We start from the raw sequence: 72,089 nt of genomic DNA, 5'->3' as shown, positions 1-72,089 counted from the left end.
CTGAATGCATCCGATGAAGTGAGCTGTAGCTCACAAAAGCCTATACTCAAATAAATTGGTTAGTCTCTAAGGTGCCACAAGTACTCCTTTTCTTTTTGCGAATACAGACTAACACGGCTGCTACTCTGAAACCTTACATTAGAGAGTAATTTTAAGGGATAAACCCCCCATCCTTCAAGGCATAAGCCAATCTCTAATTGAGGTGTTAACTTCCTCTGTACTCAGTTTATTCCATAGTTCTCTGTTAGGAAGTTTTTTACGCTTCCTCCGAAGCGCCTGGGACTGGCCACTGTCAGTAGTGGACTAGATGGACTACTGTTAATTCCTATGTTCTTTGCAGAGAAGAGTAACATTACACTTAATTTTCTATTTGGCACCAAGCTACCAGATTAACGGTGTATTATAAATACAGTGGAGATAAAGGTAGCTAGGTTGGCAGATAAATAGAATCGTGTTCTGTCACTCAGCATTCTAAATTACTTTTCCATCCCTGTTTTTATTGCTGTCTTCCTCTTATACACATATGTATCTTCATCATCCCGCCAGCTTGGCTGCTTCCACCACTTCTTAGTCATGACTTGCATTACCTCCCTTTTTATTTTTGTTGGCTTGGCACATTACCCTAATGTGCTCTATTTATTCCACCCAGATGGTAATTCTCATTGTGTTTGACTCCATGCAGAAAAGCCTGGCTAGCAGTTTACATTTACTTTCCATATTGCTCCAAGATTTTATGTATAATGTCTGGTATTCCCCACATGGAAAACTCCCTCAGCTTGTCCTTCCAAGTCATGTACATTTTGTTTTGTAGGCTCAGTGGCCTCAACCAGCTAGAGAATATTTTAAAAATGTTAAGTCTAATTCTGATAATAAATACTATTATTTGTATTCAATCATTTATGAAACATCTGTCTCAGCATTTCTGTCAATAATTCACCATAATTACAGTCCTTGGATAATTGTCTCCGTTCTGCTATCTATTTTCTTGCTCCCTGTTTCCTCTGTCAAAAGGGAAACTTCAGTCTTTGTGCAATGTTGCTGCACTTGAGGTTTCACTTTCAAAAACATTTTAAAACATAAAGCTAAGTGAACAGTATAGAGAATCCATATAGTCTAGTGGATAAGACACTGCACAGGGAATGAGAAGATCCAGTTTATTCCTGGCTTTGCCACTGACCTGCTGTGTGACTTTGGGCACATCACTGTTTCCCTCTGTGCTGGTGTTTCCCCTTTGTCTTGTCTATTTAGACTGTAAACTTTTCAGGGCAGGAACCATCTCTTACTATGTGTTTGCTCAGTGTTTAGACCAGTGGAGCCCCTGTCTGAGCTGAGGCCTACGTGTTACTATAATAATAATGCTAAAAGTTTTGCATGTGAAGTACATAAACGAATTTTGGCCATTAAGCAATTGATCCAAGAATTACCTCAGTCACCCAGGGAAGATGAAATTGAATCACAGCAGAGAAAAGCAGGGTCTGGGAAGAGCTGTACATAATTCATAGATAATTCCTTTTGCTACCACAAGTTTTCAGAAGCTGAATTTCATCCCACTGAGTTATAATCAGAGATGGCTTTAGGATTTTGGGGCCTCTTTTGGTAGTTTTTGGCAAGCCCTTTAAACACCTCTACTCCCCACAAATCCCTCTGGTCTCCCTTGCTCTTTTCCTGCCTTATTCTCTTTTATATAACTTTCTCCATGTGTCCTTTCCCATTCCTTTGCCATTACTGGGAGGGAGATAGGATGGTAGATCTTCTTTTCCCCCTTCAATATTACAGAGGGAGCCAGTGGAGTTTCTCTTTCCCAGCTCCCAATATGGTAACTATGAGAACTGGGACAAAGAAGGCATAATTACAGAGCACCAGCCCATCCACTCCATAGCAACAGACACTACAGTCCCAGTGTAAATTTTGGACTATCCTGCAGGATTGGGACTGGGGATATATACACAGTAAGAGAACGTTTTGATTGTATTTTCTGTGTACAGAACCTTTAAACAGAAGGTTTATTGGAGTCAGTAGCAATACTTCCATTTGCTTGAATGGCCTTCACCAAGGAATCTCCCTGCTTGTCTAGTTAAGGGGCAATGCTGTGAGGCAATTCAAGATGGAGGCTCTTATGCAGGGAGAAAATTTCACTGTGCTCTGTCAGAGACATTTGTTCTTTCTTTGTTTGCTGTTGGCTTCAATTTAAAATAAAAATACGCTAGAATGAAAGGACATGAATGAAAGCTCCTCATGTATGGGAAATGTGGCAGGGCCCTTCAACTTGGCTGCATGTTTCACAGGCCCGCAAAGTTGGCTCGATTTTAGTGAGGTTAGGAGGGAGTATTGGTTGCCATCTCAGGTGTAACTCTCAAAGTGCTGTGGAATAAAATATTCTACTTATTTTGGCACCTCTAATTCAGAGACTCATTTTCTTTTCAGTTTGGGGACCTGGAGGAAACTATAAATGAACATTTATTTTCTCTGAGAGATGAGGTGGATGAGATAATATCTTTTATTGAACCAACTAGGTGAGAGAGATGCTTTCTAGACCTGGAGAAGAGCTCTATGTAAGCTTGAAAGCTTGTCTCTCTCACCAACAGAAGTTGGTCCAATAAAAGAAATTACCTCACCCATCTGTGTCTCTAACATCCTGGGATCAACACAGCTATAACAACATTTCCTTTTTCCCTTATCATTCTCAGAAGTTCTTGGACGACAGTGGGGACTTTTTGAACGTAACAATGACTACAGCAACAAAAAACGTAAGGAGGGAAATTTAGACAAAGAGGCAGCCAGGAGGTGAATACACTTGAAATGTAGGCAAGCCCCACCATCAAAATTTAATGTAACTTCCAAGGGACATAGAATGGTATATGCCACAGGGGCTTGTCAGCCAGAGTGAGGTAAGGGCAGAGGCAATAATTCCATCAAATGTAACATTTGGTGGTGTAGTTTCTCTTTCCTCTTTGTACTAACCAGCACCTGGGTAATTAATCCTCAGGGCATTCTGAATCAAACAATTATCATTTCCAGTAATTCACCACAGTCACCTTTCCCCCCTGTTATTCTGCTGGGAATGCAGCTGTGTCTCTTGAGTATTCAAGAGAAATACTCAACTCACCCAATAAAGTCAATGACAATGTTCACTTCTACCTATTTAATGAGAGCATGGATGTGCAACTTGACTGACTCTGTCAGTTTTTCTGAGATTAGAGTAGATGAGTAGAGCTGCAGGACTAGGTGACAAAAAACCCACAGATTCTTACGTGAAGTCTATTTAAAAAAGGATTCATGATAATGGCAAGAATATTGCCCTCGTCAATTGGTTTAGGTATATCTGAGGCGAACTGAGGTTATACTGACTGGAAGGAAGACCTGAGCACCGCTGCAGCATTAGAAAAGATGCTACAGGGAGTATTCCCATGCAAAATTTCACTCACGCAGAAAGAGTAATCTTTTGATGATCAAGTGAATTACTGTCCCTTCCTCTGCCATCGGTGTCCCAATTCTAATACCAGTATCACACCTCTGCTGAACAGTAGCAGATATCAAGACCTTTCAGGTTGGCTTCCCAGTGCAGGAGGTATCAGCAATGAGGAATCTGGGTATATTCTAAGTTTAACTTTTATATTTAAACATATATACCAGTTCTGCAACAGAGCTGGACACAAACATCATACATATAACCCCTTAAGTCAGGAATCTCAGCCTAATACAAGCTCTCTGGGGCAGGGAATGTCCTTTTGTCCTATGTTTGTACCGCACCTAGCGCAATGGGGCCCTGATCCATGACTAGGGTTCCTAGGTGCTATGGTAGTAGAAACAATTAATAAAAATAACACAAATACCTAGTTCCCAGGAAGCAACTCTGCGTCAGAATTTACTCTAATAAAATTCCAAGGCAGAAAGAAAACTCTCCTTGATCACAGCTCCTTCTATCCAGAGTCCTGTATTACAAGAGCACAAGCATTCCTCCCAAAACTAAAAACTTGCTTGCATGCTAAGAACTTGAGAGACTATAAGTAACAGTGCCACCTGGTGACAACTGCCATAACAACATCACTATCATCACGGTAAAGGGCGTGTGAATAGATTTTTATGCCCTGGCTGGTAAATTTAAATGACACTTTTGCATATATACACACATTTATATTTTAAGAGCTCACTATTATTAGTGATATTAGTGGGTATGAAACATAGAGTTGGTATGTAATAATGTTATGAATGCAGAGATATAATAATTTTATGAACACTGTAGATGACCAATGAAGGGAAATTATTGTATATTGGTTTATTAGAATTCCCTGTGTGATTGTATTCATAGAATATCAGGGTTGGAAGGGACCTCAGGAGGTCATCTAGTCCAACCCCCTGCTCAAAGCAGGACCGATCCCCAATTAAATCATCCCAGCCAGGGCTTTGTCAAGCCTGACCTTAAAAACCTCTAGGGAAGGAGATTCCACCACCTCCCTAGGTAACGCATTCCAGTGTTTCACCTATTGATCTAACATATTGGGGATAGTATAATTAGATGCCTATAATGCTCTAATTCAACAGGGTCTATGCATGAAGGCGACACAATGGCTTCCTGGATAAGAAAACCCAAGCACACATTTGAAAGACAATTGACCAAGCTGGTAGCTTCAAGGATACTATCTCTTGTTTCCACCAATTGCAAATCTTGTTTAGCCAAAGCTGGGAGTTACTAGATCAAAAGGCTATAAACATTTAAAAAGTGGCTTGCTTCCTCCAAAGGAAGGTGAGTTGCCAGGAACTTATCCAGAGAGTTGTCAGTGAGCTTTGACAAGCAGACAGCTGACACAGAGAAAGGCTTTGCAGAAGAGTCTATAGGGAGCTAGTCCTATTAGGGTCCCCATGTGGAAGATAGCTAAACACCTGCTACTCTGTTTTATTGTTTCTAAGTTAGTTTTTCTTCTCTGAAATGCTTTTGTTCTAAATAAATACTTTACTTTTAGAAGGCTGTTTTGTCACTGGTTACCACTGTCATTGTCCTGGACAGAATACTACTTCATGATCCGGACATAAGTCAGACCTGCTAAGGTAAATCAAGGTTGAGACACAGGGGACTGCAGACTAGGGACCAAAGAGTTGGAGAATCGTAAGATTCTACCCTGAGAGACAAGTGACAGCTCGAGGCCTGAGACCTAAGTGCGTTGCACTCAGAGAGAACAGGAGAGGTCAGAGGTTCCATGACTGAGCCCGATAATAGTAATAGTGATAATAGTGAGCACTTTCAGAGCAGGTGTGTGTGGCAGGGAGCCTCACCAGCAGCAGTAGCGGGAGGCAGTCTAGCTACAGAAGAAAAAAGCCGGCAGAACTGCTGTCAGAGGTCTGGGAAGAAAGTGCTACACTTTGAAACATGGTCTTGGCCCCACCAGTAATGCTCCCTACCTAGTCTAGCAGCCCTGTGATCCCCACCCTTCATAGTGCTGACTGCACTCCCTTTTGCATGCCTGCCCCAAAGTAGTTTATTTTTTATTTGGACATGCTGTTATCCTTTCCTGAACTCTGCATAATGGCTCACAGTTTCCATAAGTTCATATATATTTATTTTATTTTTGACCATCATATATACAAGAATGATTATGTGCCAGATTCTGTCCCACTCACTCATCCATTGGGAATATTCAAGAAGTGAAGTACTACTCAGTGTGAATAAGGGTGGCAGAATTGGGCCCTAAGTCGGTCAGTGTTTATCTAGTACAAAGACTCAAATATTCTTTTTATAAAACAGCAATTGTACATATTCCCATTTCATCAAAAATGAGTATTAATAAATTGGGAAAGTGATCATATTTCACTTTCCTCCCTTTCATAGGAAGATAGGTTTTCAAGAATACAAAGCTGCGTTTCAGGATTCTGACTTCTGTTCATTCCTCATGAGATAGTTCCCTTTCTCAGAGTGCCCTTGAAAGATACACATGAAAATCATTATGCAAAACTAGTTTCAGTCATTCAAATTTGCAGTCACCCTTGTAGATTAAAGTGAGAACTATAAAAAATAAGTATTCTGGAAACAAAGGAAATCATTGTTTAAAATGGCATAGTTCACAATGGGTGTCATTGACTCTCCAGGGTATTATTATTTTTACACTGTACATAATAATTCTTTAGGTATTGATCTCTGTTAAAAAAACTAATTTTCTTCAACTAGTGGTTTAGCAAGAGATGATTGCTGGTTTTTCTTCTGAAAAAAGCAAATCAAACTTCAAAATAAATACGTGATACGGAAGCAGAGTATTTATTTTGTATATCCGGCTGATAGGTATTTAGGAGTTGAAGCAAAAGACAACACTTGGTTTTGCAAATTTAACAGATGATGCTATATTCCATTGATAAAACACTGGAAATAATGGCAACAGTCATGCTAACCTTCACAGAGGCATGATAATAGTTATCATCTGACCTAATAAGTGGGGCATTTAATTCCTCTGTCTACTCACTCAAAGAAAGGATGGTGATCATAATAAAAATAGGACTGGTCAAAATTTTTCAAATTTTGAAATTAATAAAAAAGCATTGCAGTTCACATTTTCGTGAAAAATAGGAAAAGCTGTTGATGAACTTTTCATCCGGTTCCAATGACTAATAGTAGCTGCATCATAAATATTTAGCACTTAACTTTTCAGCTTCAAAGCACATTACAAAGTCATTAATCCTAACACCATCACCATGAGGTGGGATGTATTAGCCCCATTCTATGCACCTCTTAGTGCCTCAATTTTTCCATGTGTAATATGAGGACAATTCCTTTCCTACTTCTATCCACAAACTCCCTCTTCGTTGTCTGTTTCCATCGCTGCTGCTAATTTTACTATCTTCCCCATCACGCAGGCTTAAATACGAGGCCCCACATTCAACCCCATTTTCTTCTTCTCCCTCCAAATCCACACAATTGTCAAAATTTGCTAGTTCTTTTATAGTATCTCTAAAACCTGTCCTTTCTTCTCTATCCTGAATGGTAAATCCCTGGTCTCTGTCTGCCTTGATTACTATAACCTCCTTCTCCTTTCTGGCCCTCCTGCTGATCTTCTTATTCCATTTCAGTCTATTCAAAATACAGCTGAAAAACTAATCTGTCTCTCCTGTCACTCTGACCATGTGACTCCCCTGTTCACATTTTTTCATGTGTTCTCACTTCCCTTTCACATCATGTTCAAGGTTCTGGTCCTCATCTTCAAGGCTTGGAACAATCCTAATTCTGGCTACATCTCTGTTCTCATTTCTGCCTGCTCCCATTCTTACTCCTATTCCTCCACAGAAACCATCTAACTCACAACTCCATTTGTACCCTTCTTCCACTCTTTGTTTTTTGGTCATCTACCAGGCAGCCCACTATGCTTGAAACAGTCTGCTACGTCACAATCTTTCAAAATGTGTAGAACCTATAGTATCATTTCCCTTTGCATTGTTGGCTGGAGCCCATCTGCTCCACTTCTTTCCCTCCTTCCATACCCTCTGTGGGTTCTGTCCTTTTGTTATGTTTTCTACGTAAGGTAGACAGTTAGCTCCTGGCAACAAATACCTTGGCCTTTTATTTATTTTTAGCATTGCATGCAGGTCTATGGCTCTAGATAAATATTAATACAGGAGCAGCCTTCTGGTGCATTTTAGAACTCAATAAGTGCAGGTGGTAGGGAAAGAAAAAGGAGGAAGGTTATAATATGATCATGCAGTTTAGCTATGTTCCCACCCCTTGGTGATATTCAACCAATTATAGTAATCAGAAGCACAGAGAGCACTATTAAGACTAATAACAAATAACAACAACAATAATTGAATTAAATACAGTATAAATGGTGTATATATTACATCATACACAGTCTTTGTAAGGAATGAGGGAAAATGAAAAGCTAGCTGGGGATAAACTTTGCAGAAATTGCTCTCTTGTCCCTGTGTTGCTCAAAGCATGATTTTCTTGTATGCAAAAAGCATGGTCATTGATAGCCTTATTGACTGCAGGATATGGTGAATGCTTTACTTCTCTCGAAATGAACCTGAAAGCCTTTGCATTTCTAAGCAGAGGATGAGAGAGAAGAGGGGGAATGACATTTAAAAAATTTTTTTAAAAAGCCCAGAGGAAAATCAAGACAAGGGCCATATGCACACTAACATCCACAGTGCTCAGTGTTCCACATAGGTATGCACTGATTTTACTGCAGTATGACACAGTTATTGATATAAAGTACACTTGATGTAATACAATATGTGTATGTTACTAATATCCCCCACCAATATATGTAACATACATACATTGTAAATGTAGTGGTAGTGAAAACGACCAGAGTGACAGACCTGAAGACAAGTCTTCTGGCTACAGAACCAGTAGAGTACAAGTAGTGCTTCCCAAGACCACCGTACCTCCTCAACCCTGATCTGAAAGAGACAGACAAGGTGAGAGAAAAGAGTGAATTGTAGATTCATTCTCACCTAATACTTGGGCTTTCTGCAGATACTTCCAAGATGAATCCCACTCATAGAGCAGTTGTCAAGATGGATTTTGTGCCATTCCACAATGAGCTGATACTTTGTGATACCTTCCCTTAATCCCTTTCCACAAACAGAAAAGAGGTAATTTTATGCATAGGTGGGAGGGAGTTGTGGGAGAAAGCATGGTAGCTTTTATGTGGGTAAAGCATGTTATTTAATTATCTAATGTCATCTATTGGGAGCTTATATCCCGTAATTGCACAGAGAAGGACATGATATAACAGGTCTTTCCCATATCTAACTACAGCAGTTCTTTTGATCGAATTCCATAGAGGCATTTTAAAAGTAAGGGCCTCATGCTCCCTTTGTTTCCATGAGCAGAGAGAAGCCCAAACCTAATGATAAGGCTGCGGAAGGCATGGATATGGGAGAACCAGTCCATGAATAATTCTCCTAATCCCCAACTCAGTAAACAGTCCTCTGTGGGATCTCCACAGAGATCCAGAACTGCATGCCTACAGTGGGGTGCAAAAGACCTGTAGCTCCCTAACTCCTCCAACTTTACGGGGGCAAACAAGACCAAGTTACTGCAGACAGACTCTGCAGACATGGGCAGGATTCCCTTTTATACCAGGGATCCCACAGGTGGGTTCTGAGGCAGATACAGTTGGGACAGGGAGGCCCTACCAGCATGGCACTTGCAGAGTTTGTGTTGTCTAGAGGCTGCTGGGAGTCAGGGAATGCGGCGGGACTGGTAAACTATGCAAAGGCAGGTAGGATCCATGCAGAAGGCTCTTACCCTAGTAGATTTTAGGATACACCCAGGTCTAGGGAGGAAAACCCAGACTTCTTCCATTGGGTGGAAAGGCAAAATATCCCCATCTGCCCGCCCCCTTCTGATGGAAGAATTCCAGACTAATTCTGAGATGAAACTCACTGACGTTTTAACCCTCTGTTCATGAACATATCATGCAGAAAGCATGAAGCCCTAAGAAAACTTCTTCCATTAACTAGTGACATGCTTCATCCAAGGAGCAGCTGGGTGAAGTATATTTATAGTCAATAAGTTAGAAATAAATTAGTTCTGCTAACTGAATTACTCCTTATAAATTAATTACACTCTAGCAAGTCACCAAGAAATCATGTTGCCATGCTCGTCTGGAGCTCATTAGTACTTTGTGATAGGAAGGTTATGGGTCAGATCTGAAACCATATTGGAAATCTAAAGAAAATTAGTTTTAGAATGATAGATTAGCACTATCTTCAACTCTTAATAGTCTAGTAGGTGTTTAAGTTTGATGAGCTGTGCTTGCCTAATTTTCAAATTACATATAGAATACCCTGAACTAGTACAGTAATTATTTGTCTGTTTACTTTCTTTTCAGGAAGCTAACTTTTTATCTTTAGAACTTTATGTTCTATTTTTTTTCCATTAAATTAATTTAACTTCCTTATATTTCTAATGATTGTACCAGTTTCACACACCAAAGCTTTTGCTGAATTTGTTCTCAAAGGCATTTTCTCACTACAAACTGATGAATGCAGGAGTTATTTTGTTCAGATTATTAACAGATGTGTTATGTATCCTGAAAACTGGATTCCAAAATCTCAAGTATTATGAAACATAGAAGGTGTGTCTGCAGCCCCACTTTTGTAAGCCTGCATCCATGAACGAGCAAAACCAAGGACTCATTAATAAAGATTTGTTAACTGAATATAATATACATACGTGTTGTAATTGCTTTTAAAGATGCGTGAAATTAATGCAATGCATTCTAGCAACAAAACATGTATCCCCCACATGGTATACAAAGTAAAAGCAGCCCTAAGTGATATAGAGCAAGCAAACTTGCCCTTTTTATCACCATAGAAAAGTTAAAAATTTGGTACAAGTGGGGTAATAACAGTTGGTGCAGGGTCAGTAAACTAACCAGAGCCAGTACCATGAAGTTTGTGCAGGTGGGGGACAAAAAACCTCTGTCAGAAGATTACCAATGAAAGTAATTGGAAGCACTACAATTTATACAGTGTGAAAGTTAGCTAGTTTTTCCTTCCCAAATACCGTAACAAGACAATACGAGGTCTGGAAAGCCCCAGATTTGTACCGCTGTTTGCACCTGAGGGACACTTACATGTGCAGGAGTAATGTCTAGCAGACAGAGTTGCAGGCATGTGGGTTCACTCTAGGGGAACAGTCTCCAAATTGCACAGTATGGGACAGTAGTAAAACAGAAACTGCCTATACTGGTAATGACAAATATTGTGCAATGGTTGAAGAGGACCACTTCTGGTATGGACCCAGGGAATGTTATTTTAATTTTCCTACATTTTGTTTCACACCTAAATTTCCTGTGGCAATCAATAGAAATATTTTTATATTTTGTAGCAATTTTTATAACATAATTAAAATAAAAGCAAAGTTAAAATTACAAAAGGAAGCTTTAAAGGCAGAGTAAGCTGATAATGTAGAATTGCATCCTAGTGGGCTATACCATAGGGGGGTGAGTTTGCACCCTCAGTTTGTACTCTGAGCCTAATATTGATGGTGTATCAAATAATTACAACTACTGTGGCTTTAAAATGCATTGCTAGGTAGTGAACTTAAAAAGGAAAGCACAGAAAGACAGGAATATAATGCAAATGAAATGAATGCTAATATTAAACAAAAGCAGTGGAACCTAGGCCTGGTTTGACATGAGTAATTAGACATGGGTGAGGCATCATTTCTTGGCAGTCAGGGTTAGGGATGTAAATGGAACAGCAGGTTGGAAACAGAATGTCTGTACTAACTAACATAGGAAAACGGGTCAGTAGGCTAAGAAACAAGGTCTGCTCCACTAGCTAAGATAAGGGGGAACACCCAAGGAACCATTTACAATGGATAAGGTAAGCCTGGAATGTGAGATGTGGTAAATAGTAAGTTTTACATGGACGGTGCATGGACAGATCATGATTCCTACAAAATAACCAGGTCAATCCCAAAACATATGGCAGTGATACTCAGAGCTCAGTGGTTCAGGAACCAAATTAATTATCAAAATTATACAAAAGAGCCACATTATTGTGAATCCACTGTGTATACACACACACACACACACAAAAAAGATGCTTTTACTATGTAATTAACCATTTGTAGAATACTTGGTCAGTCATTTTGCGGTGAGAATATTATATATTAAATATTAATACAATGATCAAGTCACCATAGTTTTGTGGTTTCCCAGATAAAGGAACTTGAGTGACAAGACTAGAGTTGAACTGAGTTCTTTGGGAAGGGTGGGGAAGAGGTCTTCCAGAACCACAACAGCATCAGGTGATTACTTGTTAGTATGATATCTTAAAGGGTTAATTAAGGAATAAAATGGTTAATTTAGTAACATTGTTTAAAGAAATGATACCCCCTTTCATTCTGGCTTATTAATTTAACTTATAATTCAACAAAAATCACCAACATTTTTTTAAGCTTGCTAGGAACCTATTTTTCTTCTCTTTCCATACATATCCTTTTGGATTCCAGATCCAAATAGCTGATTATTTGTTGTGCCTTTTATTACTTGAACTTCACAGTTCCAGTCAATAGAAACTTTGGATAAAGTGCAATCAGCATAGTTAGGGTCTGATCCAAAGTCCACCAAATTTTATAGGGGTTCCTCAGTTTGTCATTTTCTCAGATATTTCTCTAATATTTGACTTGATTTATAGTATGTATTATGTTCATGTTTACTTCTACTGGATTTTAAAATCTTTATTCATGGAAGTTCAGGGTTTGTAAGCATTCATCCTGCGTACAATATTCAGACTTCTCCTAGTAGACAGGTCAAAAAGGTTTACATACTTAACTGAATGTTGTTGTACTGAATGCAGTTGCATTCCAACTACCTGTTTCTGCACCACTTACTCAAGCCAAATCCCCGTTAATATCACAATAAGAAGTGCAGAGTCAGGTTCCAGGAGGCATGCGTTAGGAATAGCAAAAGAAAGAATCCTAGAGTTAGGTGGGGGAAACAGATCCAACAACAGCAAGAACATGCTTTACATCACTCTTCACTTCGAGAGGGATAAGGTACAATGTATAACCTCAACAAGACATGATCTTGGTGATTTATGAATAAAATTAAGTGCTTATTTATATGTTACTATAAGGATAAATAGAAGTAGCTGCATAAGAGGCAATTGGATAAAAAATATATTTAGAATTTGCTGGATAATACAATAAAAGTGAATCTTGTAAAGATCTTGTAGTTTGGGGTCCAAATTGGTTGATTGAAGTGATTGATTGAAGTGGCATAGATTTAAGGCCAGAAGGCACCATTATGATCATATAGTTTGACCTGCTGTATAGCGTAGGCTAAAGAACCTTACCCAATAATTTCTGCATCAAGCCCATAACTTATGTTTGAGCTATAGCATGTCTTTTAGAAAGACATCCATTCTTGATTTAAAGACTTCAAGTGATGGAGAATCCACCACATCTCTAGCTATATGTTTAATTACTCTCACTTTAAAAAATCTGCACTTTATTTCTACTCCAAATTTGTTTAACTTCATCTTTCAGCCATTGGATTATGCCTTTTTCTGCTAGGGTAAAGATCCCTCTTCTATCAGAAATCTTTTCCCTGTGTAGGTACTTGCAGACTGATCAAGTCACTTCTTAACTTTCTCTTGGATAAACTAAATAGATTGGAGCTTTTAAAGTCTCACGCTGCAAGGCATATTTTCCAGATCTCATATATTTCTGCTAGCTGTTTTCTGAACCCCTTCAATTGTTTAATATCTTCTTTGAAATATGGACACAAGAAATGGACAGCGTTCTAGTAATGGTCTCATTTAGGGCTGTCAAACTATTAAATCACGAGATTGAAAAAATAGTTGGGATTAATCACAGTTTTAATTGCACTGTTAAACAATAACAGAATATTTAAAGTGTGTGTGTGTGTGTGTGTGTGTGTGTGTGTGTTGGGGAGCGCTATCTCTTTAAGTAGAGCACTCAGGGGCCCGAATCCTTTTTCGACCACCACCAGCAGCTGCTCTCAGCCGCACTCACTCCTGAGCCAGTAGCAGCAACAGACAGAATCCCCATGTTCCCTGATCCCAGCTCAGCACGACCAGGTGCACAGGCAGGGGGAGGTGGACACCCCAATATGAACCCCAATCCCCTGTTCTGCGCAGCACACAGGAGGCAGGCTCTTGGTCCAGAGCAGCTTGGCCAGAGGCAGGTTGATGGGGTGGAGAGGGGGTAGGAGCAGCAGTGCAGCAGAAGGAGGGGCACCCATGCCCCATAGACATATAGTGGGACCACCCCCCCAGAGCATGGCTCTCTGGGTGGTGGTCCCTTGTGCCCACCCTTAAGGTTGGCCCTGTCCAGCAGGGAGGGTATGGTGCAGGCATCAGGGGGCCAGGCTCCTCTCTGCCCCAGAAGGTGTTGAACCAGCTCTCCCAAACGGCCACAGCCGGTGCCTCCCTCCCCGCCTGGCCACCGCAGAGTCACATCTCCAGAGGTGTGAGATTAACGCTCGTTAAAAAAAACAACATGCTAATTTGTTTTGAATTAATCACATGCATTAACTGGGATTAATTGACAGCCCTAACCTCACTAATGACATATACAGAGATTATATGATCTCACTACTCTTACTTAATATTGCCCATTTTATAACATCCAAGGATCATGGTCACTTTGTTGGCTACACCATCACACTTGGGAGCTAATGTTGCTATTGCACAGAAAGGCATAATAGTTTCAAATGAATGTGTTTATTTATATTTAATGGTATATAGTTTCATTTTTAAAGCTATGCAATATGCCTAGGTAAGAAACATGGCAAGTAGATTTCATATGTCTGATGTAAGCATTTTCAGATACTGTGGGTGGTGCATTTTATGTCTGTTTTCTCATGCCTTTGCTTCCTTAATCATACCTTGTGAAACAACTACAGTGAAAAAGGTTAACAGTGTTAAAATAATTGGGAAGAACACCAGATGTATTCAGCATCTCAGGTGTACGGCCTGGAAAACACTCCATCATATATAGAATCAGGAACTAATCACTCCCATTCCCAGCCCCCACACATTATTAACTTATGTCTATAGCTGGTCCAGCAGACCATCCCTATAGAATACATTCACTGGTTGGTTAATGACAAAGGAAGACAATTTCCACAGGATATGGTTCCCATCATTGTTCTCTGTTGTACCTTAAACATGCAGACTGTATAAACAATACTTTCATTGCACCACCGGTAAACTGTACTTCAGTATCTGCAACTCTTTCACCTCTCTCCTCCAGGTACAGACTCGGGATGGGCGAACTGGTTCTGATAAAATAAGGATCCTCAAAGCTTTGCCCAGAACTGAAATCAAGCTGAACCCAACCTGTTATGGGGTTCATTATAATGTGGATGTCCTTATTTCCCATTTATTCCTTAATTTTTTGCACTTGCTACATTCCCAGGCAGGTACAGGCCAGAAGTGCTGGCATATCAACAAACGAGCATTCTCACATATTGTAGTCTGACCAGAGAAAGGCAATGCTTGAAATTTCATGAGTAAGCCACATCTCCTGGGATTTCCAGACAGTTTTACAGATCTAGGCAGTGTCCAAAATTCTGAGTGCGTGTCTGAACCAGACTCCTTGAGATTCACCAACTATAATTGTGAAGGTTGCTGTGTTAGAACTTTTGTTCCACTTACCTTACTTGTACACGAGATTGATCATTCAGATGTTATTGCCCTGTATGTTCTGACACCTGAAATGGTTACTCACCTCCCTTTCTAGATGAGAAAGAGAAAGTGTATGTTGTGAGAAATACTGTAATGCCCTTGCATGGACCGTAACTTCAGGGAAAAGATGCTTTTGGGTTATAGCGGAAGACTGGGTATCAGGGAAATTGAAATGATCTTCCGAGCTCTGTGATAGACTTCCTGTGTGACCCTGAGTAAGTCATTTAACCTCTGTGTATCCAAGTTTCTTCATTTGTAAAATGGAGATAATAAATCTTTACTTCGCAAGGTTTGTGAAGCTTAATTCAGTCATGTTTACAGAGTGCTTTGAGATTATGCAAGTGTTGTTACTAGTAATAGTACCATTTTTTGTTAAAAGCCCTCAATAAGACAAAATTATTTTAAATAAATCTTTGCTGAGGCACTCTTTGCAATGATGCAAAAAATTCGGAAAGCACTGTAAACAGCTATTTTAATCTGATAATCTGTGGTTTCCTCTGGAATGTTTCTGAAACTCTATATGTTTGGATCTTTCTTTCTTGTTAACTACTGATTTCATTTTAGACAGGAATGGGGAATGTCAAAAAAGCATTTAAATTGGTTTCAACTTCTAAAAATTCTCATTTTTATGGGTGCAATTCTTCTCTGCAGGTAGAAATTTCTTTTTTCCTGCTTGTTATTTAGTAGCACTTTCCAGCTGCTATTCCACACTTTTTTTTTTTCATTTTTATATGCTGAAATAGCAACCTCGGGTTCAGTGAAAGTAAAATTCATGCACGTGTTACAGACAGCAATTTGTCACTTAAAGGATAGAAAATACTCTCAGGAGAAGCAGTGTTGGTTTACCAGGAGAAACAGGTTAATACTTGCATAACTGATTTTAAAAATGGTGCTAACTGGCTCGAGGCTTACGTGAGCAAGCAAAGTCAGACCGCTGGGATATGCTTACAGTCTTACGACTTTGAAATATAATTTGCCTGTATTTAATGGTGATTATTCTCAGAAAATTAGTTGACAATTGAGGAAACTCTCGCTCATCCTAATTTTTTTTTTAAACCCACTTAATTTATCAAAGTTTAACAGAACTTGGGAGGGAAATGGTGATATTTGGTAAGAAATCTATGACAAACATTTTCTCTGTGACTTATGAATCTGAGAATCAAACTAAGTGCTTTAAGAAAGATTAAAAGAAATTGTATTACATCCAAGAGAGATCATTTTAATGCATCAAGGTTCTTTTGAGTTGAATTTGTGTAATGAGTGCACTAGAAATTGAAAGAAGAGATTAAAGTCCTGTTTGTCATGTACAGAGGTTTCAGAAATGCTTATCAGCCCTACACAGCTGAACTCAGCTCAGATTAAAAATGATCTGACAGAAAAGGGACTGACTGCAAAAGTGGGGCTTTACTTCCAAGCTAATTACAAAGTGCATATTAAACAGGAGGCCTATGATGAGAGCAGCTGCAAAGGTCTTTATCTATATTAAGAGACTGTCCACCTACATAATAATTATTAAGAAAGAAATCTTAAAAAGGAAATTACACCTAATAGCACATTATACATTTCACTAATTTTATGGATCTATTTAAGAGCTTGTGATAGGGTAAAACTTTATTTTATTCCTCGAGGTGATGTTGCTAATTTAGGAAAGGGCATGTGGTTTGCTTAGCAAAACCAGTAATTCTATCATTTTTAAATTTATTTAGTGATCATCTGAAGTCCTCTTTTCACCAAAAAAACAGGTATAGAAAAAGTGAAATCTTCCCCAAGCCACCCTGTCAATAAGAGTCAGCCCTATTATGGAGGAACAGACTGTGGCAGTGAGGGAAACTCAATTTCCAGGCACTCTCATTCCTTGGCTAATAAAGAGGGCCATTTGCAGTAGTTTTGTAATGTAGACATTTGTCAACTAAGAACTTGTACTGAGAGACGACTAATGAGTCACTGAAGAGACATCAGATGTGATAATTCTTGAGTCACTGCTAACTTGGCATTATTCAGATCACTGACCTAGAGACTAAAATCTCTAGAATCTATTCTCATATCCTAAACCACCTAGTTCTTACAGTATTGTGCATTATAGTCTTTTAATTTCAATAGACAAAATAAGAATGAACCCAATTTTTGCATCTGGGAAATAGTTATTTAACATACCCATTCCTGCCAGCACCAAAAGCAGAGTAGGGTGTGAAAGGGGAATTAAGAAAATAATTGATCACATTCTCAGAGAGAACTAAGACATCCAGGAAGGAGAAAATGACAAATTAAAGCCCATGTATTTGTTCCTCAGAGCTAGCTTTCCCTTTTTGTTACAGGGCACCTGAGCATAGTGCTCCAGAGGGGATTGTTTTTCTTCCTTTCTCTGACTATTAGGAGCCTCTGTGCAGGAGAAATATATGGGAAGATAACAGAACTGGAAACTTCTAGCTAGAGACAAATTGCAATACTCCTTCCTTGTTAATAGAAGCCTGAGAACCCTATCATAGAAAGGAGTATAAATATAGAGAGAATGAAGTACACTAACAGAATAAGCATTCAATTCCCTGCATGCATGCATGCTTCCCTCCTCCCCCAGCTTCCTTTAAGGGCCAGGAGGCTTGAAACACTTCCTTTTAAAGGCAGCTCTCTGGATCAAGCATGCTCAGTAGTTAACAAGATGGGGAAGGTAAATACTGCCTTAGCAGCGCCATGGAAACAGCTTTTATCCCTCTGTTTTTATTTTTTCTTCTTGCAAATAGCAATTGGGAAGGAAAAGTTAATTAAGGGACAATTTAAAAGGGAAATTAATTTTTAAAGAAGAATTGTATATTTTATTGTGGTTTGCTGGACTGCTCTACAAAGCATTGTGGAAGTAGGAAGATTTTATAAAGCCTGTCAAAACAATAAAAGCCTAGGTGTGGTTGGAAATGGCTGTAGGTCAAAGTTATTCTTCTGTTTGCTTTCTACACATAAAGACTGGAATTTTACCTCAAGCTTACACTTAGCTTTGTACCTGAAAGCCTACAGTCTATCACTATCCCAGGCCAATTATTATACAGCTAGTTCTAGAATAGCTGATGTGTTGTTTTACTGTCTTACTTGATTATTCTTTTTACATTTTGAGCTATTTATTCCAAAAGCTGTTTTGTCTGTTCTTTGTTTTGTCCACAGTTACAGTTCATACTAGGTTATTTTGCCGAAAGACACTCAGACAGGTCCTCAGCTGGTGCAAATTGGTGTAATTCAATTGATTTCAATGGAAATATGCTGAATTGCACCAGTTGTGAATCTGACCTGCTTCCTCACTCCTCCCAACATCATATAAATGTGTTCATGCAGGTAGATAAAAAGAATTTTCTTGGGCCAATAGAGATTTGGTGTCATATTTGAATACACACTACTAGTTTCTACTTGGGTGTGTCAAAATAGTCTATATAGCTTACTGTTGTCTGATGAGAATGAAAATGTTAATTTTCTAATGATATATCTTTAAACTTTTTATGCCCCCAGAAAGTGGTAATGCTGATGAATATACATTAAAAAGCACTCCATTCCATTGATAAGTTTGGGAATTGATTTGCACCATTAAGCTTTTTCTATTTCTCAGAAGAAAGAACCCCTGTGTGCAATTCCATTTGGGAATGGTTTCTGTAGGAAACACTTAATTTCCTTCACCTTATTCCTATTCCTTCATCCCTAATTATTTCTCATCCCCCAAAAGTGTGCTTGGTGCTGTACAGAAGCAACCAAATTCACAGTTCCTGCCCTGCAGATTTTACAATTTTACAATCATAGACCACAATCACGCAAAGACTTACAACTAGTCCAGCTGCTTTATAATGTGTGTGTATGTAAATTTTGCAGGATCAGGGCCTACATTCAAACACATGAGAATAACAAACAAAAGGCAAGGAAGTGAATTGATTGATAGACACACAGATCGAAATAATAGGATTAGGTCAGTGTTTCTCAGCCCGTGGGCCACTTGTGGCCCAATCAACACACAGCTGCGGCCCATGTGACATCCTCAGGGCCATACAGGTAGTATATATATCATGTGAATGTGGCCCACATTATGTGTAGAGAGCTACATATATGTCCACAATGATAAATAGGTTGAGAACCAGTGGATTAGATACTTATTCACTTAAAACATGTCCATGTTTTCTATTTTCTCTAGCTTTGATTACAAACTAAAAATAATTCCTAGAGGCAGTGTGATTAGGGCTGGGAGACTAGATGTTAGGATTCCTGAGATCTGTTCTCAGCTCTGCAACTGAGTAAATATTGGGTAAGTCTTTTAAACTTTCTTTGATTTAGTTTTTCTTATCAGTAAAATAGATATTATTATAATACATATCTTACAGAGATGTAATATGCCTTTGAACTGGAATATTCACTGGGAGCAGTTCAGAGCCCTATTGCTCCAGGGAGAGCCCCAGGTATCTGCTTTATGGAAAGAGGTATCCTCATGAACTCCCTGATGTGTAGGGAGGGTGCCTCTACTGTGCCATCCCTTTGGATGGGTGCTGTATACTCCCTTCTTTACAGCTGGCTATCTGTGCCAGCAGGTATATTGTGGAAGTGGGTCCCAATCCCCCCTCCTCTGTAATCCCTTTGGGGTACTTTGCACTAGGGAAGGAGTAGACCATTACTTTTGGGAAGTGCAAGAAAGGCAATGGTTCTCCATTGCTGAGCAGGGGTGGAAACTAGAGAGACCTTGATGGTCGTTAATGTTTATAAAACCCTTATAAGCCTTGGATGAAGGGTGTTTTATAACTGCACAGCATTATTACTTCCTTGATTTAGCTAACTATGGAGAAAATGTTTCTTGATCTCCAGTTTCCCATACAGTATCATTGTTCATATCTCAGAGATCTATAAAGCAAGGACTCCTCTTTTGCATAACTACTGGATTCCAACATTTCAGAGTAATACATAGATACAACTGTGATTGATAATTGAACATTCTTGTACAATCAGTGGAAAATGAAATCTATTAGGTTTTATCATAGGGGATAACACCAGGATCCTTTCATTCTGTCACTTGTATTTCAGACTCAGATTTTTTTCCCCATAAACATACAAGTGTATAATAACTCTTGAAATACTCATGTTAATCGTAAACTTGTGGCTATTCCTGATGGGCAAATAGAGTATGTAACTATTTGTCATACGACAAAGAAAGGTTCTTTTTAGTTTGTCTTCTCTATTTTGTCCTTTAATTATATTTTGGAAATTTTATGTACATCTCCCACTATTGCTATCATAAGTTTAGCCCCTGAAGCAATAACTATGAAGACAGTCATCAGCTTCTGTTAGCGTTTTAAGTACCACATGAGCTAAGGTCTTCAGAGCAGATCTAATTGACATGGTGCTCGTAACAGCCAGCAACCTGCCTACATGAGAACTCCCAGCATTGTTTCCTCTAGTGGAGCTGAGCTACTGTAGCATAATCGTGGGATTTTCTTGCAAATTTCCTGAGGTTAGGTAGGGCTTCACTTGAAGAGCCTTGTTGGTTTGCTGTCATCTTTAAAGGCTTATTTGGACAGAAGAGCTAATGGTATCACAGAAATGACAAGTTCCAAGGAGGACAAGTCCATCAGGACTGTTTGTCATATCACCAGCAGCTCCAGGGACACATTATGCCAACTCCTTTCTTGTTTCTGACATATCTGCATTTTTTTTATTCTCTCCTCAGAATGATCTGTCATTATAACCAATGCAATTTAAACAACATGGAACTCTCCACTGACTGTCAGGAAATGAGCTCTCAGTCTAGCGTGTTCTACAAAAGTCACTGTAAGTACAAAGAGCAGTTTTACCATGTTATATTTGATAAACACAGATTAATTGGAAAACATTTGTTTGTTCAATTCCTTGAAAATTCAAAGCAGTCAATAAGTGCAAAGAATTGTTATTACTAAATGTTGTTGTAATCTTTCAGAGTATTATATTTATATTCAATGATTACCTAAACCTGTTACATATCTGCAAGGAAAATTGCCTTCTGTTCCTAAAAGACACGCTTTCCTTGCTAGATGGAAGATGTTCACAACTGTATGTGAACAGTCAACGCACTGTAACTGACTTTCCATCGCACTCATGCAGAGCATCACCATGAGTGTTGCGGTACAGAGAAAACTTGGTAGCCTGAGCCATGTACCACAAGTTGAAGTAACATTCTAGGAGTTTTCAGCACTGGACCCTGTAGGCTGTAGCTCTTCATGGGTTCCCATCAAAGATGCACCCCATATAACTCATAATAGAATTTCTTGGAAGATGGGGTTTTCTTCTGTGGAAAATTTGACTTTTTGGTGGAAAAATTAAAACCTCTATGGGAGCTGTAGTTTGTTTTCCTTATGCCCCTATTCTCCTCTATGGGCTGGGCTCCCTGGCTGAATACACATAGTATTTTTTGACTAGCTCTAGGTGTTAGTGACTGGATGCGCCACCCTTTCACTGCTGGAGATAAATTGCACATTGGTTCATCAGGTGGGTTTTTACTTTTGCTCACCATAAAACTGCCATTCCAATGAGCATGTTACATTGAACTGTATATTTTTTCTGAGAGAGTCCAAGGCCCAGAAGAGAAAGATGTTGCAAATAAAAATTCAAGTAGAGCCGTAGAATATTGCAGTTCTTGCCTTTGCTATCTCCGATTCAAGTTAGTGCTATTACTTTTGCATTTTCATGAGCACTAAATTCACGCATAACTTTGTCTTTTTTAAAAAAAACAAAACAGGAGGAATGAGGCTGTTACAAAAATGGATAAGAAAGATCTTGTGGCATAGAAATTATTTTCTGTACTGTAAAATAAAAGCTTTTTTTTATAGTGGTGATACTGTGTTTATGGCTACTGTAGTAAAGGAGTAACAGTTCAAAGTCTGCCTCATAACCACTGCCCAAAGTATTTACACTTCAGTGCCTAAAGTCAGGCAACATTAATCCATATTTAGGCATCTAAATCCAAATGATTTGATTTGCAGAAGTGCTGAGCCATCCTCATTGGCTTAACTCATATATCCCTATTACTGATCCCAATTTCCCAATGAATACACAAGCAAATGACCCACAAATTGTTATGCCAAGTAATGTAGTTACATTTTTGTAATTAACTGGAACTGTGGGCAAATATTAACATACAGCATTTCAAACCATTGTAAATCACTACAGTCCACTCCTACTACACACAGATGGGATTATTGATCTGACAAGTTGACAATCAGTCCCAATGTCTAAAAAGAGAATGCTTTGTGATCACTCTGTATCCAAAGTACTTATTGTAACTTCCACGAACAGTACATTTGTGATGTGTCTTTAATAGTCGATGGGTGAGTTTTTTTCGAAGGTAGAAATGGAAATCCGGTATCTTAGCTGTCTGTTTCTAAGGTCTTGCTGTCTTTGTGTGTGAATATATACATATACATTTGAGTCTTCTCTCACACTGGTGTAGATAAGAAATAACACCATTAAAATTAATGGAGCCATACTGGTGTAGGTGGGAGGAGAATTATGCCAGGCACAGTATTTATCACATAGTTCTGCAATTTGTCAGCTGGCTATCACCTCATATGTGAGGTATGCATATGTATATTAGGGTTGAATGAAAAATGGAAACCTATTAAAATTCAGTTGTCTGTCTTCATGACCTTCTTATATTTGCATTCTAAATATTTGAAAGCTTAAACAAAGTCCTCTCCAAAGAATATTGATGTTCCAGTTGTGTCGCGTTGACTGAACCTCCTGTCCAAGCAACAGTGGAAGGCTGCCATAGCAGACGAGGCAGGGGAGAGCACAAAAAATGAAATCCCTTTTCTGTATCATGCAGATAAAATATTTGGGATGGCCATGGGTGGACCTGGTTCAGTTCATATGGTAAACATATATCAACAAACCCAATACAAATGTGCTAAGGCTGCCAGATTGTTATAGTATTTCTGAGAATATCAGTAAGCTTCTTTCCTTGTCTCATCAGTTACTGTAAAACAGTCTGAATAGCCACAGTATTATAGGTCAACCTGGCTAGAACACCTATAGTTAAAAATTCCATTATACAATCTGATTTTCAGTTACTCATAACTTTGCCCAACTTTAACTGATAGGGGTAAAAGTTCAAGTGACAGAGGTCTGTCTCAAGCTGAATTTTTTGGGAAAGTTTCAGCAAAAATGGTTTGTCCATTTTCTAAAATGAGGTTGGTAGGGAAATATGTTCTTTTCCCCATGACCCAAATTCATATGGGTGATTGAGAAATTCCAGTGCCTCCATGTTTTGGAGCAAAGACTAGACTTTTAGAAGAAGGGTCACCATGGTCATGGGTATGCATTTTGTTATCTCTGTCAAAACCAACCCAAGTTTGGTCAAATTAGAAGACTCTGGAAGTCACTGCACATGCTCAGTAGAGGTTTGTCTCCAACCATTCTGTCTGTAGTGAGCATGTTCTTTTCTCATAGAGCTCATCAAGAATGCTCCAGCTTGGGGCTGAGCAGGACTTATCCTGCAATTGCTTTTCCTAACTCTTCTGTGTTCTCAGTGCTCCCCTTGCTGGTACCCAGGCAGCACAGAGGAGAAAGATGAAGCACCAGACTAGGTTGCCTGAGAGTGAGGATCAGGGTGGGGCACAGACAGGCATGCATGAAGAGAGGAAGGCTGGGGTGGTGGAGGCAGGCCGGGCGAATAGTAGAAGATAGAAGAGGTGCAGGCTGGGGAGGGACAGGAGAAGAAGCAGTTAGAACAGTGGTTCCCAAATGGAGTCTCCACCCCAAATGTGGTTGTACCATCAACAGATGGGGTTGCAGTGATCCCTCATATCATGGATGCTGGAACCAGGAGGGGTCAGGGAGGCGATGGTCCCCACACTTTTAAAAGTAGGAGGGCCATGCCCATCCATTTTTTAACATGGGTGTAGTTTGGGGGGCAAGGGTTGCATTAAACCTCCCCCCCCAACTGCAACCCTCAGGCAGACATGGAGCGGCACTGATGGGCTGCACTTTGCAGTGGAGAAAGTACAGCTCCTGTCACCAACACCAGCCTCTTCCCAGCACGGGGGGCTGAGGTGGGCCTTAGCTTCACCTCGCCACAAGGCCCTTCTCCTTCTTTTCTTCTCCCCTCCTGCCTGAGGGCCCGCCCCTGAGCCAGGCCAGAAGCCAGAGCTGGGCCATGGTAAGAGATTCCCAGGGAGCCCAGGATGCTGTAGGGAGACCCAGACCGTCCATCTGCCCTGGGCAGCATACTCTGGAGGCGGGGGACACAGGTTGAGAGCTGCTCTCTGGAATCCTGGCACCCCACCCAGAGGATGCCATGTGCACAGGACACCATTTTGCTCTGCATTGAGTGACCTCACATGTATAGTGTGTAGAAGGTCACAGTGCATAGAGGATACTATTTAGCTCTTCAAAATGACATCCTCCATGCCGTTTGGGGTCCCAGCAATAATATGGGGTTGAGCAGGCAATACATTTAGAAACTGCTGGGTTAGAAGCAGAGGGACAGAGACAGAAGAAGGGGTTAGTTGCTTGGTAGAAGGATGTAGGCTACAGTAAACAGGGCAGAAGGATCTGAAACCACTGGATCACACTCTCTAAAGCTTCTGCAGAAACTATAGGGGAAGGAGGAAGGCTGTGAAGTGAATGAGGCTGTTGTCTGTTGAAGCCTGATCTTCTGCAATAAATGAGTTGGGAAGTGTGTAGTGAATTAGATAGGGAGTTGTAGGAAAAGACAGCCTGGTCTCATTAATAAGGCAGGTCATTGAAACCAAACTTTCCACAGGTGGTCACTGTGTAATCTTCATTACCTGGGTGTCCAACTAGACACTTTATGAGCTTAACAACTGCAGGAGTTGTGCTTTGAACATGGGTACCAGGAGTGTATGGAATTCCCTTTTCCAGAGAAACCTCCAACTGAGTTTTAGCCCATTTACTTCCCCTTTGTGCTGCTGGAGTTGTACAAACAGCACAAAAGCTAAGGATCTGGCCCATAATCTTGAATGGTAAGATTAGAACACTAGCCAACTGTGCCCTATATCCTACTGCTGTCACTCCCTTAACTGGGCCTTATTGTGCTTCAGCACTGCAAAATATTAAATAGAAGGGTTACTCCAAAGTCTGTGGTTGTGTCTTTTTGTCTAATTCCTAACTGTTAAATAGAAGTTTTCATTACAGGAAACTCTACTTCCAAATACATTTCAAGCTATGGTATTCAGTGTTTTGATTTATGTAACAGAGATGTGAATACAGTGTAATTGCATACTGTTAAATGGGATGTAGGTTTCTCTTCCCCCTCGGTAGGGATGCAACACTTTCCAGGGGACCCCACTGTGTAAAATAGCCTCAGTGGTATTGCACATCTGAAAGTAGTGATGATCACACATTTGTTCTTATCATAATCCCTGAATTATTTAGGCATATCCCCAGCACTTGTTTTCTATCATTTATAAATATGTAATGGCTGAAGTTTCTCAGCGACTCCTAGTAAATGCAATACAAACTGCTGTAGTTTCTTATTAGTTAAAAAGCAATTAGTGCTATTTAATGTGAAATGTTACCCAATGAACACACTGGCAAAATGATTATTTAAGGAAAGAGCTTTCAGAAGAACTGGTGTAATTTTTCACAGTCACAGCCAATTGCAACATTATGCCACTGTGTTGTATATGCCTTTGGCAAGTAGTAAGTTTACTGATTATATACTGTAGCAAATAGTAGCTAGTCAACAGTGATAGTCTATTTGCCTATGCATATTGCTAAAGGATTCACTTTGGTGAATATCAAAACAAGTTTAAAATGGTAAACAGGGAAAATGGAAATGCATACTGTCAAACAAAAAATCATTGGCCTGGTCATTCCTTTCATGAAAGTTAAAGCAAAAGGGAGGAAATTTACCACACCAAACAGCTGTACAGAATTTCTCCACCTCTTTGCCCATTTGACAGAGTAGAGTTCATGACATCTCAGAACTGAAAGAAGGAGGTGCCACACAGGTTAGGAATCTACAGAAAACAAAGTCCCAAACTAGTTGGATCTCCATCCACACTCACTGAGAACTTTGCTGGCACCTGAGTGGGGTTGCTATTAGCTCCCTTGTCACAACTCTGCATCCTGTCCCTCTCCATACAGAGCTACTGCCACGGTGGTAGGTAATGCTGGTCCGAAGAATATTAGTTGAATGAATACTGTGAATATTAGGGTAAACCACATTGCATACAGGCTGAATCTTAAAAGAAAAGTTACTGAGCTGACAATTTATGAAGGATTGTAGTGAATTCTTAATCACTGTCAATTTTTAGGTCAAAATTGGATGTTTTTCTAAAAATGTGCTCTAATTCAAACTGGAATTATTGTAGGGAAGTTATGTGGCCTATGATGTATAGGAGGGCAGACTAGATGTTCACAGTAGCCCCTTCTGGCCTTGGAATCTAGAAATATGCAAGATGCTCTTTCAATGGGTGCTTGCTGCGCTGAAGCATGCCCACAGCATTCTTGCGGAGTCAATTGGGAGCTCATGAAAGGTGCTAGACTTGGTTCCTTAGGGTGTGCCTACACGAGAAGTTCTACAGCAGCACAGCTACAGTGCAGTCACTTACCAGACAGCAATAGAAGGGCTTCTTCCATCACTGTAGCCGCCGCCACTCAGATAGGTGGCTTTGCAAGTCAACATTGACTTAACGCTGCCTACACAGGGGTTTACGCTCCCGAAGCAACATAGCTAGGTCAACCTAAGCTTTAGGTTTAGACAGGGGTGAAAGTAAGTTGAGTGACTTACCAGTACGCTGGGGCCACCTCTGGCCCCTGGAAGGGGTGGGGCCTAGGGAGGAAGGGGCAGGGCTGAGGGGGTCAGAGCCAGCCCCAGCCCACCCTGTAAGGTAAGTCCCCCTTTTTCCCCCACCAGGGTAGCAGCAGCAGCCTGGGGCTCCAGGGGCTATTTAAAGGGCCCAGGGCTCCCTGCTTCTACTGCCCCGGTACTTTAATTAGCTGCCGGAGCCCTGGGAAAGCAGTGGGGCTCCAGTGGCTATTTAAAGGACCAGGGCAGCAGAGGCAGCTGGAGCCCCCGCTATCCCAGGGCTCCCCTGCTTCTACTGCCCCAGCCCTTTAAATAGCCCCCGGAGCCCTGGAGAAGTGGCGGCAGGGCTCCGGCGGCTATTTAAAGGGCCGGGGTGGTAGAAGCAGGGGAGCCCCGGGCCCTTTTAAATAGCCGCTGGAGCCCCGCAGCCACTACCCCAGGGCTCCAGTGGGACTCTGGAGACAATTTAAAGGGCCTGGGGCTCCAGCCACTGCACAGAGGCCCAAAAGAGTCTCAGTTCTCACAGAGTGCAAGGATTGCTTGGAGTCACTGCTGAAAGCATCTCTCTTCTCCACAGGGGTTGGGATGGGAAGTGCATGCTGGACTCAGTGTGAGTCCATGGTGCTCCCCTTGAGGAATTGTGGCTATCTTTAGCCCTGGTCTACACTAGGAGTTGAGGTTGAATTTAGCATCATTAAATCGATTTAACCCTGCCCCCGTCCACACGACGAAGCCCTTTTTTCGACTTAAAGGGCTCTTAAAATCTATTTCCTTACTCCACCCCCAACAAGGGGATTAGCGCTGAAATTGGCCTTGCCAGGTGCACGCAATTAGACGGTATTGGCCTCCGGGAGCTATCCCAGAGTGCTCCATTGTGACCGCTCTGAACAGCACTCTCAACTCAGATGCTCTGGCCAGGTAGACAGGAAAAGGCCCGGAAAATTTTGAATTTCAATTTCCTGTTTGGCCAGCATGGCAAGCTGCAGGTGAGTGCAGAGCTCCTCAGCAGAGGTGACCATGATGGAGTCCCAGAATCGCAAAAGAGCTCCAGCATGGACCGAAAGGGAGGTACAGGATCTGATTGCTGTATGGGGAGAGGAATCCATGCGATCAGAACTCCATTCCAGTTTTCAAAATGCCAAAACATTTGTCAAAATTTCCCAGGGCATGAAGGAGAGAGGCCATAACAGGGACCCAAAGCAGTGCCATGTGAAACTTAAGGAGCTGAGGCAAGCCTACCAAAGAGGCAAACGGCCACTCCAGGTCAGAGCCCTAAACATGCCACTTCTATGATGAGCTGCATGCCATTTTAGGGGGTTCAGTCACCACTACCCCAGCCATGTTGTTTGACTCCTTCAATGGAAATGGAAGCAACACTAAGCAGGTTTTGGGGACGAGGAAGATGATAGCTCACAGCAAGCAAGCGGAGAAACCGGTTTTCCCGACAGCCAGGAACTGTTTCTCACCCTGGACTTGGAGCCACTACCCCCCGAACCCACCCAAGGCTACCTCCCGGACCCACCAGGCAGAGAAGGGACCTCTGGTGAGTGTACCTTTTAAAATAGTATACATAGTTTAAAACCAAGCATGTTTAATGATTAATTTGCCCTGGCATTTGCGGCTCTCCTGGATGTACTCCCAAAGCCTTTGCAAAAGGTTTCTGGGGAGGGCAGCCTTCTTCCGTCCACCACGGTAGGACACTTTACCACTCCAGGCCAATAGCACGTACTCAGGGAATCATTGCAGAACAAACCATTGCCGTGTATGTTTGCTGGCATTCAAACAACATCTGTTCTTTATCTCTCTGTGTTATCCTCAGGAGAGTGAGATATAATTCATGGTCACCTGGTTGAAATAGGGTGCTTTTCTTAAGGGGACATTCAGAGGTGCCCATTCCTGCTGGGCTGTTTGCCTGTGGCTGAACAGAAATGTTCCTCGCTGTTAATCACGGGGTTGGGGGAGACAAAATGCGACCTTGGAACGAAAACACATGTGCTATGTATGTAATGTTAACAGCAAGGCTTACCATGAAAGAGTGTACCCATTGTTCTATAAAATGTATCTCTTTAAATACCACTGTCCCTTTTTTTTTCTCCACCAGCTGCATGTGTTTCAAAGATCACAGGATCTTCTCCTTCGCAGAGGCTAGTGAAGATTAGAAGGCGAAAAAACGCACTCGCAATGAAATGTTCTCTGAGCTCATGCTGTCCTCCCGCACTGACAGAGCACAGATGAATGCATGGAGGCAGACAATGTCAGAGTGCAGGAAAGCACAAAATGACCGGAAGGAGAGGTGGCGGGCTGAAGAGAGGGCTGAAGCTGAAAGGTGGCGGCAGCGTGATGAGAGGAGGCAGGATTCAAGGCTGAGGCTGCTAGAGGATCAAACTAATATGCTCCAGCATATGGTTGAGCTGCAGGAAAGGTAGCTGGAGCACAGACCGCCGCTACAGCCCCTGTGTAACCAACTGCCCTCCTCCCCAAGTTCCATAGCCTCCTCACCCAGACACCCAAGAATGCGGTGGGGGACCTCTGGCCACCCAGCCACTCCATCCCAGAGGATTGCCCAAGCAACAGAAGGCTGGCATTCAATAAGTTTTAAACTTTTAAAGTGCTGCGTGGCCTTGTCCTTCCCTCCTTCACCATGCCTCCTGGGCTACCTTGGCAGTTATCCCCCTATTTCTGTGATGAATTAATAAAGAATGCATGAATGTGAAGCAACAATGACTTTATTGCCTCTGCAAGTGGTGATCGAAGGGAGGAGGGGAGGCTGGTTAGCTTACAGGGAAGTAGAGTGAACCAAGGGGCGGAGGGTTTCATCAAGGAGAAACAAACAGAACTTTCACACTGTAGCCTGGCCAGTCATGAAACTGGTTGTCAAAGCTTCTCTGATGCCCACTGCACCCTCCTGTGCTTTTCTAACCGCCCAGGTGTCTGGCTGCATGTAACCAGCAGCCAGGAGATTTGCCTCAACCTCCCACCCCGCCATAAACATCTCCCCCTTACTCTCACAGATATTGTGGAGCGCACAGCAAGCAGTAGTAACAGTGGGAATATTGGTTTTGCTGAGGTCTAACCAAGTCAGTAAACTGCACCAGCGCACTTTTAAACATCCAAATGCACATTCTACCACCATTCTGCACTTGCTCAGCCTGTAGTTGAACAGCTCCTGACTACTGTCCAGGCTGCCTGTGTATGGCTTCATGAGCCATGGCATTAAGGGGTAGGCTGGGTCCCCTAGGATAACTGTAGGCATTTCAATATTCCCAGACCAGAAAATAACTACTGGGGATGAAGTCCCTTCCTGCAGCTTCTGAAACAGACCAGAGTTCCTGAAGATGCGAGTGTCATGTACCTTTCCCAGCCATCCCACGCTGATGTTGAAGAAACGTCCCTTGTGATCCACCAGTGCTTGCAGCACTATTGAAAAGTACCCCTTTCGGTTTATGTACTCTCCAGCTTGGTGCTCCGGTGCCAAGATAGGGATATGGGTTCTGTCTATGGCCCCACCACAGTTAGGGAATCCCATTGCAGCAAAGCCATCCACTATGACCTGCACATTTCCCAGGGTCATTACCCTTGATATCAGCAGATCTTTGATTGCATTGGCTATTTGCATCACAGCAGTCCCCACAGTAGATTTGCCCACTCCAAATTGATTCCCAACTGACCGGTAGCTGTCTGGCATTGCAAGCTTCCACAGGGCTATTGCCACTTGCTTCTCAACTGTGAGGGCTGCTCTCATCTTGGTATTATTGCGCTTCAGGGCAGGGGAAAGCCAGTCACAAAGTTCCATGAAAGTGCCCTTATGCATGCGAAAGTTTCGAAGCCACTGGGAATCGTCCCAGACCCGCAACACTATGCGGTCCCACCAGTCTGTGCTTGTTTCCTGGGCCCAGAATCGGTGTTCCACCGCATGAACCTGCCCCATTAGCACCATGATTCCTGCATTGCCAGGGCCCATGCTTTGAGAGAAGTCTCTGTCCATGTTCTCATCACTCTCGTCACCGCGCTGATGTCGCCTACTTGCCCAATTTTGCTTTGCCAGGTTCTGGTGCCGCATATACTGCTAGATAATGCGTGTGGTGTTTAATGTGCTCCTAATTGCCAAAGTGATCTGTGCGGGCTCCATGCTTGCCGTGGTATGGAGTCTGCACAGAAGAAAGGCACAGAACGATTGTCTGCCATTGCTCTGATGGAGGGAGAGGCAACTGATGACATGGCTTACACGGTTGGCTTACAGGGAATTAAAATCAACAAAGGGGGTGGCTTTGCATCAAGGAGAAACAAAAACAACTGTCACCCACAATGGCCCCCTTAGGGATTGAACTCAAAATCCTGGGTTTAGCAGGCCAATGCTCAACCCACTAAGCTGTCCCTCCCTCTGGTATTTCAGGCAGGACTGAATCTCCATTTAAGTTTTCAAGGTGCCCCTGACAGACCTCACCAAAGCCTGGGTTTAGCAGGCCAATGCTCAACCCACTAAGCTGTCCCTCTCTCTGGTATTTCAGGCAGGACTGAATCTCCATTTAAGTTTTCAAGGTGCCCCTGACAGACCTCACCAAAACAATTGATTTCATGGAGGGAGGGGGGAGCAAATGAATACAAAACAAATCTGATCTATTTCTTGTTTTGATCCACTCCATCTATCTTTTACATCTTTGGCTGGCAGGATCCTCATCTCCTGCCTGCTCACCATAAGATGGTACAATAGGACTGCCTGCAGGACTAAAGAGAATGACCTGGTCGAGTCACTCCTAATTTAGTCCCTGCGCCCATATCTGCCCAGGCGCTCCTGACCGACCTTACCGAGGTGGCCAGGAGCACCTCGGACACGATGACAATGTTTTTCAGGCCTATTGCACCATCTGCTGCCACAAGGCAATGGGTTGCTGCTGTTGTGTAGCAATGCAGTACCACATCTGCCAGCACCCAGGAGACATACAGTGACAGTGAGCTGAGCGGGCTCCATGCTTGCCGTGGTATGGCGTCTGCACAGGTAACTCAGGAAAAAAGGCACGAAACGATTGTCTGCCGTTGCTTTCACAGAGGGAGGAAGGGCCTGATGACGTTTACCCAGAACCACCCGCGGCAATGTTTTTTGCCCCATCAGGCATTGGGATCTCAACCCAGAATTCCAATGGGCAGCGGAGACTGCGGGAACTGTGGGATAGCTACCCACAGTGCAACACTCCAGAAGTCGACGCTAGCCTGGGTACTGTGGAAGCACTCTGCCGAGTTAATGCACTTAGAGCATTTTGTGTGGGGACATGCACAATCGACCATATTAAAACAATTTCTAAAAGGACTTCTATAAATTCGACCTAATTTCATAGTGTAGACATACCCTGAGTAACAATGTTTTCCACAGCTTAAGCTAAGGCAGAAACCAACCACACATTCCAAACCTAGCACTGTGCCATAAGGACTAGTTATGTACCTCCTACTTATTATCCACCCAGGTGCACTACCCTGGTCTCAGCCCAGTCATTAACTTCTAATGATACCCAAAGAATATAACAAATTGAACCCACCCACCAATCAAACACTTAGATTAACTCAATGCAGACATGATGGAAGTGATTCTGGTGAGCTGAGGAAAATAACCAGAGAAAATGGAAAAGATGATATCTGCTCCCTCATTTTAAGTGACCAGTAAAGGGAAGGCTGAGTTATGTTACAGATAAGTATCTGTATAGGCTCCTATCCTGTTGCTAGGATATTTTTCTTGTTCAACTAGCTATAGAAACTGGGTCTCTAAGGCAATCATCCAGCCTGTTCTTGAGAATGCATGTCTAAATAAAGGTTAGTGAATGGATGCTCTATTTTTCATCAAAGGTTTGCAGAACTGAGAAATAGAATCACGGGCATTTGTCTTCAAGCATTTCTTTGTATATTCAGGGCAGCTTTTCAGTCAAAGTCCAGTGTGTGGTTAATGCTTCTTCTGGGATTCATTTCCATTACCAAGATAAGATTTCATATATATTAAATCCCCAGCATACATGTACAGAGAGCTTTTTAAATAGATAATTCTTCCTGTTTAATAGAGCACAGTGCTGTGCACAATAATTACAACTGAAATGCCCAGAGGTCTGGATTGATGTTCTTTACAAGTCATTCCAAGTCATTTTCTCAGATTTGATTCATCTGAACCACTGCCCTTTACCATCTATTCAAACTGCTATACTTAGTATGCTTTTTAGAGGGTCCAGCTTGCAATCACCATAGCAAAATATGAGAATAGCTGTCTATTTTGGTCACATCTACACTGCAAGCCTTGGAGAGAGGGGATTTAAAAAAAACAAAAAACAAAACAAAAAACCTAGAAAACGTGCTTTGATCTGGATGAAAAATAAGTATTTTTAAACTGACTATATACTGTGTATATGCTTACATATACCTTAGAGCAGTGTGACCGAGTGCTGAGAGCCAGGAGCTGACCCAGTACTCTGATCACTTAAGCCTTAATTAGTTCTACCAGGAAAGGCCTGATGGAGAAGGAAAGGACTTAATTTCCTGAACAGATTGGGGGTTGTTGAGCTACATAGCTAATTATCCTCCCAGCTGGGAAGGCTAGTTAAAATCACAGAAAGGCAGAGCAAAGTGGGGAAGCTTAGCAGAGTCCAGAGGAAGAAGGGTTTTAGGGTGATGAAAGCATGTTTTCTCCCAAGAAAGGGCTGGAGATTAGGAAAAGCTGTCATTAGACTTGCTGCACATGAATATGATGGTAGTTTTGTAAAGCTAATAAAAAAACCTCAGAGGTGATAACCAACCAAAAGGTGTACAAGGCTCTATGTGAGAAATCTTAGGGCAGGAGAGGAGCCAGCCATGTTACAATCAGTGATTGAAATGCATGCATGAAAATACTTAACAAAGATGCTACACTATTTAGACATCAAGGATTGCAGCATCACTATGTCATAAAAGAATAAAATATATCTCGCCCCCCAACCCCAGATTATGGTCTACTCACTATAGTGTGAGTGTGCATGTGTGTTATATGTACATACACAAGCAAAATAGGTCACCAACAATGGTCACCCTTATGTAACTAAATGTTTCCATAGTATTTTCAGATTCACAATATTGCCTATACTAATTATAGGGAATGATGTAAATACCAAAATGGTCAATGTATCTAATTATCAAAGGCAAATCTGGAAAGTTTTCAAACTCTCTCAGGGCAGCCATATGTGTATGTATAAATATATAAAAATACACACACATATATATATATATATATATATATACACACACACACACACAAACACATCCTGTATAAAGTATATACATAAAGTTGCATTAGATAAATGAAAATGTATTTTCGGATGTTCAAATTACCTCATACTTCAGTTACTTAAATCCAAATTTTCAATGGTGGCCTCTAATATTGGGTGCCTCTAATTTTGGGTGACCTCCTTGAAATTGCATGGAGCTGATTTTCAGCAGTACTGGGCACCACAACTTCAGCTGAAGACAATGGGAGCTGTGGATGCTCAAAACCACTCCAAATTAGGCCCCCTTCAGATGTTTCAAGTTGAAATTGCAACAGCACCCAAAATCAGTGACCACTTCTGAAAAGTTTGGCTATAACGCTTCAAAGCAAGCACTCCTATAACCAGAGTGATGACTTCAGCTTGTAGGATTGCACACTATACAATGCATTAAATTCAACTCCAGTTCTGTGACAGACACTGACTGAAGGCCCCTTAGGCAGAAAGTCAACCAGAGACGTGGAGGAAGTTGAGCTGTGACAAGTATCCACCACTTCCCCTACATCAGGGAGTTCATAGAGAAGTAGCATAGGTCAAGTAGTGTGCTAGTTTAGGAATCCCTAGTGAACCTGAAAGCTGCCTTTCTTGGTTTCACTGGAAAATAAATGAATGGGGTAGAATTTGATTATAAAGTTCTAGAATATGAATATGATGGAAATTAATAAAATGCCAATTTCCACACATGGATTTTGTCAGCATAATATAAGAAGCTGCTTTGAGACTCCGTCTGTATAGGTACAATATTTTTCTTAACATTTTTCTTAGAGTTTATTTAAGACTCACACAGGTTCAAATATACAGTACATTAGCCAGCTATTGTTATAAAAGTCATGCCAGGAGGAGAAAGGACTTTAATCCATGTTGACTTATGCAGTCATGCAAGCTTGAAAGTGAAGCTATGTAACACGTATACATTTACAGTCTCTTTAATTTTTAATGTTTCAGTAAAAATAGCCTATCAACCTGATTTGTTTCAAAAGTTTTCAAGATTTTGACTCTCCTTCAAGTGTTGTAGAGTTCCATTATTGCTAAAAAAAATATTGTGGGGATGGGGGATTTCATTTACTTACAAAATTATTCTGTTCTCTATGGCCTTGTTATATTGCTACAATAATATTAGGTCCTCCATTTCATGAGATACATATATGTAAGTAATGAAAGCCACCAACTGAAAGAAATGTAAAATGTACATGAAGTGTCTGACAATGTAAAACTAGGGTCTGATCTTGCAAATAGTTCCAGTGCATAATTCCATTGACATCAATGAGAGACTTTGGGTGTGATCCAGTGCCCACTGACGTGAAAGGAAGGACTCATGTTGTCTTCAGTGGGACTCTATGCACAATAGTTAAACGTACATGGAGGAGTGAATGTTTGCAAAATCAAGTTGACTGATAGTGTAGTGTATATGTATATCAATTGCTTAAGTAACAGTAAGATGAAACATGCACCATATTGTCTAGAACAAACGTTATGCCATTATTGTAAATTTATTATTTTCACTAATAAAATCCGGGATGATCAAGAGTAGGGGATGACAAAACAGTAATAGTAGAATTGTCACACAGAATCCACAAATTCTGTTGGCGGAGAAGGTATTTATAGCTATTTCTATTTGTATTTGTAGAGGCTGGTAGGGGCAGTGTGCTGGGAGAGAAGCTGAGCCCTGATTAGGGGGCGGGGCTTCTCTGACTAGGGGTCCTATAAAGGCAGCCAGCCAGTCAGGCAGCGACAGAGACAGCTGCAGTGCCACAGGAGCCAGCAAACAGAGTTGTAAACAGGGGAGTTTGAGTGGGAGTTCTGTTGGAGTTTGGGGGAAAGAGTAAGATAGGCTATTGAAGAGAGTGTGTGGTGCTCGTTAGGGGGTTGTTTTGCTGTGGGTGGTGGTGGTTTGGTTTGTGTTTTCCGGACTAACAGGACTTAGGTGAGAAGGCGATGACAGATACAGAGGCGGCAGTGGTAGTGACCCAAGCAGTGGAAGACACAATGAAGATGACTGGATGTGGAAGCTGCAACATGGAGGGGTACCAGAAAAGAGTTTCGTCTGCATGAAGTGCTGCCTGATAGAGCTGATGGAAGAAAAGATCTGAGGATTGGAGAACAGGTGGAAACGCTGCTTGAGTTTAGAAGGGGGTTTGAGTGGATGATGGAGCAAAGACATGAGGAGGCTGAAGGGAAAAGCTCAGACTTGCAGATGGAAGCAGGACCAAAGAACTCTGAGGGGAGACTGCTGGGTGAGGAAAGTGGACAGTGGAAGCATGTGACTAAGAGAACCAGGCAGAGGAAAAGACGGGCTAGTGAAGGAGAAATAGCGCTCAGGAACAGGTTTGCGGAGTTGGAAAATGAAGGGGCACAGCAGGTGGTCACTGAAGGTGAGAGGGCAAGGAAGAAGAGAAGGGCAGCTAGCCCTGTAGGAAGAGGGGGAAGAGTCAATGGAGATAACGACACCAAATATGAGCCCCAGGAGGATACAGGATGGGTTGCAGAGGATTGCAAAGGACAATAGGAATTGAGAGGACTTGCAGCCAGCGGGAACAGGGGATAGACCGGAGACACTCACCATCACCAGGAAAAAGTAGGTCTACGTGATTGGGGACTCCTTACTGAGAAGAATAGACAGGCCTGTAACCAGAGCTGATCCAGAGAACAGAAGGGTGTGCTGTCTGCCAGGTGCTAAGATACGGGATGTGGACCTGAGGCTGAAGAGGATCCTAACGGGAGTGGGAAAGAATCCACTGATTTTTCTTCACGTGGGAACAAATGTTACGGCTAGATTCTCACTGGAACGTATCAAGGGAGACTATGCCAGGCTGGGGAAGACGCTTAAGGAAATTGAGGCTCAGGTGATCTTCAGTGGGATTCTGCCTGTTCCTAGAGAATGGCAACAAAGATGTGACAAGATTATGATGATTAACAGATGGCTCAGGCAGTGGTGCTATAAGGAGGGCTTTGGGATATATGGCCATTGGGAAGCATTCATGGACAAAGGACTGTTCTCTCAGGATGGACTTCACTTGAGTAGGGAGGGAAATAGACTTCTAGGATGGAGGCTGGCACAACTGATTAAGAGAGCTTTGAACTAGGAATCTGGGGGAGATGGTTGGGGGATGTCCAGGTAATCTCCATGCTGGATTTTAACATTGAGAGGGAAGAAAATGAAGTAAGAGAGGATACAGCCGTGGGTAGGAGAATGGACATAAGGAGGATGAGTAGATATCCGTCTAATAGGTGATACTGGCAGTAGAATGTCTCTTTACCCTATTAGTCACAATGTATGCGAAGCCAAACAGCAAAAATTAAGATGTTTGTACACTAATGCGAGGAGCCTAGGTAACAAAATGGAGGAGCTAGAGCTACTGGTGCAGGAAGTGAAACCAGATATTATAGGGATAACAGAAACATGGTGGAATAGTCGTCATGACTACATGAGTACAGGTATTGAAGGGTATGTGCTGTTTAGGAAAGACAGAAATAAAGGCAAAGGTGGTGGAGTAGCATTGTATATCGATGAGGTAGACTGTAAAGAAATAAGAAGCGATGGATGGATAAGACAGAGTCTGTCTGGGCAAAAATCACATTGGGGAAGAAAGCTACTAGAGCCTCCCCTGGGACAGTGCTTAGGGTGTGCTAAGGACCCAATTTGGATATGGATAGAGACATCTTTAATGTTTTTAATAAATTAAATACTAACGGGAATTGTGTGATCATGGGAGACTTTAACTTCCCAGATATAGACTGGAGGACGACTGCTAGTCATAATAATAGGGCTCAGATTTTCCTGGATGCAATAGCTGATAGATTCCTTCAGCAAGTAGTTGCTGAACCAACAAGAGGGGATGCCATTTTAGATTTGGTTTTGGTGAGTATTGAGGACCTCATAGAAAAAATAGTTGTAGGGGACAACCTTGGTTTGAGCGATCATGAGCTAGAATTTTTAATTAATCTGTAAACTTAGGGGTTCCTATTTTTAAGAAAGGGAAAAAAAGTGATCCGGGTAACTACAGGCCTGTTAGTTTGACATCTGTAGTATGCAAGGTCTTGGAAAAATTTTTGAAGGAGAAAGTAGTTAAGGACATTGAGGTCAATGGTAATTGGGATGAAATACAGCATGGTTTTACAAAAGGAAGATCATGCCAAACCAACCTGATCTCCTTCTTAAAGAACGTAACAGATTTTTTTAGACAAAGGAAATGAAGTGGATCTAATTTACCTTGATTTCAGTAAGGTATTTGATACGGTTTCACATGGGAAATTATTAGCTAAATTGGAAAAGATGGAGATCAATATGAAAATTGAAAGGCGGATAAGGAACTGGTTAAAGGGGAGACTACAACGGGTCACACTGAAAGGTGAACTGTCAGGCTGGAAGGAGGTTACTTGTGGAGTTGCTCAGGGATCGGTTTGGGACCAATCCTATTTAATCTTTTTATTACTAACGTTGGCACAAAAAGTGGGAATGTGCTAATAAAGTTTGCAGATGACACAAAGCTGGAAGGTATTGCCAATACAGAGAGGGACTGGGATATGATACAGGAAGATCTGGATGACCTTGTAAACTGGAGTAATAGTAATAGGATGAAATTTAATAGTGAAAAGTGCAAGGTCATGCATTTAGGGATTAATAACAAGAATTTTTGTTATAAACTGGGAACGCATCACTAGGACATAACAAAGGAGGAGAAGGACCTCTGAGTATTGGTTGATCACAGGATGACTGAGCCGCCAATGTGATATGGCTGTGAAAAAAGCTAATGCCGTCTTGGGATTCATCAGGAGAGGTTTCAGAGTAACAGCTGTGTTAGTCTGGATTCGCAAAAAGAAAAGGAGTACTTGTGGCACCTTAGAGACTAACCAATTTATTTGAGCATAAGCTTTCGTGAGCTACAGCTCACTTCATCGGATGCATACTGTGGAAAGTGTAGAAGATATTTTTATAGACACAAAGCATGAAAAAATACCTCCACCCACTCCACTCTCCTGCTGGTAATAGCTTATCTAAAGTGATCACTCTCCTTACAATGCGTATGATAATCAAGTTGGGCCATTTCCAGCACAAATCCAGGTTTTCTCACCCTCACTTTTTTCTACGTAAAAGAATAAATGGACACGAATCAGATGTCAAGAATTATAATATTCATAAACCAGTCGGAGAACACTTCAATCTCTCTGGTCACGCAATTACAGACAGGAAGGTCGCTATCTTACAACAAAAAAACTTCAAATCCAGACTCCAGCGAGAAACTGCTGAATTGGAATTCATTTGCAAATTGGATACTATTAATTTAGGCTTAAATAGAGTCTGGGAGTGGCTAAGTCATTTTGCAAGGTAGCCTATTTCCCCTTGTTTTTTCCTCCCCCCTCAGACGTTCTCGTTAAACTTGGATTTATGCTGGAAATGGCCCACCTTGATTATCATACACATTGTAAGGAGAGTGGTCAGTTTGGATGAGCTATTACGAGCAGGAGAGTGAGTTTGTGGGGGGGGGGGTGAGAAGACCTGGATTTGTGCTAGAAATGGCCCACCTTGATTATCATGCACATTGTAGGGAGAGTGGTCACTTTGGATAAGCTATTACCTGCAGGAGAGTGAGTTTGTGTGTGTGGTTTTTGGAAAGGGGGTGTGTAAGAAAACCTGGATTTGTGCTGGAAATGGCCCACCTTGATTATCATACACATTGTAAGGAGAGTGATAAGCTATTACCAGCAGGAGAGTGGGGTGGGAGGAGGTATTGTTTCATGGTCTCTGTGTATATAATGTCTTCTGCAGTTTCCACAGTATGCATCCGAAGAAGTGAGCTGTAGCTCACGAAAGCTTATGCTCAAATAAATTGGTTAGTCTCTAAAGTGCCACAAGTACTCCTTTTCTTTTTATCAGGAGAGGTATTTCCAGTTGAGATAAGGAGGTGTTAGTACCATTATACAAGGCACTGGTGAGACCTCATCTGGAATATTGTGTGCAGTTCTGGTCTCCCATGTTTAAGAAGGATGAATTCAACCTGGAACAGGTACAGAGAAGGGCTACTAGGATGATCCGAGGAATGGAAAACCTGTCTTATGAAAGGAGACTCAAAGAGCTTGGCTTGTTTAGCCTAACCAAAAGAAGGCTGAGGGGAGATATGATTGCTCTCTATAAATATATCAGAGGAATAAATACCAGGGAGGGAGAGGAATTATTTAAGCCCAGTACCAATGTGGACACAAGAACAAATGGATATAAACTGGCCATCAGGATGTTTATACTTGAAATTAGACGAAGGTTTCTAACCATCAGAGGAGTGAAATTCTGGAATAGCCTTCCAAGGGGAGCAGTGGAGGCAAAAGATATATCTGGCTTCAAGACTAAACCTGATAAGTTTATGAAGGGGTGGTATGATAGCCTAATTTTGGCAATTAATTGATCTTCAACTGTTAACGGTAAATATGCCCAATGGCCTGCGATGGGATGCTAGATAGGGTGGGATCTGAGTTACTATAGAGAACTCTTTCCTGGGTGTCTGGCTGGTGAGTCTTGCCCACATGCTCAGGGTTTAGCTGATCACCATATTTGGGGTCGGGAAGGAGTTTTCCTCCAGGGCAGATTGGAAGAGGCCCTGGGGGGTTTTCGCTTTCCTCTGCAGCGTGGGGCATGGGTCACTTGCTGAAGGATTCACTGCAACTTGAAGTCTTTAAACCACGATTTGTGGACTTCAATAGCTCAGATATAGGTCAGGGGTTTGTTACAGGAGTGGATGGGTGAGATTCTGTGACCTACGTTGTGCAGGAGGTCAGACTAGACAATCATAATGGTCCCTTCTGACCATAAAGTCTATGATTCTATGAAATTGTACACAAATTGTAAAAGGAAGGATTATTCACCCCAAAGTTCTTACCAAAAGTGTATTTATTTGTTATGCATGCGTCGTCATTCTGATATTTAAAATGTTTCAGATAGCTCATCAGGGAGCAGAAAAAATGTCAATTGACACAGGAGATCAGAGACACAACCCAAAGGCTCAATTTTAGCGTTACCAGAAGCCTGAAAAAAGGGTTGAACTGTGTCAGGAGCAGACCAGAGACAGATTTGTGACTCAGCAAATCACTATTTGGACCTTGGTTCCCACTTTCCTCCACAGAGGAGATAATGTGTCAGCACTTCTTTGGCATAGACCAGCGGTTCTCAAACTGTGGGTTGGGACCCCAAAGTGGGTCATGTCCCTGTCTCCAGGGCTGGCTCAGATTTGCTGGGGTCCAGGGCTGAAGCCCTCAAGCTTCAGCTTCAACCTTGGGTGACGGGGCTCAGGTTACAGGCCCCCTGCCTGGGGCTGAAGCCCTTGGGCTTCGGCTTTGCTGACCCCTCCCACCCAGGGCGGCAGGGCTTGGGCAGGCTCAAGCTTCGGTGCCCCCTCCTGAGGTCATGTAGTAATTTTTGTTGTCAGAAGGGGGTCGCAGTCCGATGATGTTTGAGAACCCCTGGTATAGACTAATTCTTCCTTTGTGCTGGCTTAACTCAGCTGATCAGCCTGTTGAACATGGAGGTGGGACAGAGTCCAGCTAACTACCTCTGTAGGAGAAGAATAACTGTCACATGAGAACTGCTCTTCCTGCTTTCCTTTAACCCATAATGTTGGTAGCCCATGTAGGCACCTAATGTAGTCTTATTTTCCTGTACAGACACCTAGTGGGAGTCATGATCTTACCGCAAATACTGAAAAGCAAATAACCAAAGTGAACCATTCAAAAACAGGGCAGATTGTTTGCAAATCAATCCTGATTTTCTTCATGTCATAATTTGGATTAATAATTTTCATAATCTGGCAAATGGGCAAGGAGGTCTAATCATAAGGTACATTAGTCATAAAAATAGAGGTCAACCAGTTCTACTCCCATGCATGTCTTCTGCTAACTTCTCTATTTATTTCCATTACTACAGACACAACTACGAGTAAGAACAAATCTACTGTAATTGACTGGAAATTGTTTCCTTGTTACTTCACACAGTTATTGCAAAAATGTCTCCGCGTATAAGTTTAGTAGTAGCCTTTAAGGTCTGTTTTTGTTATTGTTTTTTGTTTTTTTTACAAATAATATTAGTTGTGATTGGCCATGCCTCACATTAGACTTTATGATCATGCTTTGCTCCTGCTTGTAAGATGTTTAAGTTTCATGGCATTGCAATACAAACTGTGAAATAAATCTTAAACAGTAAATAAAATCTGTTGAAGTTTCAGCCAGAGCCAAAGTTTTCAGACCAACATGGTAGGACATAACTTTTGAAGTTCACCATACCAGTGTGTCTTTGCATGTGCTTTGGAAACCAATTTAGCTGGTATTACAAATATCTATTTGTGCTGAAATTTTCACAGCTGACTAAAATCTTAGCACACAACTCCCATTAGTTTAAATGGGAGTTTGTGTAGCTAAATCCCCTGTTTGGCTTTGAACTGACCGTGTTTTTAGAGTTTGTCAAAGGTGAGCAGAGCACTGAGTGAGTGATTTTTATTTGTGTATTTGAACCAAAATAAATAAAATAAACCTTCCCTTTATATCATTTAGACATGAATGTCCAAATTCAAAACAGGTGAGAGCTGGTGCAACTCTGTTGACTTCAGTGGAGTTCCATTGAGTTTAATGTACTCACACCTACTTAGGCTTATATCTGGATTCATTTAGGTCTGAATAGAGCTCATAATCTCTGCTGGTTTCTGCACCCGTAATAATGCTAATATGCCAACAATTTATTAACTTAATCTATGTGTTTTGTCCAATTGTCATAGCTGAATGAGAAATGAAGAGCTTGTGAATTTAGAGGAATTTGTTCGTCTCACCAGTGGTGCAACCTTTAGTGAAGAGCTTGTTGTACCATCCTTTTAACTTATTTTTCTGTTATGTAAGAAAAAATTGATTAAAAATAGGAAAGTGTCACATATACATCTGAAATTCTGAAGGCATTGTTACTCTAACAGTCATTAGTATTTGATGTAAATATCGTGAAAAGAAAATTTGCTTTAGTTTGAAAAGATTTGAGAAAAGTAACTAAGATAAAACTGCAATATTTGTACAGTCTTTTTCATATATCCTCTGTTGAAACCAAACCAAGCCTCAGGGGATTTTTTTGGCAGACGCTACATTGCAAATGGCAGATTTATTGGCATTGAGTGAAGCAATCTAAAACTATCAGTGCCTGCACAATATCTCCAGCATGAACTGAAAACAAAGATTTGATTGTGTCTGTTTATCTGAGAAGATTTATAGAACAGTCCTTTGCTTAGAAAAACATTTGTGTTCTTTATCGGAAATCGTGTCTTTTTTTTTTAAGGAACAGAAAAGTTGCAGAGGCTAATCAAATATCAAAGACAACATTCACTTTCATTTCCCATTCCTGTACCATAGGTATAATCACAGAGAGACAACGTAGTTGAACAGACGGCACATTAGGTCTGAGAGACAGGAACCTCCTGAGTTCAAATCTGGCTTTGATAATGGCAAGTGTAAACTTGAGAAAGACAATTATTATTTGTATTGTAATAGCAACACCAGGACCCAAACAAAACCAGCACCCCATTTATCTAGGCATTATAAAAGCACATAGGGCCTGATCCAGAATCTACTGAAGACAATCAGAGTCTTTCCATTGACTTAATAGACTTTGGATCAGATCATTCATAAGAGAGAGTCCCTGTCCCAATGAATTTGCAATCTAAATAGACAAGAGACAGAAAAATAGTCATTTGTAGTGAGTCTAGGGTAGGTTTTGTGTGTGTGTTTTGTTTGTTTTTCCCACTGTAGTTTCAAGCATGAACAGATAATATATAAAAAGAAGAGGAGGACTTGTGGCACCTGAGACACTAACAAATTTATTAGAGCATAAGCTTTCGTGAGCTACAGCTCACTTCATTGGATGCATTCAGTGGAAAATACAGTGGGGAGATTTATATACATAGAGAACATGAAACAATGTGTATTACCATACAGACTGTAACAAGAGTGATCAGGAAAGGTGAGCTATTACCAGCAGGAGAGCGGGGAGGGGGCCAGGGGGAGCCTTTTGTAGTGATAATCAAGGTGGCCCATTTCCAGCAGTCTACAAGGACAGTAGGAGGGGAAATAAACAAGGGGAAATAGTTTTACTTTGTGTAATGACACATCCACTCCCAGTCTTTATTCAAGCCTCACGTCATTACACAAAGTAAAACTATTTTCCCTTGTTTATTTCCCCTCCTACTGTCCTTGTAGACTGCTGGAAATGGGCCACCTTGATTATCAATACAAAAGGCTCCCCCTGCCCCCCTCCCCGCTCTCCTGTTGGTAATAGCTCACCTTTCCTGATCACTCTTGTTACAGTCTGTATATACAACCGCTTTGCTCAGGTGTAAATGGCCACGCTAGCCACAATGCAGGGCAGGAGTCAGGCTCATTATCTCATCAATTCCTCTTAACTGGTCATTTTTTCACCCCAGGAAAAGTTTTGGCTTAGGCTGATATTGCAAGTTGGGGGGGGAAGTCTGGGTGGATTTATTTATGCATTGTCCACTTTGAAGAAGTCATATGAGGGACATATCTAGAGAATTAGAGCTAGATTTTTAAAGGTATTTAGGCACCTAAAATGCAGATAGGTACCTCGTAGGATTTTCAAAGGCACTTAGGCACTGTCTTCATAGATTCATAGATATTTAGGTCAGAAGGGACCATTATGATCATCTAGTCTGACCTCCTGCACAACACAGGCCACAGAATTTCACCCACCACTCCTGCAAAAAACCCCACACCTATATCTGTGCTACTGAAGTCCTTAAATCGTAGTTTAAAGACTTCAAGGAGCAGAGAATCCTCCAGCAAGTGACACGTGCCCCATGCTACAGAGGAAGGTGAAAAACCTCCAGGGCCTCTTCCAATCTGCCCTGGAGGAAAATTCCTTCCCGACCCCAAATATGGTGATCAGCTAAACCCTGAGTATATGGGCAAGACTCATCAGCCAGATACTACAGAAAATTCTTTCCTGGGTAACTCGGATCCCACCGCATCTAATATCCCATTACAGGCCATTGGGCCTATTTACCATGAATATTTAATTACCAAAACCATATTATCCCATCATACCATCTCCTCCATAAACTTATCGAGTTTAATCTTAAAGCCAGATAGATCTTTTGCCCCCACTGCTTCCCTTGGAAGGCTATTCCAAAACTTCACTCCTCTGATGGTTAGAAACCTTCGTCTAATTACTAGTCTAAATTTCCTGGTGGCCAGTTTATATCCATTTGTTCTTGTGTCCACATTGGTACTGAGCTTAAATAATTCCTCTCCCTCTCTGGTATTTATCCCTCTGATATATTTATAGAGAGCAATCATATCTCCCCTCATCCTTCTTTTAGTTAGGCTAAACAAGCCAAGCTCCTTGAGTCTCCTTTCATAAAACAAGTATTCCATTCCTCGGATCATCCTAGTAGCCCTTCTCTGTACCTGTTCCAGGTTGAATTCATCCTTCTTAAACATGGGAGACCAGAACTGCACACAGTATTCCAGGTGAGGTCTCACCAGTGATTTGTATAACGGTACTAAAACCTCCTTATCCCTACTGGAAATACCTCTCCAGATGCATCCCAAGACCGCATTAGCTTTTTTCACAGCCATATCACATTGGCAGCTCATAGTCATCTATGATCAACCAATACTCCAAGGTCCTTTTCCTCCTCCGTTACTTCTAATTGATGCGTCCCTAGCTTATAACTAAAATTCTTGTTATTAATCCCTAAATGCATAACCTTACACTTCTCACTATTAAATTTCATCCTATTACTATTACTCCAGTTTACAAGGTCATCCAGATTCTCCTGTAGGATATCCCTGTCCTTCTCTAAATTGGCAATACCTCCCAGCTCTGTATCATCCGCAAACTTTATTAGCACACTCCCACTTTTTGTGCCAAGGTCAGTAATAAAAAGATTAAATAAGATTGGTTCCAAAACCGATCCTTGAGGAACTCCACTGGTAACCTCCCTCCAGCCTGACAGTTCACCTTTCAGTAGAACCTGTTGTAGTCTCCCCCTTAACCAATTCCTTATCCACCTTTCAATTTTCCTATTGATCCCCATCTTATCCAATTTAACTAATAATTCCCCATGTGGCACGGTATCAAATGCCTTACTAAAATCTAGGTTTCCTTTGTCTAAAAAATCTGTTACTTTCTCAAAGAAGGAGATCAGGTTGGTTTGGCACGATCTACCTTTTGTAAAACCATGTTGTATTTTATCCCATTTACCATTGACTTCAATGTCCTTAACTACCTTCTCCTTCAAAATTTTTTCCAAGACCTTGCATACTACAGATGTCAAACTAACAGGCCTATAATTACCCGGATCACTTTTTTTCCCTTTCTTAAAAATGGGAACTATGTTAGCAATTCTCCAATCATACGGTACAACCCCTGAGTTTACAGATTCATTAAAAGTTCTTGCTAATGGGCTTGCAATTTCATGTGCCAATTCCTTTAATATTCTTGGCTGAAGATTATCTGGGCCCCCTGATTTAGTCCCCTAAGCTGTTTGAGTTTCGCTTCTACCTCAAATATGGTAATGTCTACCTCCATATCCCCATTCCCATTTGTCATGTTACCATTATCCCTAAGATCCTCTTTAGTCTTATTAAAGACTGAGGCAAAGTATTTGTTTAGATATTGGGCCATGCCTAGATTATCCTTGACCTCCACTCCATCCTCAGTGTTTAGTGGTCCCACTTCTTCTATCTTTGTTTTCTTCTTATTTATATGACTATAGAACCTTTTACTATTGGTTTTAATTCCCTTTGCAAGGTCCAACTCTACTTGACTTTTAGCCTTTCTCACTTTATCCCTACATGTTCTGACCCCAATAAGGTAGCTCTCCTTGCTGATCCCTCCCTTCTTCCACTCCCTGTATGCTTTCTGCTTTTTCTTAATCACCTCTCTGAGATGCTTGCTCATCTTTAGGTGGGTAAATAGTTTTCAAAATCTGGTCTTTAGAACTCTTTACAGTAGCCAAACCATTTGCTGAGTTCAGTTCTCATAATTCCATTAGTTTATGATTAATTTGTACACACTGACTCCACGTGAGTGAGTCCCAGCAGTGTCAGCCCTGCTATTCATATTTAGTTTTCATGGCCATATTTTATTACATGATCTAAATTATTACTTTTCCAGCTGTCTGAGTATACATACTAAATGTTAATGCACCTGGATCACTTTGGTAAACAATACATTTTGGGTTGTACTCTGAAAAATATATATTCCTGATAGATAAATATCTATCATAGATAGATAAAAATAGATATTCCTGATATCTGCTGGGAGAGCAATACAGCGGTGCATAGACAATCCAGGAAGTTTTTGGAAAGCGTAGGGGACAATTTCCTGGCGCAAGTGCTAGAGGAGCCAACTAGGGGGGGTGCTTTTCTTGACCTGCTGCTCACAAACCGGGTAGAATTAGTGGGGGAAGCAAAAGTGGATGGGAATCTGGGAGGCAGTGACCATGAGTTGGTTGAGTTCAGGATCCTGACGCAGGGAACAAAGGTAAGCAGCAGGATACGGACCCTGGACTTCAGGAAAGCAGACTTCGACTCCCTCAGGTAACGGATGGCCAGGATCCCCTGGGGGACTAACTTGAAGGGGAAAGGAGTCCAGGAGAGCTGGCTGTATTTCAAGGAATCCCTGTTGAGGTTACAGGGACAAACCATCCCGATGAGTCGAAAGAATAGTAAATATGGCAGGCGACCAACTTGGCTTAATGGTGAAATCCTAGCGGATCTTAAACATAAAAAAGAAGCTTACAAGAAGTGGAAGGTTGGACATATGACCAGGGAAGAGTATAAAAATATTGCTCGGGCATGTAGGAATGTTATCAGGAGGGCCAAATCGCACCTGGAGCTGCAGCTAGCCAGAGATGTCAAGAGTAACAAGAAGGGTTTCTTCAGGTATGTTGGCAACAAGAAGAAAGCCAAGGAATGTGTGGGCCCCTTACTGAATGAGGGAGGCAACCTAGTGACAGAGGATGTGGAAAAAGCTAATGTACTCAATGCTTTTTTTGCCTCTGTTTTCACTAACAAGGTCAGCTCCCAGACTGCTGCGCTGGGCATCACAAAATGCGGAAGAGATGGCCAGCCCTCTGTGGAGATAGAGGCGGTTAGGGACTATTTAGAAAAGCTGGACGTGCACAAGTCCATGGGGCCGGACGAGTTGCATCCGAGAGTGCTGAAGGAATTGGCGGCTGTGATTGCAGAGCCACTGGCCATTATCTTTGAAAACTCGTGGCGAACCGGGGAAGTCCCGGATGACTGGAAAAAGGCTAATGTAGTGCCAATCTTTAAAAAAGGGAAGAAGGAAGATCCTGGGAACTACAGGCCAGTCAGCCTCACCTCAGTCCCTGGAAAAATCATGGAGCAGGTCCTCAAAGAATCAATCCTGAAGCACTTGCATGAGAGGAAAGTGATCAGGAACAGCCAGCATGGATTCACCAAGGGAAGGTCATGCCTGACTAATCTAATCGCCTTTTATGATGAGATTACTGGTTCTGTGGATGAAGGGAAAGCAGTGGATGTATTGTTTCTTGACTTTAGCAAAGCTTTTGACACGGTCTCCCATAGTATTCTTGTCAGCAAGTTAAGGAAGTATGGGCTGGATGAATGCACTATAAGGTGGGTAGAAAGCTGGCTAAATTGTCGGGCTCAACGGGTAGTGATCAATGGCTCCATGTCTAGTTGGCAGCCGGTATCAAGTGGAGTGCCCCAAGGGTCGGTCCTGGGGCCGGTTTTATTCAATATCTTCATAAATGATCTGGAAGATGGTGTGGATTGCACTCTCAGCAAATTTGCGGATGATACTAAACTGGGAGGAGTGGTAGATACGCTGGAGGGGAGGGATAGGATACAGAAGGACCTAGACCAATTGGAAGATTGGGCCAAAAGGAATCTGATGAGGTTCAATAAGGATAAGTGCAGGGTCCTGCACTTAGGACGGAAGAACCCAATGCACAGCTACAGACTAGGGACCGAATGGCTAGGCAGCAGTTCTGCAGAAAAGGACCTAGGGGTGACAGTGGACGAGAAGCTGGATATGAGTCAGCAGTGTGCCCTTGTTGCCAAGAAGGCCAATGGCATTTTGGGATGTATAAGTAGGGGCATAGCGAGCAGATCGAGGGACGTGATCGTTCCCCTCTATTCGACATTGGTGAGGCCTCATCTGGAGTACTGTGTCCAGTTTTGGGCCCCACACTTCAAGAAGGATGTGGATAAATTGGAGAGAGTCCAGCGAAGGGCAACAAAAATGATTAGGGGACTGGAACACATGAGTTATGAGGAGAGGCTGAGGGAGCTGGGATTGTTTAGCCTGCAGAAGAGAAGAATGAGGGGGGATTTGATAGCTGCTTTCAACTACCTGAAAGGGGGTTCCAAAGAGGATGGCTCTAGACTGTTCTCAATGGTAGCAGATGACAGAACGAGGAGTAATGGTCTCAAGTTGCAGTGGGGGAGGTTTAGATTGGATATTAGGAAAAACTTTTTCACTAAGAGGGTGGTGAAACACTGGAATGCGTTACCTAGGGAGGTGGTAGAATCTCCTTCCTTAGAGGTTTTTAAGGTCAGGCTTGACAAAGCCCTGGCTGGGATGATTTAACTGGGAATTGGTCCTGCTTTGAGCAGGGGGTTGGACTAGATGACCTTCTGGGGTCCCTTCCAACCCTGATATTCTATGATTCTATGATTCTATGAAATGAAGAAATAAAGGAAATTATGACATTCATTGAGGCCTGCACTAAATTAACTTAAAAAGAACCAAATATTCTAGAGTCCATGTACCTCATAAAAAATCCTATTAACTTTAAGGAGAATTATATATACATTAGTCTGCAGGATCCATCCCCAAAGAGACTTTCAATTTATGCCTAACTATGGTAAATGAAAGGTTTCAGAGTAACAGCCGTGTTAGTCTGTATTCGCAAAAAGAAAAGGAGTACTTGTGGCACCTTAGAGACTAACCAATTTATTTGAGCATAAGCTTTCGTGAGCTACAGCTCACTTCATCAGATGCATACTGTGGAAACTGCAGAAGACATTATATACACAGAGACCATGAAACAATACCTCCTCCCACCCCACTCTCCTGCTGGTAATAGCGTATCTAAAGTGATCACTCTCCTTACAATGTGTATGATAATCAAGTTGGGCCATTTCCAGCACAAATCCAGGTTTTCTCACCCTTTGCCCTCCCCCCACACACAAACTCACTCTCCTGCTGGTAATAGCCCATCCAAAGTGACCACTCTCTTTACAATGTGTATGAAAATCAAGGTGGGCCATTTCCAGCACAAATCCAGGTTTTCTCACCCCCCACCCCCATACACACACAAACTCACTCTCCTACTGGTAATAGTTCATCCAAAGTGACCACTCTCCCTACAATGTGCATGATAATCAAGGTGGTAAATGAAACTGGCATACTCTGGAGGGGAATGTAAAACATGTATCAATTAATTTCAGGAGCGTTCCCTAAAATGTGTGTGTGTGTAGATACAATGAAGAGGTATGACCATGAACTTGCTTTAATACAGCTGGTGGAATTGTTTGTTTGGTTATTGCTTTCACACACACACACACACACATTTTTAAAGTGCATACAGAGAAATTCTGTAGGTAAATAATTACTGTGAATTCTAAACTGGGAGGAAATTGCTGTTTATTTCTTCTTCCTGAGCACAGGATATAATTAGTGTCTATCTACTAGATACCTACAGTATCTGGCATCTATCACTATAATATATTAATGCTTCTTTGGCTATGTCTACACTGCAAGTGAAGGTGTGACCGTAGCATAGATAGGCATACTTACGCTAGCTAGCACTGGTAACAATAGTAGCGTAGACATGATAGCACTGGCTAGCAACCAGAGGATAAGCCCACCAGGGAGCCTGGGTACAGACTCTGATCGCTAGCCCACGCTACAATCACATGTACACGTTCGTTACAGTGATGTAAACATACCCGTTGCCTGCAGCCCCCACTATTCTAATCTTGCTCTGTGATTTGGCCTCTGGTGTTTCCTACCCCTTCTATTTTGTTACAGTCTATGAACTTCATCATAGTTGAATTTACATCTAGAAAAAACATCTGTCAGAGGTAAATTCATTGATGGTCAGATACCGCAAGAGTTGGGGCCTCATACCAACAACACAGAATGGGTGAACAAGACTGTGGGATCAGAGATTTTGCTGTGTGTCTGTCTAATTTTTGTCAGTGACATGGCAATGCAAGGACATTTGCTGAAAGAATTAGGATGTTATTGGAATATTTGAAACTATTAAAGTGACAATACACAGGTTGACGATTAAAGCTAATGCTTATTCTGTAGGTCTGAGTCTTCAGCATCAGTAGCTGAACATCTGAGGAGCACAAAGTCTGGAATTAACATTTTTTTAAAATCTTGACTATGAATGGTGTTGTCTCAGCCAGCCTCATATGGGTTACCAGCCTTCTGCTGCATTGTTGGTTAATTCCTGGCAGTGTGACAATACCCTCAATTCCACTCTCTGGTGAGCTGACACACCAGCTTCATCTTCTGAGGCACAGCATAGAGCGGTTGGTTTGTGATGGTATCTATCAGATTGTATTGCAGTAGCCCCAGTCATGGCCCAAGACCGCACTGCAATAGGCACTGTCCAAACACAGAACAAAAAAGATAGTCCCTACCTCAAAACACTTACAGTCTAAGACAAGAAACAATAGATGGATACAGACAACAAATAAGAGAGAACAATGTGCTGATTGAGATTTCTGGAATGGTAACTTGTGCCTCAATGTAATCAGATCCATGTCTTTTCTCTCTTTATCAAGGCCCATCCTGGGGCACCTTGCAGATTTCCCCTTCACCTTTTTATCAGGAAACCGCAATCCACCATTTCCTCCCTCCCTCCAGGTAGATTGGGAATATGGATCCAGCCTGTGGAGAGCAAGAATGGGGGAAGGACTCCAGGGAGAAAGTCCTGAGGGTCAGCAGCTTGGGTAGAAGCTGGGGTAAAATCCAAAGGGTAGCCCAGGAGGGGCAGAAGACCTTTCTATTTGTTTCCTCTGGGTCTATTGTTTGTTTTTATTAGCAGCACCCCACTTAGGGTTGCTGAGAGAGATGATGGGCCACAAAAGGGCACTGGAAAAGCCAACTCTGCCACAACTGAGCAAAGCTGAACAAATAACTGTTTTCTGCCTTGCTGGCAGTTTCAAAAATATTTTTAGAAAATCATTTTGGGTCCACTTGAAACTAATATTTTTCAGAATTTTTGACAAATCTAAAAGTCAGAAAAATCATGTCAGGACAAATGTTTTGTTTTTCTTCCAGGCATTTTTAACTGTGGGTGGTTTTTGTTTTGTTTTTGTTTTTGTTTTTTAGTTTAAAATAAAAGCAAAAGAAATCTGGAAACAGATTTATTTGACCCAAATGTACATTTTTCATCAAATTAATTTCACTCCATTCTAGTACTGGGCCCCAAATTTATTTGACCACGCCATAGTACAATCCTGAATGAGATTAAAACAAGGAAGCTGGGTTTGTAGTAGCCACATCTGCAAATTCAGTGGCAAAGAATGCTTCATTTAAGCACCTTAAATCCTGGCAACAACGGTTCAACCATGCAGCTTTGAAACAGTAGATGCCGATAGTTCTGGAAGTGCTTTATTTCTCATTGAAAGAATGTACAGTTCACATCAGGTGACCTCTCTATTTTTGGAGAATCCTCAGCTCAGCTTTCACAAGCACTCACAAGAAACATTATTTAATATGTGAAGCCAGCTTAATGTCATTTGGGGCGGGGGGTCTCTGAAGTCAAGAGGGTTACAAGAACATACCTAACAGATTTACTCATCTTCATCAATTCAAGAAACTGACCCTTCCCCTGTGAGAAGAATTCAACTACCTCAGTACCCTAGGAATATTTTGCACTTAAAGCAACATCAACACTTGAAAGCTGTCATGGTCTATTGAAGTTTCCCAGAAATCTTTGCATCTCTGGAGTGTGTTCAAAACATGGTACTCCAGGGGTTAATAACATCTTAATAGCACACAGTTGGTTTTTATCTTCACGGAGAACAGGCTTTGCAAAAAAACCTGTGTAAAGCCCAACCACATTTAGATTTTTCAATAAGCTACAATTCACATGTGAACATAGTTTTTTACAGATACCCATATTCCATTTTCACATCTCCCAGCTTTTAAGTTATCTGCAGCTTCCAAGTACTGTAATACAAATTCTGACAGAAGCTTATGCCAAGAATTATCAAAAGGAACAAGTTTTACTTATTTGTTTTCTTGCCTTATTTTTCCTTTAATAACATATGGGTATGCATTATAATATGCTGTGGGTTGCCACAAAAAACTTCATAATTGGCTCACTTAGATGTCTATAGAAAATTAATAAAATTCTACCCTCTGGTAAAACTGAATTTACTTGAAGCGATAGTTCACTATTTTCCCAGTGAATATGGCTTGTTGCAGCAATGGACACTTTCTAGCTTTCAGAAATTCCAGTATTTCTTATTCCTAGAAACTAGTTGAGGGGAAAACAGACATCAGATGTGATTCTGACTCAACCTGCATGCATTGCAAGGAGCCTGTCCCCACTTACACCCTTGCAGAAGAGTTGAATGTAATGACAGTTCTAGTAATCCCCTAAACGCAAAGGGCTTGATCTAACAATCAATTATGATCTATGAAAAGACTCATTAACTTCAACGGGACTTGCATCAGGCCCCAAAACTGCTCCAGACTATCCCTTCCAGAGACTTACAGAGGTGGACAACACAAACATTGCACCCATAAAATAGAGACACAAAGGCTGTGCTTAACTTTATGGTCCTGGTCATGTTTGACTTGATTCTTTATGGCTTTGTATTGGCATTTTCCAGTTGAAATATAATTTCCTGTAAAAATAAGTTGTTCCCTCTGTCTTGTAACCATGGAATGCTGTGACATGTATTATGCTGTAAAAGGTAAAACACCCTGCAAAAGGAAGACTGTCTAGATTAGCAAGCCACATATCATACCTCCTTCTTGTTTACCCAGTGAGCACTCATAAAGTGCAAGCCTGCTTTTCCATTTCTCATGCTTGTTAATTTCCTTCTGTTGCCTTTCCACAAGCAAAGTGTGTGCAGGTGCAGCAAGGAAGAGTTACTTTCCCCAACTGTGCTTGCAAGGAACACCTCCTTCTTTGCTTTATTCTAGATCACAGTTCCCTCTGGCACTGAGTGGGGATTTTTGCCATGTATATATTTGATGCTACAGACCGCTTTAAAAAAAGAGAGAGAGAGAGAAGTCTTGTAATCCAGTAGTTCTCAAAAATAAGTACATGTTTAAGGTACATTAAAATACTAGCTTGCCACCCATGTCCCTTTAGCTAATTGAGAAATCCTCTATGCAGACAGGAATGAACAAGAAACATATTTCAGAGTAACAGCCGTGTTAGTCTATATTCGCAAAAAGAAAAGGAGTACTTGTGGCACCTTAGAGACTAACCAATTTATTTGAGCATAAGCTTTCATGAGCTACAGCTCACTTCATCGGATGCATACTGTGGAAAGTGTAGAAGATATTTTTATACACACAAAGCATGAAAAAATACCTCCCCCCACACCACTCTCCTGCTGGTAATAGCTTATCTAAAGTGATCACTCTCCGTACAATGTGTATGATAATCAAGTTGGGCCATTTCCAGCACAAATCCAGGTTTTCTTCCCCCCCCCACCACCCCACAAACCCACTCTCCTGTTGGTAATAGCTTATCTAAAGTGACCACTCTCCTTACAATGTGTATGATAATCAAGGTGGGCCATTTCCAGCACAAATCCAGGGTTTAATAAGAATGTCTGGGGGGGGGTAGGAAAAAACAAGAGGAAATAGGTTACCTTGCATAATGACTTAGCCGCTCCCAGTCTCTATTCAAGCCTAAGTTAATTGTATCCAATTTGCAAATGAATTCCAATTCAACAGTCTCTCGCTGGAGTCTGGATTTGAAGTTTTTTTGTTGTAATATCACAACTTTCATGTCTATAATCCCGTGACCAGAGAGATTGAAGTGTTCTCCGACTGGTTTATGAATGTTGTAATTCTTGACATCTGCAGTTTGTAGATTTCCACTCCATACGGCTAAATGCAGTGCCTTGCATAATGACAGGTTTCAGAGTAACAGCCGTGTTAGTCTGTATTCGCAAAAAGAAAAGGAGTACTTGTGGCACTTTAGAGACTAACCAATTTATTTGAGCATAAGCTTTCATGAGCTACAGCTCACTTTTTTGGATGCATACTGTGGAAAGTATAGAAGATCTTTTTATACACACAAAGCATGAAAAAATGGGTGTTTACCACTACAAAAGATTTTCTCTCCCCCCACCCCACTCTCCTGCTGGTAATAACAATTTCCATCCCACCATCAACCTCAGCCTGGTCCAGTCCACACAAGAGATCCACTTCCTGGACACTACAGTGCTAATAAATGATGGTCACATAAACACCACCCTATACCGGAAACCTACTGACAGCTATTCCTACCTACATGCCTCCAACTTTCACCCTGACCACACCACACGATCCATTGTGTACAGCCAAGCTTTGCGATACAACCGCATTTGCTCCAACCCCTCAGACAGAGACAAACACCTACAAGCTCTCTATCAAGCATTCTTACAACTACAATACCCACCTGCGGAAGTGAAGAAACAGATTGATAGAGCCAGAAGAGTTCCCAGAAGTCACCTACTACAGGACAGGCCTAACAAAGAAAATAACAGAACGCCACTAGCCGTCACCTTCAGCCCCCAACTAAAACCCCTCCAACGCATTATTAAGGATCTACAACCTATCCTGAAGGATGACCCAACACTCTCACAAATCTTGGGAGGCAGGCCAGTCCTTGCCTACAGACAGCCCCCCAACCTGAAGCAAATACTCACCAGCAACCACATACCACACAACAGAACCACTAACCCAGGAACCTATCCTTGCAACAAAGCCCGTTGCCAACTGTGCCCACATATCTATTCAGGGGACACCATCACAGGGCCTAATCACATCAGCCACACTATCAGAGGCTCGTTCACCTGCACATCCACCAATGTGATATATGCCATCATGTGCCAGCAATGCCCCTCTGCCATGTACTTTGGTCAAACTGGACAGTCTCTACGTAAAAGAATAAATGGACACAAATCTGATGTCAAGAATTATAACATTCATAACCAGTCGGAGAACACTTCAATCTCTCTGGTCACGCGATTATAGACATGAAAGTTGTGATATTACAACAAGAAAACTTCAAATCCAGACTCCAGCGAGAGACTGTTGAATTGGAATTCATTTGCAAATTGGATACAATTAACTTAGGCTTGAATAGAGACTGGGAGCGGCTAAGTCATTATTCAAGGTAACCTATTTCCCCTTGTTTTTTCCTACCCCCCCCCCCCCCAGACATTCTTGTTAAACCCTGGATTTGTGCTGGAAATGGCCCACCTTGATTATCATACACATTGTAAGGAGAGTGGTCACTTTAGATAAGCTATTACCAACAGGAGAGTGGGTTTGTGTGTGTGTGGGGGGAGAAAACCTGGATTTGTGCTGGAAATGGCCCAACTTGATTATCATATACATTGTAAGGAGAGCGATCACTTTAGATAAGCTATTACCAGCAGGAAAGTGGGGTGGGGGGGAGGTATTTTTTCATGCTTTGTGTGTATAAAAATATCTTCTACACTTTCCACAGTATGCATGCAATGAAGTGAGCTATAGCTCACGAAAGCTTATGCTCAAATAAATTGGTTAGTCTCTAAGGTGCCACAAGTCCTCCTTTTCTTTTTTCCAGAAACATATGTTTCCCTTTAAGGGCGATTGTTTCATTTGCTGTAAAAGTGTTTTGACAATATCTCAGAGAGCATTCCCTGAGTGTGCTAACGTTATTCTTCTCTCAGCACACATTGAAGGCAGTCAGTAGTCCATGCAGTGTGTTGGCCAATTTTCATATATACAGGCACAAGTGGGGAGTGTGTGGACCAGGGGAGGGGGGTGAGGACAACTTCATGTGCTGCACTAATCTGGGGGTTCTGCCAAAGCCTGAAGTCTGTTACGTGGGCACAGTGTGGAAGCATTCGGTTTCTGAATCACACTTAAAACTGTAGAAATCTCAGTTGGGGAGGCTTCATGGCCAAAACTGCATAGCTTGACATTTTGTGGAACAAATCCCTAGGATCATGAGAAGTAAACGATGATACCATTGCACGTGAGCAAAACTAATTGTCTTCCAAAAGAGACAGAGGGTGAAATCCTGGCTCCAGTGAAGTCAATGGTAAAACTCCCAGTATGGTTGATGGAATCAGGATTTTGCTGCAAGATGCTCAGTGCCTCCTGTGATGTGCTGAGCAATGTGATCGGCATCTGTGTGCACTGAAGGTATACGTCCCTGCGAGATCAGGCCTGTAGTGAGCTCCCCCAGCAGCCTGTTTTGAAACATTCACTATGCACTAGAGAATGCACAAGTCTGATTTCTCATCCCAGTTCATTTCAAGCATCTGTCACAGATGTTTTGTTCCCCCCCTCAGTGGTTTGGAGCTGACATGGCTTTAACTGAATCTCTTGGATTGTGCAGAGCAGGTGACAATCTGAACTCATTTCCTTCCTCTATCTAATAACTTCTTGTCAAAGGAAGGGAGAATTATTTTCTTTACTTCCTTCCAGGGGGTGAAGTAAAGGTTATTTACTGATATTTTTCCATACATTCTCAGCTCACCCAGCCTGCTTCAACCAACATCTGATGCAAGCAAAAACCTGGAACTGAAGGCGAGGGGTGTGTTTGTGTGTGGGGGGGGGGGGAGGAGAGGTTAATTTTAATAAACTGGACTCCCAGTTCATCCTGTCGTATGGACAAACCCACAGAATGGGGCCAGGGAGGAAAGAATACTCACCTGTGTGGCTCCTTACAGAAATGTAGCAGTTAGTTCTGCTGGTCCCTGAGCAACTGCTGCATCCACACTGTCACCCAGCAGCTCTGGTACAGCAGTGACTGACAGGCTCTGAGCCTTGTGGACCCAAGCTCCACAGAATGTGCTGCCCACAGAGAGCCTGACTGGCAGTGCTCGTGGGATTCCTGATTGGTCCAGGCACTCTACTTAACCCTGGAGGGAACGCCAGGAAGCTGTCTGTACAACTGAACAGATCCCTTCCCGGCTGCTATGACAGACCTTGCTGCAAGCCCTGCCCCAGCCTGTTCCTTTTTCTGTTCCCATTCCCATCCGAGTCTCAGGTTGCCCAGCATTATGGCTCCTGCAGGACTAAGAATAAAAGTGCACTGGATTTTCCTCACTGGATCAGGCCATGGGTCCATCAAGTCCTATAACTCTCCTCCAAAAGAGAAGAGCACTTAGTAATTTAAAGAAACACACGTTCCACAAACTCTATTTTAATGGACATAATCAATTGTAGAATATTGTACACAGGGCTAAAGAAATTCCTCCTTGATCTCTTCAAGTTGTGCCTAGGAGCATGACATGATATTTCTTATCATCCCATATTGACATATTATTCTTATTAAACTATCCCAAAAATGCCCAGCCACAATATTTGACTTGATGGCCTCCTGCACTGTTGAATTCCACAGAGTGACTACGGTATGTACTGCATGAAATAGAATTCCCTTTTATTTGTTCTAGTGTTCTTTGTGTGACTGATGCAATTTTATATGGTATAAATAATTTTAAAAGTTAATAGGAGAGGAAAGCAGTTTCTAAATTCCTACCGACACAATGCATCTTTTATAATGATATCCTAGTCGACTTCTTAAATTTCATGTGATGTTGTATGCATGTTTAGGTAGGATTTAGCTAATGGAATTTTGAAGGTTGGCTCAGAATGTTTTCTGAAGCAAAACAATCTGTGCAATGTGTTTCTAGATATACATGTATTTATTCTTCGGATGATATCAAGTTTGGGTCTGTCATTCTTTCCCATCTAATGTATTGCTCTTAGTAGTGACAGATACCATGTGGGTTTCTTCACAAAAGCAATGCATTGGCCAGAAATTCCATTAAAAACACAGATGTGTATATAGATCTGACATGTATGAATCTACATATTGTGTGCCTCATCGTTCTCATTTTTCTCTATCTCCTCTCTCTGGGCCCTCAACCGTCCCATGCCTCCCATATCCATAGAATGCCTTTCCAAAACCTCCCAAATATTTTCAAAGAATTCACTGCTGCTGTCACCTTTGAAAAGTGAGTTAATGCAAATCCACAAAAAACAAATGGCATCCCTAACAATTATGTCTGTAGTCTTTATTAGACTTACTAATGCACTCTAGATACATCCAAGTATTTTTTTTTGTTGACCTACATGCAAACTTCACCACCGTTACCCACTGAGTAGGCACTTATCCTGCAATGAGTCCTCCTGATTTTAATTGGACTATATAGGGAGATAAGCTGGCGGAATCTGACTGTAAACCCCAGAGATAAGCCCAAAACAGTACTGGAAGCTAAATACCACCTCAGTGCTCTGAGCTTTGGGGGCTGGCTCTGCTTTGTAGTGAGCTTCAGGAGCACCAGCTCACTCCACTGGCTGAACATCACACTACTACCTTGCCTTTGGAAAAAGAAATGTTCCTATTCAACGGCCTGTCCTCTAGAAAAGAGGATTGTCACAGGGCAGAGAAGGTAGGACTGTGCAAAATCTGCCAGGATCGGGTGGTGAACCTAGCTCTGTAGTTTGGTTCTCAGGGTTTGGAGGCAGCCCTACCTCTTCAGGTTTTGCTGATATTTGAGTTCATAGCTACTCGTTTCTTATGGAAGCTTGATATGTTCCCACTCTGTATGGTAAGAGATGATTTTTCCCCACAGTTAGTGAAGACCCATCTTGAAGGGGAAAAAAAAACAGTTCACCTTTTACATTTTTAAAGTAATTTTGTTAATGAATAAACTAAAGGGAAAGTGAGGGGGAGTTCCTCTTAGCAAATATTTGCCATTCCAGTCCTAAGGGCAGAATCTCAGGAGAAACCTACATGTGCTTTCTGATCCACATATGGTCTTGACCCTTGATCGTCAGGATTCCAAGAAAGCACAAAGAGACATTGTCTTCTCAGCTTGTTATCTTGGAGGCCTGAGAAATGTACAATTGAAAAAGCACATTAAGCGAGTCCCAGCTTTGTCCTCTGATGTTGGAGCTGTTTTAAGCTTTCGGCGGCATTTTAAACACCCTGCAGCTGCTGCATAAGTCACCCTTCTTATGTGGCAGTACAGGGTCACTATCAAAGATCACTCTGTTCGACAAGTGCCATTACAAGTCTGTTGCTCTGTGGGTTCAGCCATGTGCTGAAGTTATTCATTCCTTATCTGGATTGAGAACAGAACTAAAGAACACTTGCTCACCATACACACCACCTGAAATGTTTCTTTTCTATCCATTTCTTTCTCTGATAGGAGGCTACTGAACCTCGTCTTCCAGTTTTATTGTAACCCAGTGCCATCATCCTTTTAATTAAAGATTGGCTTGAGTGAGAAAGTTCACATCTAGACCCACATCTGAACTTCCCCAGGCTTTGATGATGTTTAGATCTGGGTTGCTGCCTCAGCCCACTGTAGAGATGAGCTACAGATCCAGTTTTGGCCAAATAGTCAGGAATACACTAAGCTGACGATTCTGCTAGGGAGGAGGGGGCTGCAAGGCACCATGTTGACAGATAGCCATGACACACACTTCTCCAGTACCACATGGATCCCTGAATTCTGCACAGGTCTGAGGCCATGACCCTTGCCTCTTCTGGACCAATACTAATTATCCAAACAGGCTAGATTTTAAAATTAATTTCTGAATTTTGCACTAACAGGAAAAATATGGCCCACTGTAAGCAGAGCTGGATGGGAAATAGTTTCCCATCCCACAAAAGTTTGAGATTTTGAAAACTTTCAACATTTCAAAACATTTCAAGCTTTAAGTTAATCTAAAAAAAAATCGCAAACTGAAAATCTAAACAAAATTTGGTTTGAGTTAATCAAAATGTTTCATTTCAATAATTGTGAAAAGTTTTGTTTCAATTTTGACCATTTTTATTTACTTTTTACAATTATTAGCTTAAATGTTGAAATGAAATGTCATGTTGAACTGTTAAACCACAATTTTTCACTGAAAAATGTCAAAGTGAAACATTTCAACAACTTTGAAACTTTTATTTTCCAATTTTTTTCTACATGAGAAATTTGTCAAAGCCACTTCAACCAACAAACAGAGGTGCTGGAACAATTTTTAAAGTAGGAGTGACGAGAGCCATCGAACCAAACCATTGAACCAAACTGTAACCCTATATATATATAATGGAATCCACTTCAACATGAAGGAAGCCATACACTGTAAATGTAAATGAAGAGAGGAAAAGGTGGTCATGTACTTTAATGACAAGTTTCAGAGTAGCAGCCGTGTTAGTCTGTATTCGCAAAAACAAAAGGAGTACTTGTGGCACCTTAGAGACTAACACACTTATTTGAGCATAAGCTTTCGTGAGCTACAGCTCATTTCATCAGATGCATTCAGAGGAAAATACAGTGGGGAGATTTATATACACAGAGAACACGAAACAATGGGTGTTACCATACACACTGTAACCAGAGTGATCACTTAAGGTGAGCTATTACCAGCAGGAGAGCGGGGGGGGGGGGCATGAACCTTTTGTAGTGATAATCAAGGTGGGTCATTTCCAGCAGTTGACAAGAACGTCTAAGGAACAGTGGGGAGTGGGGATGGGGGGGATAAACATGGGGAAATAGTTTTACTTTGTGTAATGACCCATCCACTCCCACTCTCTATTCAAGCCTACGTTAATTGTATCCAGTTTGCAAATTAATTCCAATTCAGCAGTCTTTCGTTGGAGTCTGTTTTTGAAGTTTTTTTGTTGAAGTATTGCCACTTTTAGGTGTGTAATCGAGTGACCAGAGAGATTGAAGTGTCTCCAACTGGTTTTTGAATGTTATAATTTTTCACATCTGATTTGTGTCCATTTATTCTTTTACGTAGAGACTGTCCAGTTTGACCAAAGTACATGGCAGAGGGGCATTGCTGGCACATGATGGCATATATCACATTGGTAGATGTGCAGGTGAATGAGCCTCTGATGGTGTGGCTGATGTGATTAGGCCCTATGATGGTGTCCCCTGAATAGATATGTGGACACAGTTGGCAACGGGCTTTGTTGCAAGGATAGGTTCCTGGGTTAGTGGTTCTGTTGTGTGGTGTGTGGTTGCTGGTGAGCAGACAAACACAGACAAGATCTCTATCAAGCGTTCTTACAACTACAATACCCACCTGCTGAAGTGAAGGAACAGATTGACAGAGCCAGAAGAGTACCCAGAAGTCACCTACTACAGGACAGGCCCGACAAAGAAAATAACAAAGCCACTAGCCATCACCTTCAGCCCCCAACTAAAACCTCTCCAACGCATCATCAAGGATCTACAACCTATCCTGAAGGACGATCCATCACTCTCACAGATCTTGGGAGACAAGGCAGTCCTTGCTTACAGACAGCCCCCCGATCTGAAGCAAATACTCACCAGCAACCACACACCACATAACAGAACCACCTGCTTCATGGTTAACCTCAGGAATGGAGGTTGTCCATAACTCTGTCCGTAATTCTGAACAAAGCGCAGTTCAGGCTCCAGATCCAGCAGCTGATACTCCCAGCCAGGTTTCAGCAGCAGCTGAGTTCCCTATTCAGCAACCCCATGAGTTTGCAGGCTTGTCCCCCTCCTCCCAGTGGTGTCTGTGTGTGAAAACAGTGTGCTCTCCTCCCAGGCGAAGGAGGGAGTAAAAACAATGTATCCCACTGCTGGGAGGGTGAGGAGTGAAAATGGAGCAGACCCCAGAACAGTTCCTGCTCTGCTGGCTCCAGCTGCCTTGGGCTGGCAGTCCCAGCATCTTGCTGTAAGTGGCTGCCCTCCGTGTGGGGATGGGGACAGACAGCCCAAATGTGCCTCCTTTAAGATGCAATACAGGCACAGTACAGCATTTGCATGGCTTTTTTGTGTGTGTGTGTGTCTCTGCAGCTCCCTGATTGGTTACTTCCGGTTTCACATTGTGTCCGGTTGACTGGTCAGTCCGTAACTCTGGGGTTTGAATCTTTGAGGTTCTATTGTAATTTCAGGATTGTTTCCATTTCAAGTGTTTGAACTAGACCCAATTTTTGCTTTTTAAACTTTTTGGCAATCGTTTAGCATCTATTTTTTGCGAAATCATTGAAAAACATCAAAATGGCTATAGAAACTTTTTGCTTATGGAAAGTGCAGAAACAAAACATTCAGTAAACATTTCAATATTTTTTCAGTAATGTTTTTGATAAAATAATAAAGTATTAAGAAGGTACATATTTGTGAAAAACAATATTTTGACAATTTTAATAATATTTCATGGAACATTTCATATTAGAAAACAAGACTTTTTAATTAACAAAAAAAATAGAAGAATTTCTGCTACTCTAGAAATATGTGAGATGTAGTTTGCTGCGGAATAATCTCCCAAGGGAAGTGGTAAAAGCCCCATCACTTGAGAATTTTGCCCCTGCACTTGCCAAAACATTAGAAATATGCTGCACAGATCTGACCTGCACTGGTATTATGATGGATTTGATAACCTAATAGTATATTTTACTGTCTAGTTTCTATGATTCCATGACTATTGGAACTGAGATCTGCTGTGCAGATCTGAGGACTGAACTTTCCTCTGTTAGGTTTCATGTCTACACTTTTATATCCAAATGTTTTCATGTATGCACAGGTATGCTCAGAAGTGTGTGTAATTAGACCTGCAACTACTTTTAAATACAAATGTCTTCAAACTGAAAATAGTATGACTGTTAGAGCACATCATCCAATATCCGTTGTACTTCTAGTGAGCTGTGTGCTGTGGATCTTTTCCATCATAATGCAGCATTCTCTCATTTGAGTCAGCAGTTCACACTATCGGTACAATACATTGCAGCTGATGCTCATTAACAATATCTGTGGCTGTTGGTACCTAGATTTTATATGGATCTCTGCCAAGAACTGTTATTTAAGATATTCTTAACCACCTGGTGAGTGTCTTTTGTATATTGTTGTGTTTCAGAAAGTGTGCCCCCCAGGATATTAAAACTAGGGAATTAGTCTAATGTGGTGTTCCAAATTCTGCACTGAAGTCAGCTGTTACAATTAATTAGCTGTGTTATTTTAATCCTACTTTAAGTCCCTTGTGGTTCTGTACTCCACTGCAAGTCTAGTAATGTCTCTTATTGCTTCTCATACTAAATTACAACAAAGATAAACAATTTCTTTGCCGCTTTTATCTCTTCTAATCCAACCATCCAAGAAAAGATAAACTCAGTTTCCTTAAACTGTTTGCCAGTAGTAGTCCATATTACAAAACTATCCTATAAACTATCCTACAAAATCCAGAGCATTGGAAAGGTATCACTTTTTTAATCACTCCAGTTTACCTTTGACAAGGATTTTAAAGGGTTTTATAAAATGCTCAGTATTATTTTTATGAACTTGAGGTCTTGAACTGGAGACAGTGGTTAATGTTTGGAAGAAAGGAGAAAGGGAGGTGATTCCATGGGATTAATTTTAATGACATCTTTGAAAACAGCCCAACAAATCTTTCAAGAATCTTTGACAGCTGGTGTACCAAAGGGCTGAAAAGCACTGAACAGCATGGGCAATGCCCCAAATTAAATTATAATTTTAAAAAAAGCACCATTTACATTCTGACTATTTATGGCCCTGATCCAGAAAAGCACTTAAGCATGTGCTTAAATATAAGCGTGGGAGAAGTCCCATTTTACTTGCCATCATTATTAAAAGTAATATATCAAATAGAGCATTTTTATGTAAATGTTATTTTCAACCCCTTCTATTGCAGCTACATTTACTTTACTAGACCATTCATATGTTGTACAGGCTCCTTTGTGTTAGTAAATACTATGAAAAATGTCATTCCTAGTGAAGACAGTCTTCACAGGAAAGGTTCTATTCCAGTCAGTGAATCTCGGTGGATCACTTAATGTTTGTGCCTCATTTCTCCAGGAGTAAAATGGGAATAAAAATATATACCCATATCCTGAGGGGGGGGAGTGTTATAAATGTCTTATTATTTCTTCTCTTAGCAATAGAATTTTTATTCAAACCTATATGCACATATAGGCTAGATTCTGTAAACTCTTCTTCTATTCATTGAAACAACTAATGGTTAGAGCTGGGGGAATAACTGATGTTTTTCATTCCAGGGCAGTTCCTAAACATTGGTGGGGGGGTGAATTAGTTCAGGTTGAACTAAATATGAATGTTTGGTAAATTGAAAGAATACATTTGGCGTCTGTTCCAGAGCAGAGATTTGAATCTGGATCCCCCCACATCGCTGATGAGTGCCCTAAGTGCTGGGGTGAAGGTTATGGGGGAGGTAGAGAGGTTGCAGCACCAATCCCTCCACCTCCTCTGCCTCCAGCCATTTTGTGAATGGCCAAAACTATTAGTGTCAAATTCACAAATAGTTTTAGATTAACTGAAACTGCTTTTTTTTTTGTCTGAAAAGTTTCACCCAGCTCTATGTAGGGTAACAGATTCTGTCCCATTACTCCTGGTGAGTAGCAGCTTTCCCCATGCCAAGTCCCATTGATTTCAATGTCATTACTATTCATTGTGAGTTAGGATATCAGAATCTGACCTCGTGGGAGTGAGGGTTTGCAGGAATGGGGCCACTCTTATTTAAAATGATCTGATCCATTGTAACTAGGCTCAAAAGCCCCCCAAAACCTGATATAAAATAAAATGCCTTTCCCACTACATGGAGGAAAAATTGTCAAACTCCTTTCCCAGAATTTCTGTTTTATAACCAGGTCTTTATAGTGCTACATTTTTACTTCACTTTTCTTCTTCTGTTTGTCTGATTTTTGTTTTTTAAGTGAGCCAAATAGGAGTTTGATCCCACAGCTATTGACTGCATAACACTATTCACTTGAGTAAAGACTTCTTACATAAATAAGCATTTACTGGATTGCATCCTGGATTTGAAAAGACCACATTATAGCTGAACTTCTGTACTTGGTAGGACCCTGGTATTTTCCTCATGGTGTCCCTGCTCTGTTTTTCTAATCATTAGCAAATGTACCAGTCCCAAAGCAGTACATACAGACACAAAACACACTGATTTTTCAACGCTGCAACCTGGCAGTATTGACTTAATCTGCAACTCACAGGAATTACTTTATTAGAAATGAGTGACGTTAAAAGTTGTAGCACTATAATTTGTTTAAGTATCCTGATATTCAGATCCAAATCTGGATGTAGTGGTTGGGCTAGAGATCTCATGAGAACATGCTTTCTCAGGGTATTTTGGTACTTCCCCCTCTAGTCCTGTTTGAAACCAGGAAGAGCATAGGAATAAGAAAATGAAAATAAAAAAGTATAGCAAATTTTTCCCACAGCTCTTCTGTCCTTCTGAACTGAAAGGAGTATTTAAAACTCTCAGAAACTCCAGCTGTGCTTCCTGTCTCTGCTGAAGTAAGTAGGTGCAGCAAAATCACCACTTCTAGACATTCTCCTAATGTTTCCAAATAAAAACCTGTCTCTCTTCTTAGTTTATTACTAAGCTTTGCTCACTTTTTTACTAATATCATTCTGTGATATTATTTCCTGCAGCTATTGTACTTCAGTAACCACAAATTTTGTACCTTCCGAGGGTTTGTGCACATTTAGCTCTATCTATATTTTCCCTAACACAGTTCCAATGATTTGATGTGAAAATCCTAGCAATGTGGAAATAGCCAAAGCTCCCAACTGACTCTTGACTTCCTTCCTCAGGACATCACCTCAGCCCAGTAAGAACACTGTCATGGTCTTTACTGTTTCTTCCGTTGTCCAAAAGATAGTTCACAGAAACCTTCATTTCCTTACGAAGCCACACAGTGTGGGACAGGAACTTTGCAACCAAGGCCAGTCTCCTTTGATAGATGCATACGTGCATATACAATGCACCGTACTACAAGGCAAGGCATTGCTTTAGAATGGGCCAATCTCTTTTGTAAGTTTCACTGTTAACTTTTTGAAATGAAAGCCCATTATATAACTAAACTCAGATGCACATTTATGAAGATATGCATGAAATGTAACAGCCTTATAGTTCACCTGGAAAATTAAAGCCATGTAGCTTTAGCTGGGCTTCTCCACGCACCAACCAGGACCTGGACTAAGTCTCTTACAAGTATTCTAAGTATCAACTTTACTTATGTGAGTAGTGCATTGTTAGTGGGGTTGCTACACCTTCACTGAGGCCTCTCACTTTAGTACAGAGTAAAGGCTTGATTTTTAAAGGTGTTAAGGTGCCAATATACTTTAGGACCTGATCAAATACTCACTGAAGTTACCAGAAAGACTCCCATTGACTTTGGATCAAGCATGAGTTCATGTTTGCAGCATCAATGTAAAAATTGTTCTAGCATATATTTAAGCCAAGTGTCAAACATCCTAAAAACCAAACTCCATTTGGGAAAACTCCACATAATATTAGTATAATGCTGTATAGTTGGGAACTAGAAATCCGGTTTGGTCTTTATAAAAAACTGATATGAACCACCGTCCATTTCCTGACCTAAATCAAAAATGAAACGACTTTCCATGTGTTTGAAGAGTTTTGGATAAGATTCAGTTTTGTGTCTCAGACACACTCTCCAGCTTTCCCTAACAGAAATATATATTTAAACCAGCAACTTCATTATTTTTACAAAGGAAAATGCATCCCCTTCAGTTGCCCAGCAACTTGATATCTAATTGGTTTGTTAAATCGTGCACACATGCATGCACTCACGTATACACACACATCCTGATTCTTAGCTGTATTTTAAATAACAGGAGTACTTGTGGCACCATAGAGACTAACAAATTTATTTGAGCATGAGCTTTCGTGAGCTACAGCTCACTTCATCGGATGCATTCAGTGGAAAATACAGTGGGGAGATTTATATACATAGAGAACATGAAACAATGGGTGTTAGAGTGTTCATGTTCTCTCTGTATATAAATCTCCCCACTGTATTTTCCACTGAATGCATCCAATGAGTGAGCTGTAGCTCACGAAAGCTTATGCTCAAATAAATTTGTTAGTCCTTTTCTTTTTTGCGAATACAAACTAACACGGCTGCTACTCTGAAACCTGTATTTTAAATGTACGTAAAAATAACTTCATGCATACTAAGAAGTCTTATTTAGTCAATGAGTTCAATTTATTAATTGAGGTCTCACTATACCATGGACATTAAATGATTGCTCTCATGGAGTTATAGTAATGATATAGCAATGTCTCTTGAATTTTCCTGTGTAAAATGCATATAACAAATTTAATATAAGACCATCATATGAATTCCTGGCATTTGGTGTGTAGTGATGGGATGAACTAAAACTCTTTGGATGAACCAAAACTTGGCTAAATCCAGATTTGAGGTTTGCAGCTAGTCACTACCTACATAATGGACCAAACTTAAATCTTGGATTTGAACAACCTTGAACATCTGGGGGTGTGTCAGTCCAGATCCATAATTTGTATCTAAGGCTCATCTCTAGTTGTGTGTGAATTTAGTCTGGAGGCTACCATTGGCACAAACTATACAAAACTAATAGATTGTAAAAGGTCTTGAAAGTTTGTCCCCCTGTATGTCTTGTTAAGGCGCACCTCAAAATGTCCCAATATAAAGAGATTAATCTTCATAACCAGGAAGGTGAATGGAAGAAACAGTGGAGGAAACAGTTATGATGCTTCCCTTTACCTTGATACTGTACAATCAGCCTTCCTTTGCAAATTGTGGCTGAACATGCATGATGCATTAGCAGATGTTAAACAGAGTTCAGATGAAAGGCTTTAAATAAAGAAATAATTGAGGGAAAACAAAATAATATATTATAAAAATACCAAATATCAGAGACCAATAATTCTATATTGAAAATGTATTTTTAAATCTACCCTTGGTCTCTATTATATAAGTGTGTATTATTTTTAGCTGATATTTCCCCCAATTTATTCAAAATGGCCTTTCATGCCAGAGGAAATGGTGTTGAGGGAGACTAGGTTTGGTTGTAGCTGGGAACTGAATGGAGGCAGCTGAGCGGTGTAGTGGAGATACTCTGTGTTCAGGAAGAAGTGGAGGGGGATGTGGAGAGTCACAATAAAGAAGTGGAGAGAGCGTAGGGTGTTAGAATGTGATTACTAGCAGACAACTGGCAGGGGTGGGAGGCAGGGTCTTGTGCCAGCAGTGGGACTGGAGGGAGCTGGTGGAGGTGGTCTTGTAGAAAATGGTGGGTAAGGGAGAGGGGTAGAAGGTTGGTTCAGAAGAGACAAATAGAGTGAGAGTTTGTAAGCAGAGGTGAGAGACCGGGCTGGAGACTGGGTGAGGATGGATAGTTGATGGTATTTGGGTGAGAAGATAATGCTGACTGAGAGACCAAGTGAGAAGACTGGGTGTTGGGTGACCACATGTTGGTGGGCAAAAGTTTGGGTCTGAGTATGATGATTGCGAGTAGCTGTCAAGGGAAGTTTCTGAGTCGTTAGGTGCATGCTGGGAGCAGTAAGCATCCTTTTCTCTCCCCTCGCCAGCTTCCAGAACCCTGCCAAATGCCTCTCCTTGCTCCCATAACACCCTTGTCCCACATGTGCCACATGTCCCAGCATTTCGCTGGGAAAATCAAAGCATCCTGTGTGCATGTAGGAATTCTCCTACCACTTACCCCCAACCACTGCTAGCCATCCATGGCTTAGAAGCAGATCCAACTCCCAATGAAGTCAATGAGAAGATTTCAGTAGATGTTGAACTGAGCCCTCACATCTTAGAAATACTTCAATACTTATTTCATAGCCCTTCTGCAAAACGGTATGATATTTTGGGGGCTGATAATCAGCTGCAGTTTGCAGTTGAAGGCCACATTATCACTGAGTTGTACTTAACCTTGACAACTGTGTAATTGAATCTGAAATGCTAACTGCCATAAATATAAAGGGAAGGGTAAACACCTTTAAATCCCTCCTGGCCAGAGGAAAAACCCTTTCACCTGTAAAGGGTTAAGAAGCTAGGATAACCTTGCTGGCACCTGACCAAAATGACCAATTAGGAGACAAGATACTTTCAAAGCTGGGGGGGAGGGGGAGAAACAAAGGTTCTCTCTGTCTGTGTGATGCTTTTGCCAGGAACAGAAAAGGAATGGCGTATTAGAACTTAGTAAGTAATCTAGCTAGATATGCGTTAGATTCTGTTTTGTTTAAATGGCTGATAAAATAAGCTGTGCTGAATGGAATGTATATTCCTGGTTTTGTGTCTTTTTGTAACTTAAGGTTTTGCCTAGAGGGATTCTCTATGTTTTGAATCTGATTACCCTGTAAGGTATTTACCATCCTGATTTTACAGAGGTGATTCTTTACTTTTTTTCTTCAATTAAAATTCTTCTTTTAAGAACCTGATTGCTTTTTCATTGTTTTTAAGATCCAACGGTTTGGGTCAGTGTTCACCTATGCAAACTGGTGAGGATTTTTATCCAGCCTTCCCCAGGAAAGGGGGTGTAGGGTTTGGGAGGATTTTGTGGGGAAAGACGTTTCCAAGCAGGCTCTTTCTCTGTTATATATTTGTTAGATGCTTGGTGGTGGCAGCAATAAAGTCCAAGAGCAAAAGATAAAATAGTTTGTACCTTGGGGAAGTTTTAACCTAAGCTGGTAAAAATAAGCTTAGGGTTTTTTTTTCATGCGGGTCCCCACATCTGTACCCTAGAGTTCAGAGTGGGGAAGGAACCTTGACCCTAACACATATAGTAATGATGTCATCCTAGCCGTGGACTGGATTTAAACTCATTTTAACATCATTATGGCTCAGAAAGGGTTTGAGACCTTACAGAAAAAATGCAGTTGGAATTTTGCTTTTTGTATTCTTTACGTTGCTGCTTAAATCAATCTGAAAACGGACACTTAGAATGTGCCCACAGATTGTGCCATTAAAAGCACAATGCTTCAAGGACAGATACAGGGAGGGATTGTGCCACATGAGATGCAATCCTTCCCATAGCTCTATGGTGCACAGGTGTATGTAGCCTGCGTGATCCTGCTGCAGCCTGCTTTCTCTAGCACATCTAGCTAACTCCATAGTCTGGTGCATGGGAGGAAAGAGAAGGAATTATCTTGGTCCCACCTCCTCCCCTGCCACTTTTTATGATGATTAGTGTCACTGGTAGCACTAGGTGGGAGCTATCCCTGCTTCATGGTTAACATCAGACAGTCGAGGCAGTACAAGACCCATGAATCAAGTCAGTGCTAAATGTATGCAAATCCAAAAGATCAGAATAGAGCCCCAAATGAACAATGTATCCATGGAAACAGGCAATATTCTTATAACTCATTTCAGTACACAGTATTTTATGGCCAGTATGTTGTTGTCGTAGCTACCTAACAGCTCAGCCCTGTAGATGACTTTTTTTTTTTGTTCAATCATTTATGCATAGCATTCTTTTTCATGAGACTCTACAAATCTACAGGCCTTTATATGACCGTTCATTTTACAGCATCTAATTTTCATGCTTAACACAAAAGGGGAATGAGAAAGAGTGATAGAGATTAATCACTGGCAAAATTACAATTATGTCACAGATAGAAAATCCTGCAAGTTATTCTTTTATTATAGCTGAGAAACTTTATAAACTCTGTACATTTTTGTAACAAAACAGAGCATCTTGCAGAAACACAACCAAGTAAAAAACAACAAACCTGTTACCTGTAATCACTACCTTTACCAGGTATTGTATTCCTTTGTATATAGTTACACTAGGTCTGATCTGTGTTTTCCTCCTCCAAGGCCACAGCAACTGTGGGGCCAGCATACCCTCTGGACAAT

The sequence above is a fragment of the Lepidochelys kempii genome, chromosome 11 (genome assembly GCF_965140265.1).
Source record: "Lepidochelys kempii isolate rLepKem1 chromosome 11, rLepKem1.hap2, whole genome shotgun sequence".
NCBI classification, from domain to species: Eukaryota; Metazoa; Chordata; order Testudines; family Cheloniidae; genus Lepidochelys; species Lepidochelys kempii.
Note: the sequence above shows the minus strand (reverse complement) of the source record.